A 72,089-nucleotide genomic window follows, 5' to 3' on the forward strand; every position below is an offset into this window, starting at 1 on the left:
AATTAATAATTTTAAAATTTTTTCCCATTTTCCCATAATAGTAGTGATTTATAAATGTAAATGTTGTAAAATCTATGTGATCTAAGTGTTGTAAAATCTATGTGATATTCATGGCTTTTTTTGATACCTTGTGTATCTAATAAGTACTAAAAATCGGAATTGTAAACAATTGTGTTTGAGTCACGCAAGGAAACAAGATAGGTTTGTAATTAATTTAGAGAATATGCGTAGAATCTCTTTCTGAGTCCGTCCATCAATCGGTTGGTTTGCCAACATATTTTTGTCAACAATGTGGAAGTCGCATTTATTATCCAAATCAGATGAAATTTAGCAGTGCTCACTATAGGCCAGGATTCCTATTTTTTTATACCCTTCACCACACTGTGGTACGGGGTATTATGTCTTTGTGCGTATGTCTGTAACAGGAAAAAGGAAACGAGATAAACACATGGTTCCAGTTGAGAATATGCATAGAATCACTTTCTGATTCGATTTCTGAATGTCCGTCTTTCCGTCCGGCACATGTCACTTATTTGGCCCAAGGACGAACCCTATTGAAATTGGGAAAAATCGGTTCGGATTTAGATATAGCTCCCATATATATTTTCGCCCGATTTAATGTAAACAGTCCCTATATATCCTTCGATTTGCACGAAATTTGGCACAGTGTACTGAATTAGGTCTATAATGATGTACGTTAAGTTTCCTGAAAATCGGTCCAGATTTAGATATAGCTCCCATATATATATATATATATATTCGTCGGATTTTATGTAAATGGTGCACAAAAGTTCCTATATACCCTTCGATTTGCACCAAATTTGGCATAACGTACTGAATTGACCATAGAGTGATATCTGCCAAGTTTCGAGAAAATCTGTCTAGATTTAGATATAGCTCCCATATATTTCGTCCGATTTAATGTAAATGGTTCACCAATGTCGCTATATATCTTTCGATTTGCACGAAATTTGACATAGCGTAATGAATTAGGTATAAAATGATGTGTGTTAAGATTCCTGAAAATCGGTTCAGACTTAGATAGAGCTCCCATATATATTTTCATCCGATTTAATGTAAATGGTCCGCCAAAATCCCTATATATCATTCGATTTGCACGAAATTTGGCATAGCGTAATGAATTAGGTATAGAATCATGTGTGTTAAGTTTCCTGAAAATCGGTTCAGATATAGATACAGCTAGTTTCGTCCGATTCAAGGTAAATGGTGTAACAAAGTCCCTTAATATCTTTCGGTTTGCACGAAATTTGGCACAGCTTATTGAATTTGGTCTACAATAATGTGTGTTAAGTTTCCTGACATCGGTTCAGATTTAGATATAGCTTCTATATCTGACCAAATAAAAAATTTAGTATCGGTTGCAGAATGACATGTTTACGGATGCAATTTCATTTTACTGGTCGTTTAAAAATGCGACGTCTGTTGAACACACCCAAAGTGGTGAAGGGTATCATATAGTCGGCCTCGTCCGACTTTACTACTTTCCTTACTTTTTTTTTTGCAATAAATCTGTTTTTGGTAAAGCCGATAAAACCTTATATATTTCAAATCTGGAGCTTTGCACCAGTAAAATTTTAGAAAATTGTCTCTCAAGGTTTTCAAATGACGTGAGGTCAAATCTAAATTTCGTATACATGTAAATATAAATTATATTTGAAAATTTTTATATATACATTGACATGCGTCAAAATATTAACATGAAATGACGCCCAATTAAGCAGAAGGAACTGGTAATTATAATGAACGTTATAATTTTTATACATTTAAAGATAATCATTCAAAATTCCGTATTTAAAAGTCGATGCTTTGAAATGTTCTCTGTGTAGAATCTTACAACCATCTGCGACCGTTCATAAACCTTAGAGTTATTGTCGATAATTTAAAAACAGTCGCTGAAAATTTCCATTTAAAATTTAATGAAAACCCAGTGAGCGGAGCAGATTAGTAGGACGGGGCCGGCCATATGATACCCTAGACAACTACTATATCTATATTCCAAGAATGGGCAATATTTCGCGATATTTGCACCCTCTTAACCGATTAGAGGTCAATAGCTCCTATTTCTTGCCATGACATCTATCTCGAATTATGTTTTATATCATCATATAAAATGTTTTCATTTTACACAGAAAGGTCTTGATTGACTTGACCCGCTGAATAGTGACAGATCATTACAAAAGCCCATCAAATTATTTCACCAAATTCATTCTCCAGTGTAATACTCTGCTTTTAATTGTGACATATAGATCGAAAAAACACAATAAAAATAAGTCTCGGTCCACTTCATCCCAAAATTATTATCTGAACATCACCACAAATTATAGGCGTTGTCCTTGACCATAACCGGAACCTTATAAGCGATAAGCGCTATATTTCCGGCCTACAGTGTGGTAATGGGTTACTAAATAATATCTGAATACGTAAGCACCTGTAAATATTTAAGTGTAACTCTCATATCCGAGCAAATACGACAATATAGTTGGTATCAATTTATAGTCCAACAACTTCTCTTGGATATGCCATCAATACCTCGTGTCTATGTCCTTCAGGAGTAAATATATATGCCATAGAATAAAATTTTGTCATTTTTTACACAAAAGTATGATCTTTATCAAAACAGGCTCAGAAAATCAGACAAAAATAAAGTTTTTGGTCCATTTCATCCCTTAAATATTAACTGTTTTTTTTCAAAAACAATAGGGGTCCCGATCCCCTTCTCCATGCAAAAATTTATGATGTCTGACCATAATTGCGGCCTCAGGAGCGACCAGAAAATCAGACAAAAATTTCATCTCCCATTTCATCCCCTAAATCTTACAAACGGACGGACATACATGTCTGGATCGACTCAGCTAGACGAGATATGACGGTATATTTAAAGGTGGGTCTAGGACCAATATTTCGTTGCGTTACAAACTTTTGAGCCTGCACAAAGCTATAATACCCTGACAACATAGTTGTGTAGGGTATACAAATTAAAATTGACTTTTATCATCATAGCTGGTGATGAAAATGCTAGATACTAGTGTCACATTCAAACCAAATGGTCTGTAATTTGGTATTATGGGTTCGTATTGCGTAGGGTATATTCTTAACATAAATTATTAATTTTGGTCAACCAACTTCGCCCAACTTTAAGTAAATGGTGCCCCAGCACTCCAAATGCGAGTATAGTCTAACGTGTCTCATATTTTGTGGAAATCGGTTCAGATTGAGATATTTTTGACCGACTTATGTAAATGTTGCAACAAAGAGTCAAAGTTTGGTCGATTGGCACATAATTTTGTAAAATATATTGAAGTTAGTATAGCCTCATAGTTGTCAAGTTTAGTTGAGTTCAGTTCATATTTAGATAGAGCTTCCATATATATTTTCATCCGATGTTTATAAAAAAGTGCACTAAAGACACGTGTGTGAAGTTTTATTGAAATCGGTTCATATTTAGATAAAGCTCCCATATATATTTCCCTCCAGTTTAGGTAAATGGTACAGGAAAAACTAATAAATTTTTTATCAAATCTTCCTATCAAAAATTTCCAATACCGTCTTACGTTTTGGCATAGCCCCTACGAGGGCGGTTCGGACTCTTCTTAGCCTATCAATGAAAGAGAATAGTTGGTTTTTCAAAAATATTTTTATTTTTCAATATAATCTCTTAAAACTTCAATACACTTAGTCCAACGCTTTTCTAGCAATTCTATCCCTTGATTAGAATAGTTTTTATCAAAATCTTCAAAAAATGTAACTATATATGGGAGCTATATCTAAATCTGAACCGATTCCAACAAAACTTCGCACACATCAATCTGAACCTTATTCAGGACGCTGTGCAAAATTTTGTCTCAATCGAACAAATATTGGCAGTATGGTGCTCCATTTACATAAAAACTATATATGTTTTTTTTTTTTTTTTTTGCATAATAAACAAAACAACCTGTTGAATATGTTTATATGTAAATTTACACTATAAGACTAGGCTACATTTTCTTTTAATTTCGTCAAGTTATTCTACCTCTTGTTATTGTACCATGTGTGGTAGTAAGTTGTAATAACAAGGAATTTTGAATATAAACAATGTTGTGAGTGGTGTATACTCAACGACGTTTTTACTTTGCCTTTATTAGTCAATACTTCTTTAAATGACACAAAACTGCACAACAATATGTGGTACATGTTTTTGACAGTTATGGACGTCGCATCATGTATTCAATTCAATTGTGGCATCAACATGTGATATTTACCTGTACCTTAAACATATACGTTCATTTTTTTTTGTTATTGCATATATAAATATTTCTGTAGCGATTAAATAAAGGTTTCGAACAAGAACAATCGAACATAAATAACTGCAGATGATTTATCCCCCATCGAGTTTTACAAATTTCAGTATTATTTTTACAAATTTCAGTATTATGTAATGTAATAAAGAAATATGACAAGGGATGGTAAACAACTGTAAACCAAGCATATCAATTGCTTGGTTCGGAATCTGTTTATTTTTATACCCTTCACCACACTGTGGTACAGGGTATTATGTCTTTGTGCATATGTTTGTAACAGGTAAAAGGAAACGAGATAGACACATGGTTCCTTTTGAGAATATGCATAGAATCACTTTCTAAGTCGATTTATGCATGTCCGTCCGTCCGTCTGTCTGTCCATGTTAAATTGTAAACAAAGTACAGGTCGCATTTATGATCCGAATTGGATGAAATTTGGCATAGGTCACTTATTCGGCCCAAGGACGAACCCTATTGAAATTGGGAAAAATCGGTTCAGATTTAATATAGCTCCCATATATATATTTAACCGATTTAATGTAAACGGCCCCTAAATATCTTTTGATTTGCACGAAATTTGGTACAGCCTAATCATTTAGGTCTAGAATGATGTCTGCCAAGTTTCGTGAAAATCGGTCCAGATTTAGATATAGCTCCCATATATAGTTTCGTCCGATTTCATGTAAATGGTGCCCCAAAGTCCCTATATATCTTTTGATTTCGACGAAATTTGGTATAACGTACTGAATTAAGCCTAGAGTGATGTCTGCCAAGTTTCGTGAAAATCGGTCCAGATTTAGATATAGCTTAGATTAGATTAGATTACATGTAAACGGTGCCCCAAAGTACCTATATATCTTTCGATTTGCACGAAATTTGGCATAACGTACTGAATTGAGCCTAGAATGATGTCTACTAAGTTTCGAGAAAATCGGTCCAGATTTAGATATAGCTCCCATATATAGTTTTGTCCGATTTCATGTAAATGGTGCACGAAAGTCGCTATATATCTTTCGATTTGCACGAAATTTGGCATAACGTACTGAATTAAGCCTAGAGTGATGTCTGCCAAGTTTCGAGAAAATCGGTCCAGATTTAGATATAGATCCCATATATAGTTTCGTCCGATTTAAGGTAAATGGGTCTCCAAAGTCCCTATATATCTTTCGATTTGCACGAAATTTGGCATAACGTACTGAATTAAGCCTAGAGTGATGTCTGCCAAGTTTGGAGAAAATCGGTCCAGATATAGATATAGCTACTATATATAGTTTCGTCCGATTTCATGTAAATAGTGCCCCAAAGTCCCTATATATCTTTCGATTTGCACGAAATCTGGCATAACGTACTGAATTGAGCCTAGAATGATGTCTACTAAGTTTCGAGAAAATCGGTCCAGATTTAGATATAGCTCCCATATATAGTTTTGTCCGATTTCATGTAAATGGTGCACGAAAGTCGCTATATATCTTTCGATTTGCACGAAATTTGGCATAACGTACTGAATTAAGCCTAGAGTGATGTCTGCCAAGTTTCGAGAAAATCGGTCCAGATTTAGATATAGATCCCATATATAGTTTCGTCCGATTTAAGGTAAATGGGTCTCGAAAGTCCCTATATATCTTTCGATTTGCACGAAATTTGGCATAACGTACTGAATTAAGCCTAGAGTGATGTCTGCCAAGTTTGGAGAAAATCGGTCCAGATATAGATATAGCTACTATATATAGTTTCGTCCGATTTCATGTAAATAGTGCCCCAAAGTCCCTATATATCTTTCGATTTGCACGAAATCTGGCATAACGTACTGTCTGCCAAGTTTCGTGAAAATAGGTCAAGATTTAGATATAGCTGCCATATATAGTTTCGTCCGATTTCATGTAAAAGGTGCACCAAAGTCCCTATATATCCTTCGATTTGCACAAAATTTGGCATAACATACTTAATTGAGCCTAGAATGATGTCTGCCTTGTTTCGTGAAAATCGGTCCAGATTTAGATATAGCTCCATTTTATTATAGATTGATTTTATGTAATTGACGTACTAAGGAACCAATAGAAACAAAACGTTCTGAAATTAGTACAACCTAACCTGTGACAAGTTTGTTTGAAATCGCTTAATATTTGGATAGAGCTTCCATATATATTTTCTCCCGATTTCAAGTAAATTGGGCATCAAACTCCTCATGTTAGTCAGATTGACATCAAATTTTGAACAACGTATTTCGTTTTCTAGAAGTACCGACAAAGCCCAACGGATGACCTCTTTATACTTGTTTGAAGTCGATTGACATACTTTATGGATAGATCTAGGTAGATTCACAGTTAGGTAAATATCACATATTTTTTTTTTCATCCAATTTTATGTTAATAGTCCTGTTTAATATACCCATAGTGGTGAAGGGTATCATATAGTCGGCCCGGTCCGACTTTACTACTTTCCTTACTGGTTTCTAGTTCGAATAATTCAAATTGGGATTGTGTATATGGGTATTTTTGTTTTCACTGCGAAGATACATGAGGTTTCAACACAGCTGAGCAACTATATAAATCACTTTATATAAATGCAAGGTGTGGTCTAATGACGGACGAAACTGCAAATGAAAGTTATATTTATAATGGAATTTTGACTCACATTTTTCTGAAATCTTGCGTAAAATGTGGTATCAATCTAAAAAAAATTAATGGAGACTATATCGAAATCTTGGCTGTAACTATGGGTCGATCTTGTTTCCTGCAAAACGTGGAACGTATCGTTACTCCTTATGTGAGTTATCGGGCGCTCCAGTCACCAAGGCAGACAGACGAATGGACAGAATTTAACCATTGTATCTTAATCGACTCCAACTTATCTGATAAAGAAAATGTAATCCAATTGGATATTGTAATCCAATGTAATCCAATTGGATACGTCTAAACACTTCAAAACAAAGATCTATATTGATAATTTTCTTTAATATATAATAAAATATATCTATCTATATATATAAAAGAGCTTAGTGTTAAGTGAGTGAGTGACTGACTGACAGATCATCGCCCAGACCAAACGGCTAAAGCTAGAAGCTTGAAAATTTCAGTGAGGGTTGCTGTTGGTGTGTAGGCGTGAGATAAGGCTGGGTTTTTGGAAATTCGAACAAGAAGGGTACGAAAAGTACTACAATGTGCCAAATATGGTACCCTTTGTATTAGGCGAACGGGAAGAGCTAGAATTCTGAAATTTGGCATGTGGGTCACTGATGGAAAGTTAGAAAGATGTACAAAAGGGTTTTTGAAAATTCGACCTTTAAGTGTACTAAAAGTACTAAACTTTACTAAAATTAGTTCTAATTTTATATATATTGAGCATATATAGCAAGAATCTTGAAATTTTACATGGAATACAGGTTGGGAAGTGGTTTTGATGTATGGGAATGGTTTATGAAATTGGTACATCTATCTATATATATAAAACAGAAAAAAAATTTTTTGTTTGTTTGTTTGTGTGTATGTTCCCGATAGACGCAAAAACCGCTGAACAGATTGTAATGAGATTTACACAGAATGTCATGACATGCCCTGAAAGTAACATAGGTTAAATAAACATCAAAAAATCCGCGTGGTTGCAGAGTTATAGCATCAATAGTAAACATAACTCAAAATTCCGGAACATGTAATATGCGTATATCTTAAGAACGGCTAGATATACCGTCTTCAAAATTTGTCTGAATAACGTTGATGTAAATACACATCATCCATGCAAAAGTGAGCACGGTACATTAAGGGGAAATGCAATCCTCATTGCATTTTAATGATCTACATATAGAGAATAAAAAAAGTTTTGTTTGAAAAGTCAAAAACCGCTGAATAGATTTTACTGAGATTTTTACAGTACCTGATGCTACGCAATAGAAAGAATACTGGCTAGATAAAATCCTAAAATTCCCCGCGAATGTCGAGTTATACCATCAAGAGTATTCCCAACTCTGAAATAACATTACTTATATCTTAAGAAGGGTTACAGATTCCCACTTCAAAATTTGCCTGAGTAAATTAGTTACAAACACGCATTATCCCTATAAAAATTGGCGTGAAACAATGGGGAAAACTTACTCCCAATTGAATTTAATTTCTCTATATGTAGAAAAAAGAAACGCTTTTGGTTTTAGACACAAAAATCGCTGAATTGACTTGGCAGAAATGTTTGCAGTCAGTCAAGCCATCCCATGGAAGTAAGATAGGCAAAATAAATTTCCAAAATTCCGCGATTTCGAGGAGTTAAATCATAAACCGTAATCATATATATGAACTAATATTCACTTTCTATGAACATATTAGAATATCTTGAATAAATCTGTTCATAAAAGTATGTATGACACTCAGATAAGTTCAAATCCAATCTTAAATTACCAGAAAGTATAAATTGGTCCAAATCAGAAATTTTCGACTCATAATTTTTTGCTCTATTACGTTATTATCAGTAATGAGAAAAAAACACCAGTTCAGTAATTCCGCGAATGTCTGCTGTTATCTCTCCATTATCTTCACATATTTTAATAAAATTTATGTAACATGAAAATTATTGACATTACAATTTTCACATTTTGTCATTTTGGAAAAAAATTCAGTTAAGGAACTTTTTATACCCTACACAACTATGTTGTCAGGGTATTATAGCTTTGTGCAGCCCCAAATGTTTGTAACGCCGCGAAATATTGGTCCTAGACCCACCTTTAAGTATACCGATCGTCATATCTCGACTAGCTGAGTCGATCTAGACATGTGTGTCCGTCCGTCCGTCCGTCCGTCCGTCTGTCCATTATAATTTGTAAACACGATACAGGCCACAGTTATGGACCAATCTTCACGAAATTTTGCATGTAGGATGGGTTCTGGCCAATGAAGACCCCTATTGTTTTTGGAAAAGATCGGTTAATATTTAGGGGATGAAATGGACCAAATACTAAATTTTTGTCGGTTTTTCTGGTCGCTCCAGAGGCCGCAATTATGGCCCAAACACCGCGAATTTTTGCATGGAAAAGGGGATCGGGCCAGAGAATAAGCATGCATGTTTTGATAAAGATCGGTCAATATTTAGCGGGACAAATGGACCCTGACTTTTGTGTGAAAAATGACAAAATTTGTATTCTATGGCATATATATTTACTGCTGGAGGATGTAGACCCCAGGAGTTGATAGCATATCCAAGAGGAGTGGTTGGCCTTTAAATTGATACCAAATATAGTGATGTATCTACTCAGATGTGGGAGTTACAGTCAAATATTTACAGGTGCTTACGTATTCAGATATTATTTAGTAAACCATTACCACATTAGAGGGAGAAATGTCGCGCTGATGGCTTTGAAATTTTTCATGAAGTTCATGTTATGGTCAAGAACAACGCCTACAATTTTCGGTGATGATCAGATTAAAATTTTGGGATGAAATGGACCGAAAACATATTTTTTTGTGAGTTTTCGAGTAGAATATAATCCGAAAATCACAACACAACCCACCGTGAAGGTAATCTGGACAAGTAATTAGAAGGACTGTACTGAATATCCGAAAAAAAGTAAGGAAGAGGTGTTGTTAACCTCTAATCGGACAAGAGGGGGCAAATATCACGAAATATTACTCAGACTCGGAATAATCATCCTCAGAAAGTTAGAGTTCGTGGTAGTTGTGTAGGGTATCGCATGGTCGGCCCCGTCCGACTATACTGCTCCGCTCACTGGTTTTGTTTTGAATTTCAATAATTCTACAACCATTGGGGAAAATAAATATGGATTCAATAAAAGTATGAATCAGCAATAATTGGGAGATATCCAGCAGCGAAATGCTGATGGTGGATTAAAAGTATTAAGTTTAGTTGATTAAACTGATATGACAAAAACTATTATTTCGAAGATGTATAGAGGAAACGACTAACTCAATTGCCACAAATTCTATCTTCGGACTTGATCTTGGTACAGTAAAGATCAAGACTAAATCTAGGTTCGGTAAAAATATTATAATGTGATAATGCATTCTTTTGAAAACCTTAACAGGAATTAAACTGCAGGGATCTAAGCGATATCAATTGGGATCCCAGCCACATTATGAGGAATCAGTTGAGAATACAGACATAAAGGTTGGGGATAATGGGAATGAATGACTGTGTTGGTCTTTGAACGATTAATGAAAAACATGTAAATATTGGAAAAAATATATTAGTGTATAATCCTATTGAGATAAGTCAATCAAATTTGTTTTTAAAAATGTATTTGTAATCTATTGAATCGAATAACGTATACATTAACCAGCTGTACGATATAATTACATATATTACACTACGAAATATCTATAGCCGAACAGTAATCATCGAATTAGGCTACTATAAAACCTATATCATAGCTTTTAACTGTTTTTAACTGCATATAAATAGTTTTCTACGTGAACTTTCCCATGTTAATCACTTTAGTGTGGGCAGCAAAGCGCCACGGGTCCAGCTAGTATTTATATAAAAAGTACAAAATGGTACTAAAGTTAGTACTATTTGCGTTTAAATGAGTGTATAGAAATGGAAGCCTGAAAATCGGAATTAGAATTTCTATTGTAGTACAGGATTGAGCTGATGTCTTTAAATTGGGAATTAAAATGGCTGTTGGAGTGCAGGATTGAGGTAGTTTAGGAGTCGTAGTAGTAAGTCGTACTTACTGGTACGAAAAGTTCTAAATGGTACTAAATTTAGTATAATTCGGATTTTGCTTGAAATGATAGAGCTGAAAACCTGAAATTTGGAAGTAAGATAACTGTTGAAGATTGAGCTAAAGACACATCTTTGACAATTCGTATTTATGTGTACCAAAAGTACTAAACGGAACTAAATGTGGTACAATTTGGATTTGGATTTTAGAAATGAGATATGGAAGGGTAGTACAGTATTTTTCGGTTAATTGACCCTACGGTTAATTGGTTTCCACGCTTAATTGAACCACATGATGGGGCAAAAAATATTTCATAGGAAAATACATGTAAATTTTCTCGGATAATTAAACCCTGTTAATTGATTTTTCCGCTTAATTGGTTCAAAATTCATGTCATCAATAATAAATTTCCTTTTACTTTTCACCGGTTAATTGCATAATAATAATTGAAAAATAATCTGCCATTTTTACATACATATTTGACATAATTTCTGAAAAATACTAGGTGGCATCTCTACTAATTCAAAACATATGTTTATTGCTAAGGAAAAACTGCGAGGAAGCGTAATTTGTATTTGACATTGGTTTTTTTTTTTTCAAATCATTAGTAGTTCCAATTATACGTGATTACTGTAATTGAACAAACTATTCAATTAAGCGGGTTCGGATAATTGGTTCCTCGGTTAATTGAACAAAAATTTGTGCAAATGTTGATGTCCAATTAACCGAAAAATACTGTACTTATGTGTACTAAATGGTACTATATTTGGTACAACTTAATTATGTGTGAATGTTTTTGTGTGAACGGAATTAATTAATATAACAGTTTGAGAGCAGGATTGAGATATGTCAATAGTTTTGAAAATTCGTAATACTACTAAGTACTAAATTTGGTACAATTTAGATTTGAGTGAACGGATAGAGATGGAAAACTTCAATTTAGAATGAAAGATTACAGGATTAAAGTAGTATTGGAATTACGTACTTATGGATACGAGAAGCACTAAATGGTACTAAATATGGTACAATTCGTTTTGTGTGAGCGGGAATCATAAAATTTGGAATTAAAATTAAGGATTGGATTGTAGGATGGGTCATGGAGTTAGTTTTAAAAGTTTAGTACAATTTAGATTTGAGTGAAAGGATAGAGATGGAAAACGTATATTTAAAAATAAAATTACTGTTAGAGTACAGGATTGAGACAGTGCTGAAAATGAAACTCATAAGTACGAAAAGGGGCTGGGATCCTGAAATTTGTCATTAAAAATAGTTGTGGAGTGTGAAATTGAGAAGTTTTAGAAACTGGTACTAACGTCAACGAAAAGTAATAAATGATACTAAATTTGATACAATTTGCATGTTGGTGAACGGATCCTTAAATGACCACTTAAGGTTATTATTGGAGTGCATGACTGAGGTAGTTTTGGAAATTCGTACGTATGGGTACGAAAAGCACAAAATTTGGTACAATGTGGGCTTGAGTGAACGGTTAGAACTCGAATTCTGAAAGTTGCCACTTAAGTTACTGTGGGAGTGTAGGAAAAGTATAGAATGGTACCAAATCTGGTACAAGTTGGAGAACAGACAGAGCTGAAATTCTTAAATTTGAACTTACGATTGCTATTTGAAAGCAGGTTTGGAATATTGAGGTAGGTTTGTAATATGGGTACGAAAAGTGCAGAATGGTACCAAATCTGGTATAATTTGTTTTTAATGAACAGACAGATCTGGAATGCTCAAATTTGGACTTACGATTACTATTTGAAAGTAGGATTGAGATACATTTGGAAATTTGTACGAAAAGTACTAAATTTGGTACGGTTTGGACTTTGGTCGAATTAAGATTACTGTTAGAGTGTGGGATTGATGTAATTTTAGAAATTCTTACTTAGGAGTATAAAAAGTACTAAATGGTACTAAATTTGGATTTGGTTGAACCCAGAGATTTGGAATTTACATTATTATTAAAGTGTAGTATTGGGTTATGGCGACATCTGTGGAAAATCAAATTTATGTGTACGAATAGTAAATAGAATAGAAAATGCACTAAATTTTGATTTGAGTAACGGAGAGAGCTGGAAACCTAAAATTTGGAATGTCGGTCACTGACGGAGAGTTAGAAAGAAGTACCAAGGGGGCTTTGGAAGTAATTGGTACTAAATTTAGTGGTGGTGATGGTACTTATGAGTTCGAAAATGTTAAATGAAAGTAAGATTTTAGCGAATACGTACAGGTTCCACGTATTCGCTAAAATCTGATATATATTTAATCTGTGTAATAAAATAAAAATAATGAATTTCGGAAGAAGAGTACTAAATGGTAATAAACTTGATATTAGATGTAGAAATAGAGGTGGAATTCATTGATTCCTGCTATTTAAAATCGGTTATGGGAAAAAGTCCAAAAGTCAAACTCTAAGTATTATATTCATAAGAATCTGTCATCAAAGTCCTTATGGTTCCGAAATACACCTGGGAAGACAGATAGTTCTTAAATGGATTATTAATGAACCATCCAAGATGAACATCTTCCATATAGACATAAAGGTACAGAAAATCAAAAATGGGATCCATATTTCCTTTGGGTTTTTCATAATGGGTTTATGATGTCGTTTCATTGTTACTATGTTCAAATCCAATAATACACCACATTTATCGATTATTAATGAATATTATATGATTTATTTTAAAATCTTTCAGGCGATCGCGGAATTTAAGTGAGAAGAAGCGACGTGATCAATTCAATTCATTAGTTAATGATTTAAGTGCTTTGATTTCAACATCGAATCGAAAAATGGATAAGTCAACGGTACTTAAGTCGACAATAACATTCCTCAAGCATCACAATGGTAAGTTTGCTGCCGCGACAATTGATTTAAAAAAAATCGAATTTTTTTATTATTATTTATTGTGTTGGCCGACAGAAGCAACCGATAGATCAAAAGTTTATGAAATACAACAGGAATGGAAACCGTCTTTCCTCAGCAACGACGAGTTCACTCAGTTAATGTTGGAATCTCTGGATGGTTTCATAATCGTTTTTGGCAGTAGCGGCTCCATATTTTATACATCGGATAGTGTGACCGCCCAATTGGGTTACTTACCGGTAAGTAGGTATTCCAGCTATGCATTGTGAAGTCATAAATTTACTTGGAGATTTTCTGATTTTTCAGTGTGATCTCATGAAAATGACAATTTTCGATTTATGCTATGAAATGGATCATGAGATCCTTTTGAATATATTCCTCAATCCCAAGCCTGTAATTGCTCCCATGCAAACTGACATTAGCGCCCGTAATCAAATTACGTTCTTTCTGCACTTGAAACGTTATGGGACGGAGAATGGCGATCGGAACTCGTTTGAATTAGTAAAATTTGTAGGTTATTTTAGTATGTATTCCGTTAAGTATACGTCTGTCGTTTCGTAGGATGAGGATAATGAATGTGAGTGTTAATCTTTTTGCTTTGATATTTTCAGGAAATGATGCAAAAGTCGATGCGGTCGCACAAAATACTCAAACGTCTCTACCTCGCGGTGTGCAACGAAGTTCAACGTCTTCCTTCGATCATTTGGATCATAAGTTGATATTTGTGGGTACCGGACGTTTGCAAATGCCGCAGATGATAACCGAAATAACGGTGACAGATCCGACTTGCAGTGAGTTTACCTCGAAACACAGCATGGAATGGAAATTTCTATTTCTCGATCAAAGAGCACCTCCCATAATTGGCTATATGCCGTTTGAGGTTCTTGGTACATCAGGCTATGACTATTATCACTTTGACGATATAGATGCCATTGTCAGCAGTCACGAGAAATGTAAGTATATATACGCCAATGAAGTCGAAATGTTATGCATAATTGAAATTGGGGATTTCTTTCGAAAGTAATGAACGAGGGCAAAGTAAAGTCCGGCTACTACCGTTTCCTAACCAAGGGTCATCAATGGATTTGGCTGCAAACAGATTCCTACATTTCCTATAATCAGTACACAACCAAGCCTGAATATGTGGTCTGTACGCACAAGGTTATCAATTATATAGACGTCTTAAAATACAATAAGTACGAAGGACACAAGTTAGCCACATCGGCCAAACCATCAGCATCGTCTGGTCAAATGCAGAATCCCACCAATATAGATAACACACCCGCTGATATTACAACGGATGGAATGCCAACACTGGCAACTTCAACGGCAGCCGTGACCTGCACAACACCGAACAATATGACAACCGTCAATAGCTCCAACAATTTGTACAGCCATTCTGCAAATCTCATTGGTGATATTCTACGCAACGAGACCTCACCCAGTTTAGATTCTTCGACACTATGGACAAATCCACCCACGCCCACTGGTACGGGTCAAGGATGTCAGTTGCAGGCTATAAAATCAAATTCTCGTCCCGCTTCCAGTTATGGTAATATTAGTTCGACGGGCGTATCGCCGAATGTGAAACGGAAACGTTACATGTACAATTGCCGTGGCAATGAATCGGATTCCACATCGATGTCAGCGGAATCGGGAACTAGTCGTCAATCGCTGATGACTCACATGAGTACGGTAAGCAGATGCAATTGAACAACAATTTATTAAGGGGACAACCGCATATTCCCGGTATTAAAAAATCGTTTTTTTAATATAATTTGAACTTATACTCTAGGATTTCTCATTAACAAATTCGAGTGGTAATTTGAAAAACTTTTGTAGATATAATTGACTTATCCACACTTTAACGAGTTTTTCTCGAAACAATGTTTTTTTTTGAACTACATAGCGAAATATAAAATCAAGTTAACGTCTTCTAAAGATATATTTTTCTCCAGATAATTTTCCTTTTACATGCCTTCAAAAAGCAAAAAATCCTGGTCCTTCCCCCTCAAACTTTAAAATTCTGAATAGAATATGGATTCAATATCGATTTTAATAATAACACAATTGAAAAATTAAGGTCTTGGTCTGGGGCGGTTGGTCTGTGGCGAAAGCCCTTGTCGAGTATATTAGGATCCCAGAAGGACAAAAGCCATAGGTCAACTTTTCCATTTATGGCGTGATGATTTCTTGCTTAAAGTTTATGAAGGACCTGTAAGAATATATATTATGTTTACATATATCACACATATGGCTAAATTCGGAGAAGAAAATTTTGAAATTTGATATGGATTTGAGTAAAGCAAATGTAACAAATTGATTAATATGTTCAAAAACCTAATGTATTTCAGATTTACAATGGGAAAAAATTATTCAAAACGATTTAAAATTAAATAACTAAAATTATCTATGTTCAAAAAATAATCTCAATCAGACACACGTTCGAAATATATATGGAGCTATGACTGAATCTGCACAAATTTCAACAAAACGCAATTACATTATTCTAGTCTAAATTGTGCAAAATTTCGTGTTAATAGGACAAACATTAGGAGTTTGGCGCATCATTTACAAAATTGCCAAACGGATAAACTTTAGGTCTTTATATTTGAATGACTCGAAAATGGACACACACACATTTTTCTAAATTGTCTTCACATCCCAAATCTATATTTCCCTTAATTTCATTATAGGGTCGTCAAAGATTCTCCTCCAATATGGGTCATAGTAACTTTTCTTCCAGCGGACAGCATCAGCAACAGAACTCAACTTCAAATCCGCATCATTCCCACTTTTCACATCATCATCAACAAAATCATTCGTTACATTCGCAACAACAACAATCGCAACATAGCCAAAATCCTCATCAGCAACAACAACAACAAATACCAATGAACCCTTCGGCTCAGGGTCAGAGAATGTTTCAGTCAATATCGCAGCATCCAGCCATTGTGCAGGGTACTCCAATGGCCGGAACTGGAACATGTCAATTTTCACAGCCCACTTTCCCGCTACGTAGTCCACAGATTGTGGCACCACCATTTATTGAATCACCGCAATACCTTACAGCCATACCAGTGCAACCGGTGATAGCCCCATTTCAGGTTGCCCCCGTCATATCACCGTTACCGGTAAGCTTTCTTAACTAATTTTTCATATTTATTGTTAGTGGCACTTACAACTTCAAATTATTTTTTAAAGCATCACCATCAACACGACATGATAGCTGCCCCCGTAGTGATGAGCCCCTCTCAAAGTCAATTGCAGGAACAGCTGCAACGTAAACATGACGAACTGCAAAAATTAATTCTCCAACAACAGGATGAATTGCGGATTGTGTCCGAGCAATTGCTGTTGGCCCGTTACACCCTGCTGCAGCCCATGATGCCCGTGAACTATGGTCAGACCGAGGCTATGCCATTGGGCACCAACAGCCGCAACATCAATTTGAACACCAATGCGGTACAACAGCAGTTCAATCAGTATGGCTTTGCTCTGAACTCCAATGAAATGAATAATCAACAAATAATGTTGCAACATCAACAGAACTTGCAACAGCAGCTGCAACACAACCAGGCACAAAGGAACCAGTGTCAACAGCAGCAGCAACAACACCACCATGGAAGCCAACAATTACAAAGCCAAGCATCGAATATGATCAGCACTAACGAGGCTTTAGGTAATACCCATATAACACAACGACCGCTCAATTCTGAAGATCCAGATCAACTGATTCTAAATCGCAATGTACCAGAGCTGGAGCAATTCGCCCAGGAAGAATTCGATGCATTTCTAAATCTATCACCGTTACAGAATATGGGATCATCTGAACCACCATTAAACCCCATGTCAGGTACAGTACAAAATGCAAGTGCAGCAAATTCTAATAACCCCGCCGACATAAGCAGCACAAGCAATCGCCTTAACAATTCAAATTCTGGGCAGATTTTGGAAACAACATCACCCTATAAAGGTGATTCTAATAATGCTGCAGCTACAACCAGTGAAGATTCAATCTTCTCATACATACAATTAGCCACAGACTCTAGTCATCCGCTGAACTTCAATATAAACATGAGTGATGCGATTCCCGATGCTAGTGTGGAGGATACCAAACTAATAACGCATCCAGCTAACGAGAGTAGTAGTATAAATCCACAGATTACATTGCCGATCACTCAGAGCACACCACAACATTCGACAACGTCCTTAGGTCCGCATTCTCAGCGATCGCCATTATTTCCTGCTTGCCAATCGCCCTCCAGTACAAACGATGTTCAACTTACCAATGTTGAGGCACACCATCATCAGCCAGCATCCCAAATCGGCACCAGCAGTGGTAACAATAACCCCTCTAACAACAACAACCCCAACCCAACAACCAATAACAACGATTCGAGTGTACTGTCAGATACTTTGAATCGAATATTACCATTTCAAATGGCCACCGAATCATCATTACAAAATCTTTTTAATACGGCTTCGCAGCCCAGTGGCAGATCAAATCAATAGCAGTACTCTAATTATTTTCGATAATAGGCGATAATTGTTTGTATATAGTATGTATGTATGTAGGTATAGATTTTTTTGTATGTGTGATTGTATATATTGATAGTTGTTAAGTTGTATATATTGTATTTTAGGCAGAGCTCCGATTTGCTCGATTTTACTCGCGAGTGAAAAATACTCCCGAATGGGAGTAAGTAAAGAGTGCGAGTTTTTTAGGGAGTATACTCTCCACTCTTTTATTTTGTTTGGGAGTGCTCGCGAGTACTCCTTGTTGAAGAAAAAGAGTGTGAGTCAAAATGTTCAAAATAGAGAATGAGTTCACTCTAAGAGTGAAATCGAGTAGACAAATAAATTTGGTTGTTTGGTTATTTGTGTGTGTGTGTAGTAGCAAACAGTTTTTGATGTTGATCTATTGTGTGCTGTGGCGAGATAGATCATGTACAAAAAACGATTATTTTGTTTATTGAAAATGTTTACACATGTGATGTACAAATACCCGCTACTTCGTATGCGGAAAGGGAATAAAAAAATATTTCATATGGAAATGGTGAATACCGTATAATTAGTTGTACTATAGTTCTGAATTCCACCTCTATTGCTACATTTAATATCAAGTTTATTACCATTAATTACTCTTCATACACATAAGCACTATTTTCCGAAATCCACACTTTAGCAAAAACGTACAGGTTCCACATGTAATTCCATTTAGAACTTTTCGAACACCGTCACCTCCACTAAATTTAGTACCAAAAACCCTTTGGTCCTTCTTTCTAACTCTCTGTCAATGACCAACATTCTAAATTTTAGGTTTCCAGCTCTCTCCGTTATCCAAGTTTAGTGAATTTTCTATTCTATACTATTGGTACACATAAATTCGAGTTTCCAAAGTTGTCTCCATAGCTCAATACTACACTTCAACAGTAATCTAAGTTCCAAATCTCAAGATTCAACCAAATCCAAATTGTTTCAAATTTAGTACCATTTAGTAATTCTCATACTCATAGGTAAGAATTTCTAAAACTACATCAATCCATCAATCCTAATCTTACTTCCACCAAAGTCCAAATTGTTCCAAATTATTTTTAAGTCCAAATATTAGGATTCCCGCTCACACAAAACGAATTGTACCATATTTAGTACCAATTAGGTCTTCTCGTATCCATAAGTACGAAATTCCAATACTTCCTTAATCTTGCAATTTTAATTACAAATTTACGTTTACTATCTCTATCCGTTAACTCGAATCAAAATTGTACCAATTTTTTTACCATTTAGTACACATAATGACGAATTTTAAAAAATTACCGACATATCTCAATTCTGCACTCAAACTGTAATATTAATTCAAAATTTTAGAATACAGCCCTATCCGTTCACACATTTGTAAGATTTCCGGACCCATTTAGTACTTTTTGTTTCTATAATTAACAATTTCCTAAACTATGTCAATCTTACACTCCAACAGTAATTTTAATTAAAAAATTCGGGAGTCCAGCTCTATCCGTTCACACATAATCAAGTTGTACGAAATATAGTACTATTTAGTACACATAGGTACTATGCTTCCATATCTCAATTCTATATTCAAACATCAACCATTAGTCCAAATTATGGGTTTCCAGCTCTCTCCGTTCACCCAAATCCATCTAGTGCCGTTTAGTACTTTTCGTACACATAAATACGAGTTTCCAAAGATGTCTCTATAGCTCAATCTTCAACAGAAATCTTAATTCCAAATTTCAGGTTTTCAGTTCTATCCTTTCAAGCAAAATCCAAATTGTACTAAATTTAGTACCATATAGTACCTTTCGTACCAATAAGTACGAATTTCATAATCTACCTCAGTCCTACATTCCAACAGTCATTTTAATTCCCAATTTGAAGACTTCAGCTCTGTCTGTTCACCTAAATCCAACTTCCACCAAATTTAGTACCATTTAGTACTTTTCGTACAAATAAGTACGATTTTTTAAAGCTAATTCCGATTATCAAGATTCCATCTCTACACACTCAACTGAATGTAAATAGTACGAAATTTAGTACCATTTTACACTTTTTATACACATAAGTACGAATGTACTTATTTCCGTACATCAACACTACTTCCCAACCAGTATTCCATTTCATATGTCAAGATTCATGCTATATATGTTCAATATATATACAACAGGAAGTAAATTCAGTAAAGTTTAGTACCTTTAGTACACTTATAGGTCGAATTTCCAAAAACCCTTTGCACATCATTCTAACTTTCCATCAGTGACCAACATTCCAAATTTCAGAATTCTAGCTCTTCCCGTTCGCTAATAAAAAGGGTACCATATTTGGTACATTTTAGTACTTTTCGTACCCTTCTACTTCCAACAAAACTTCCTGCATACCCCGATCCTACACCCCCATAATGACTGTACACTGTAGTATGAATTTCCAAAACTTCCTACTTAACCCAAACCTACACTTCACAGAGATCCTAATTCCAAGTTTCAGAATTCCAACGCTATCGGTTCACTCACAATCCAAATTGTACCAAATTTAGCACACAGTAGTATGAATTTCCAAAACCTCCAACTTACCCTAACCCTACAACCCCACAGTGACCCTAAATCCAAGTTTCAGGATTACAACTCTATCGGTTCACTCACAATTCAAATTGTACCAAATTTAGTACACAGTAGTACGAATTTCCAAAACCTCCTACTTACCCCAATCCTACACCACCACAGTGATCCTAACACCAAGTTTCAGGATTCCAACTCTATCTGTTCGCCCACAATTAAAATTGTACCACATTTAGTACACAGTAGTACCAATTTCCAAAACATCCTACATACCCCAATCCTACACCCCCACAATGATCCTAAATCCAAGTTTTAGGATTCCAACTCTATCGGTTCACCCTCAATTCAAATTGTACCAAATTAAGTACATAGTAGTACCAATTTCCAAAACTTCCTACATACCCCAATCCTACACCCCCACAGTGATCCTAAATCCAAGTTTCAGGATTCCAACTCCATCGGTTTATCCCCAATTCAATTTGTACCAAATTTAGTACACTGTAGTACGAATTTCCAAAACTTCCTACAGACCCCAATCCTACACCCTCACAGTGATCCTAAATCCAAGTTTCAGGATTCCAACTCTATCGGTTCACCCCCAATTCAAATTGTACCAAATTTAGTACACAGTACTATGAATTTCCAAAACTTCCTACAGACCCCAATCCTACACCCCCACAATGATCCTAAATCCAAGTTTTAGGATTCCAACTATATCGGTTCACCCTCAATTCAAATTGTACCAAATTAAGTACATAGTAGTACCAATTTCCAAAACTTCCTACATACCCCAATTCTACACCCCCACAGTGATCCTAAATCCAAGTTTCAGGATTCCAACTCTATCGGTTTATCCACAATTCAATTTGTACCAAATTTAGTGCACTGTAGTACGAATTTCCAAAACTTCCTACATACCCCAATTCTACACCCCCACAGTGATCCTAAATCAAAATTTCAAGATTCCAACTCTATCGATTCATCCACAATTCAATTTGTACCAAATTTAGTACACTGTAGTACGAATTTCCAAAACTTCCCACAGACCCCAATCCTACACCTTACAGTGATCCTAAATCCAAGTTTCTGGATTCCAACTCTATCGGTTCACCTACAGTTCAAATTGTACGATATTTAGTACACAGTAGTACGAATTTCGAAAACTTCTTACTTACCCTAAACAGAGATGCTAAATCCAAGTTTCAGGATTACAACTCTTTCGGTTCACTCACAATTCAAATTGTACCAAATTTAGTACACAGTAGTACGAATTTCCAAAACGTCCCACTTAACCCAAACTTTTACCCCCAGACTGATCCTAAATCCAAGATTTATGATTCCAACTCTATCGGTTCACCCACAATTCAAATTGTACCAAATTTAGTACACATTAGTAAAAATTTTTAAAACTTCCTACATATCTCGATCTTACACCCCAACAGTTATCCTGACTCCAAATTTCATGATTCTAGCTCTATTGGTTCGCATAAAATTCAAATTGTACCAAATTTAGTACCATTTAGTACCCATGAATATAAATTACTGAAACTGGGTAAAAAATTCCAAAACTACGTACATTCCCAATCCTACACTCAGATGTCCAACTCCTAATGTTAATTTCAAATTTCAGGATTCCAGCTCGATTTGTATCTCCAAATTAAATTTGTACCAAATATAGTATCATATAGCACTTTTCGTACACATGAGTACACGCTTTCAAAACCATCTCCTTAAATAGACTCTACATCTCATCCCTAAGTCGCATTCCAAATTTCAAGTTTTTAGCTCTATCAATTCACATGCTACGAAATTGTACAAAATTAAGTACATTTTAGTACTTTTCGTACCCTTCTATTTCGAATTTCCAAAAACCCGTTGGTACATCTATCCTACACTCAGCGAACACCAATCCAAATTTCAGAGTTCTAGCTCTACCGGTTCGCCAAATACAAATGATATCACATTTAGTACTTTTCGTACCGTTCTAGTACGAATTTCCAAAAACGCTTTTGTACATCTTCCTAACTTTACATCAGTGACCCACATTCCAAATTTCAGAATTCTAGCTCTTCCCGTTCGCCTAATACAAAGGGTACCATATTTGGTACATTTTAGTACTTTTCGTACCCTTCTAGTTCGAATTTCCAAAAACCCAGCCTTATCTCACGCCTACACACCAACACCAACCCACACTCAAAATTTCAAGCTTCTAGCTTTAGCCGTTTCGTCTGGGCGATGATCTGTCAGTCAGTCACTCACTCACTCACTCACTTAACACTAAGCTCTTTTATATATATAGATTTATAAAAAGAATTCAACCGTGTGATTTAATTAATTCAATATTTTTTAAAAGCATAAACACCTCCATTAAAATTTTTAAATTGGTATTCATTAAAATATGTGGAAAGTATTCTCCAAAAATATTAAAAGCGCTGGTTTGAAAGAAATCCCATCAATGCATAAGTGGTTCTTTATTTAATTTTAGTATCAAAATATTGTCGAGGGTTTCAATTTGGAGGCTGGTTCGTCTTGCTGTCACTATTTCAGACTAACATAAAGAGAACGCAGAGAACGAGCTTGTTGATGCATGCTTTCCCAGCACTACAGCAAACCAAACATCACAAAACAAACAAACAATGCACACAAACAACATCAAGTACAACAACGGTATCACAAAAAAAAAAAAAATAAAAGAGTACTCGGCAAGAGTGTAATCTGCTCGATTTCGAGCGTATTTCACTCCCACTCGAAAACGAGCGAAGCACTTGCGCTCTTATTTGAGTGACAGAGAAAAATAGAGTATACTCTATTTACTTTTTCTACTCGCAGGAGTACTCCCGCTCGAATTCGAGCGAGTTTCACTCTTTACTCGAATTCGAGCGAGCATTTCGGAGCTCTGATTTTAGGTAAAATACACAAACATCTTGAAAATACTCCTCTGAACACAAATATTTGCCAGACGAAATTTTCATTAGACCCTGATAGTTTAAAGGCGAAATTATGAACAAAGATAAGATTGATTCGACAAAATTAACTAATTCGGAAGTATCAGTTATCGACAGAACTTTTTATAACCTTCAGCTCGTGGTTAGGATATTTGTATGGGTCTGTGGGTGAAAAATAATATTCCAAATGACAGATACTCAGGTTGGAGAACTGGGTTGGGACTGACATTTAAAGGAGATATTCGCATAGTGTTTCATACCTTAACCTATATCAGACAATTTCTGAAAAGAGAAAACTCGATTAAAAAAACCGCTTTCTTAGAACCCACATTGCTAAATTAAAGCCAACTCGGTTAAAATCGTCAAATTATGGGGAAATTTATATGGAGTATATGTCAAGACAGGAACTTATTTCCAAAATTCTGTGGAAAACTACTGTTAAAATCTAAAAACAAATCCAAAAATTGTACGGGACCTTCAATGTCCTAGAATTCCAAATAGACTATTCGATTAAAGCCCTCAAAAGAATAACAATGAAGCGCTACTCTTATATGGGGACTATGTTAAACTATGGTCGTATATTAATAATTTTCTGTATATATGTCAGCCTTCAAGAATTCTTTATATCGAAATACAGCTAGCCACATCAGTTAGAAAGTGCAGCTAAAGCCTTCATATCAAGCACAAGCCATCAAAATACTGACAAAGTGGGACTACGTCAAAACGTGTATATATATTGATCATTTTCTATATAACTATGTACATAAGTTAGCCTTTATAGCAAATTACAGCCAAATCGGTGGGCTGTATGGGAGCTATACCAAACCGAAGCATACATTGGTGATATTTGGTCGGAATATTTGATACCGCATAGCAATTTAAAAAATCATATTAGAACGAATTTGTTGAAAAAACATGCCCAAAAGCCCAAATACCGGTGTATGGGGGCTACCCGGAAACTTCGACCAATCATGATAATTTTTCGTAGGAATTCTCTACTCAATGAGAATACAAAGTATAAAATTATTTGTTTGAAGCACGTGTCCAAGTTCCCAAAAATTTTGCAATTTGGAATTTAGCTTTATATGGGGGATTTCCTAAAAAAAAATACAAATTCGGTTCTTTAAGCCGAGTTAAAAAAAAAAGATTTCCAGGCGCGTAGATCATGTGTGCAGTTCTTCCAATTTGAAAGATCATGTTTGAAAATGCTCTCTTCCAGTTGATCTTTCCTTCGAATTCGCGGCCTTCCCCTTCTCCGTGAACCATCAAGTGGCTCGCTTTTTATATGCCTCTTGAGCATACACCGAGTCTACTGGACGTCTTGCACGTTGATAACATCATCTGGGTCTTCTCGCCATTCAATGCCAGCCCCACTTTGGCAGACTCTTCCTCAATTCATTCAAACGTGGATGTTACCGGTCGCAATGTTCCAACCATTATGTCGGAGTCGTCGGAGTAGGCGAGTAACATATACTATTTAGTGTACAGAGTGCCATTTTTGTTCGCCTTTGCATCTCGTATGAGCTTTGCAGCAGGATGTAAAAAGGTCGACTTGTATTCGGTATTAAAAGGCTCCGAGAGGTCCTTTCCGACATTAAATCCGACCAGATCGAGGACCGACATATACCCACCAATACCAACAATGCTGGGAGTACCAGTGCAAAATTTCAAATCTCTATCTTAAATATTGCGATCTCTATTATGATTTCAAAAGATTGACGGTAGAGTTCGGCAATCTAGTTCCTTGAGCGATTCGATCTTTTCAGTGCGCTCCGCAAACGGAACTAGGTTATTCCTTTAATTCCACAGTTCCTTTTAGTTCACTGGTACACGACAGTTCGCTCGATCAATACTCAGTGTATGCTTCTTCTTTTTTGGAGTATTTCAATAATAAACCAACAAGGAAAGTAGTAAAGTCGGACGGGCCGACTATATTATAGCATGAAATTGGATGAACTAAAATATGTGATATTTATCTAAATGTTAATCGACTTAGTACAATCCATAAACACGTTATTCGTTTGTTACAATGGGACAAAAGTATGTAAATCGACTTCAAACAAATATAAATAGGTTATACTAATTTAGGTACGTTTTGTTCCTATCAGCCCTATATTGGTTCTTGGGTGCGCCATATTTTGGTTCCTTGGTGCTGAAATTAATATAACCTATTGATATTTAGATCTGAACCGATTTTCACGAAACTTTACAGACATCACTCTAGGCTCAATTCAGTACGTTACGCCAAATTTCGTGCAAATCGAAAGATATATAGGGATTTGGTGCGCATTCAGACGAAAATATATATAGGAACTATATCTAAATCTGAACCGATTTTTTTTTCAATTTCAATATGGTTCGTCTTTGGGCCAAATATAATGTTTACAATTTAACACCAACAGACGGACGGACAGATCGACTCAGAAAGTGATTCTATGCATATTCTCAAAAGGAACTATGGGTCTAACTCGTTTCCTTTTGCCTGTTATAAACATATGCACAAAGACATAATACCCCGTACCACAGTGTGGTGAAGGGTACAATAAGAGAGACAGCTAATGTTGCATTAACTGATTCACATATATGAGTTGGTGAAACGAAATAAACAACGGGGGCAAAAAGAACTTGGAGAACAAGAGCAAAAAAGAACGACAGAACAAAAGGAACTAGATGAACGAGAGGAACGAGCGAACAAAAGGTAGCATCTAAACGAACGAAAGGAACTAGCGTAACGAGAGTAAGAAGGAACAAAAGATCCGGACCTAGTTCCGATCGTTCCTGGTTCGGAATAGTTCCTTTGAACAGGTTCGTTCCGGAATGACACAACTCGAATTGATGGACAGGCATAGAATTTTATTCTGATCAAGAATATATTTATATACACTTGATGGGGTCTTCGGTGAATATGTGTTACTAACGGAATGGTTTAATTAATATACTCTCCACCTTATGGTGGAGGGTTTAATTACAGCTAATGTGGTTGAAACACATGTCCAAACTCCCTAAAATCCCTCAATAACAAAATACAAAATTTGCTTGAAAAAACGTACCTAAAAGCTTCAAAATGTCGACAACTTGGGGGTACCTCTAATTGAATGACGATTGTAAACTCGTTTCTCTTCCTGCAAAAATTTTTTCTAGTTTTGTATTTGTCTTTGGAACTTTAACATTTTGGGCCTTCATGACTGCTACTCGTAATATGTTTCGTATATAACGTTACCGCCCGGTACCGGTATTTTAAGGATTGTAGCCTGCCTTTCTGATTGAAGAAAATGTAATTTGATATTCTGATTGGAATTTTCGGAAAATTTTCAATGCAGGCTATTATTTTGTACAGGCGGTATACCTATCTATGGGGACCTCATAAGGGTAAAATTCCCGTACGCATTTTAGATATTTATGTTTGGACTTTACCAAGTGGCAATAAGTCTCTTACTATTGCAGAATATTTTCAAAAGTTCATAGGAGTAAACATTAGTTACCCACATCATTTTTAAGATATCCTTAATTACCGTCTGTTTTGGTTAAATTGGATTCGCATGAATATAAGTTACCATCAAATGTTAGCTGTCAAAAGTGAATAAAATTCCACTTTTCAAAACCTCAATCAAACATTTTAAAACTTGCCATAATTATTGAAAATGTAAATATGTGTACAATAACTTGGTGTATAATAATGTAAAGTACAACTAATTATTTATATAAGAATATTATTATTTTTTTTTTAATTTATAAAATAGCAAATTATACGTTTTTTTAATGTTTAGATATATCGTATTGTATAATATTTTAATAATGTATTTAAATTTATATTAGTGATTAATTTACATTTAAGTTTATAATTCTAAGTATGTCAAATGATGCCAACATAATTCTCGATGGAATCCTTAAGCAACTCTGGTGATATCAATTAGTTAGAATGCATACTTTTACACATACATATGTTTATAATTGTAATAAGAAAAAATAAAATAAACAGATTGTGATATGTGTGCGTGTGTGATAAAATGTGTTTGCATTTTGTAATCGTAAAAGAAATCACAAATATTCGTCATCTTATTCATAGGACAGCTTTCATGATGCGTTACCAGCGATGTTCACCTTAAAGTGCTGCTGTTCCTTTATTTTTGAAGATGTCAACATGAAATTCACAGAATTCGGCTGAAATTAGAGAGTGGAAACATTTTACTAAATTTGGTTAAATGTTTTAACTAAAAAATTAGTTTTATTTTTTCGTCGGGTTCCTTGGCCGGGTACCCGTGTACCTTAGTTTATATTTCATAGAAAAAGCTTTGGTTTTCTTTTTATTTTCTTTAAAACCGTTTATTCATGTGTAAAAAATAACTGTAATGGTTTTTAGTTAAATTATTTAGATTTTTTTCATTTTATATTCATTCATTTTAACTTATTTCTAATATTTAGTGTCTTATGTTGATTCACTGTTGAAACATAGAAATCATGCCGATATTGTTTTGCAAATTTGCAAATGTTGCAAAATTCTCTCATTTCTTCTCCTGGGGTACCCTGGTTATGGACTCTCGTTTTTTTAGGTGGTTGTGGATCGTAAGGTTAAACAATGTGATATTAGGGATTAGAATTGAGCAGAAAATATACCTACCAAAAATCGATATTGGTCCATACTTTGGGATTGCCAATTTTGACAGTAAGACACGTAACGTGCGTGAGCTGTTTAAACCAGTGTTGCTAAAAATATTATAGCTAAAAACCAATAAAAGCCGACCACATGATACCCTACACAACTACCACAAAATTTTAACTTTCTGAGGTTCTATATTCTGGCCTGGGCCACATTTCGCGACATCTAGCGATACAACAGCTGCACTTTTTAAGCCTGGCCTATTTTCTAAATCTTGGTTTTCCGAGGTGAATATTTACGCCATAAAATAAAAAATGTGGTCACTTTTAGTTTTTGTACATTTGACCCTCGGAATATTGACCAATCATCATTTAAACAGGCGTATTAGAATTATTTTTTCGATTCATTACACCCTCTATGAAACGAAAACATCATATAACATCATATAACATTATGCGTTGTTCTTGACCATAACAGGTACTTCATATAAAATGTCAAAGCTATCAGCGGGACATTTCCAACATCTAGTGGGGTAATAGTAATACTAAACCATATCATAACACTTAAGGGGACCCTCCCATTCTCGGGGTCAAAATTTTTGTTGATATAATTCGAATCTACCCTGATTAAAGAATGTCTCTACAAAATTTCAAGTGAAAATCTCAAGAACTCTTGAAGATATATCCGATTTATTGTGTCAGCATCAAGTGACTGCTGAAGGGCTTCTCAAACTTTAAACGCGTTTTTCTCTAAATTTTTTTTTTTGCGAATGGCGGGCACGATAACTCAAAAACTAATAATCCAATCGGTTCCAAATTTTGCAACGTTTCTCTGGGAGTGTATAGCTCTCGTATGAACTAGGATAAAGCCAATCGGTAACATGGTTTTTGGTAAAAAATCTGCGATTTTCCAAAAATATTTTTTCAAAGGTCCGCCATTTTGTTAATTTTAGAGCGAAGTTAATAATCCTAGTTCATACGAGAGCCAGACATGTACTCTTTCTAACACCGTTGGAATTTTCGGATTCCGATGTTCCAGTGAGGAGTTATCATGCCCGCCATCAAAAATAAGGACTATTCTTTAATTACAAAAAACAACAACAAAACAATAACTAACATTTTTTGTAAGTTATTTTTCTTCTCTTTTAAATCTTCAAATATATATGTGCAATGTTACTAACCTTAACAAGCATTAGTATTAATTTACCAGCCCATTGAAAATCTTGAAAAATTAAAATCGAGAATGGGTGGGGTTCCCTTAAACACCTTTAAATATTTACGTATAGCTCCCAAATCCGAGTACATACAACGATATTATTAGTATCAATTTAAAGGTTAACCACTCCTCTCGGGTATTCTATCATCTTCTACGGTCTATATGCTGCAAGTGTAAATATAGACCGGATCTCTAGACGGGATATCTCAGTACTTATTCAAACTTTATGGCTGATTATTGTCATCTGATAGTTAATTATAAAAAACTAGTACCAAACAAGTGAAAAAGCGGGCCGAACTCCACCATATGTATACTGACAGATACTTGGAATGCAAATATAGGTAACATACCAAAAGTGGGTGTATACCGACAATTCTACAAACCAATTTGTGTAAACAATTATGTACACCAATTACAAATTTCATCAATTTTTAATGGGAATTTTTTCTAAAATTTTAAAACCCCAAAAAATGGACTGGTACTGATAACGCATGGTAGAGTATAAAAATAATAATTTTTAGTTGAGAAATTTGGTATCCACTAAGAACCCATTGTTCCAAATTTCAGCGAATTCGGTTGAAAAACGCGCTTAAAACCCAAAAAATACTGTATATTGGGGTTACCGTTATATGGGGGCTACCACAAAAAGTGGACCGATATTTAATATTTTTAGTGGAGATATTTTGTAGCCAATATAAACCCAATGTACCAAATTTCAGAGAATTCGGTTGAAAAGCGCGCCCAAAATATCGAAAATTGGGGGGTACCTTTATATGGGGCTATGGGGCCTCAACGTTGACCGATATAGTCCATCTTCGAACTTGACCTGCATACAGACAAGAGACGACTCTATACAAGAGTCAATCTAGCTCAATTCGTTTAGAAGCTAGAGTGATTACAATAGACAGACGGACATGCATATATACACTCTATAGGGTCGGAAATGATTATTTCGGTAGGTTGCAAACAGAAAAACAAAACTAATATACCCTAAAGGAAATACAAATATAGAAAACATAATTTAAAAATCAGTTTTGTAAAAAAAGTAAAATTCGCCAATGTGCCCCTACCCGGGATAGCTTCGGCATTTGATGGGGCACATTGGCCACCACAGTCATATTATAGCAGTCTTGTTGAAATTCAGATCCGGCGGACGTGGACGTATCAAGACCACACGCGCCATCAGAAATAGCTTTTTTTCTACCTCATTTTCGTCAATACTAAAAATTGTAACTATAGGTCCATTTTTTCGAGCAGCCCCCATATAAGGGTACACCCCAATTTTCGGTATTTTGCGGCCCTTGACCTCGTTTTTCAATCAAATTCTTTGTAATTTGTTTTTTTTTTTTTTTTTTTTTTTTTTGTAGTCGTATATTGTAACAATACTCCCTCCCAAAAATGATTAATATTCACCCCCTACCGATTTTCGGAATGTTTAATATTTAGCTTAAAGAAGTTATTGTGATGCAAACAATTTAGTTTTGTGATGCAAACAATTTATCCAGCTGGTGCAAGCTCCTTACCAGCATCTGACCACCAGTCATGAATAGTTCGGCTTGTAACCCATCGGCACCTGCTGCTTTATTATTCATCAGCCGATTGATTGCTTTTCTGACTTCATCTAGGCTAGGTGGTATACACTCTATATGGTCATCTATTATTGGTTCTGGGATATCCTCTTCACCGCTACTATTAGATACCAGAAGTTTTTCAAAATGCTCCTTCCAGATCCTCAGCACGCTGTTTGTATCTGTCACCAGGTTTCCTTCATTATCTCTACAGGATGATGTGCCTGCACCAAAGCCTTCGGTTTGGTGTTTTACCCGTTGGTAGAATTTTCGGACTTCATTCTGACTCCTGTTCATCTCGATTTGCCCACGCTCACGTTTTTCTTGTTCTTTCTTCTTTTTTCTGAAAATATGTTTCTTCTCTCTCCTTTTCTCCTGCTAGTTCTTCAGCGCATTACGTGTTGCTATTGTCCGCAGGGTGGCCCTATACGCTGCGTTTTTCATATCAGTAGCATTACGACACCCCTAATCGTACGGATTTCTTGATGATGGTCTTTGGTACCCAAGTGTTGTCATTGTGCCATTGTGCTTCTATATTATTATCGGGACAAAGGGTGCTTTCGTCAAGCAGTTGGGTAAGTTGAACGGAGTAGGATTCTGCTATCTGTTGTGTTTGCAGCTTTTCGACGTCAAATTTCCGGGGTACATTAGATCGCACTTTTGCTGCTACATTAAGACGGGTGCGTACCTTGGCTGCCACAAGGTAATGGTCCGAATCGATATTCGCTCCCCGGATCGATCGGACGTCTAAAACACTGGATGAAAGTCTTCCGTCTATCACAACATTATCGATTTGATTTCTCGTTGTTCGTTGTGTATATCGAGTTGCTTAAATCTGGTGCTGCTAACTATCATGTATTTTGCTGCCGCGAACTGAATCAACCTCATGCTGTTGTCTAATGTTTTTTCATGGAGACTGAATTTTCCAACGGTGGGGCCAAAGATATTTTCCCTTCCGATTTTTGCATTAAAATCTCCTAGGAGAATTTTAATGTCATGGCCAGGGCAATGGTCATAGGCTGTTTCTAGGCGCTCGTAATATATCTCTTTGGTCTGTTCATCATTATCTTCCGTCGGATCATAGGCGCAAATGAGACTGATGTAGAAGAACTGCACTTTTATATATCAAATTAGGAGACGAGGTCTTTTATTCTCCTGTTAACCATAAATCCGCAGCCAAATTCATGTCTCGTTTCATGGCAGCTATAATACAGGGCGTAATTATCTGATTTACTTAAGACAGTCCCTTTCCATTGCATTTCCTGTAAGGCAATAATATCAGCTTTGTACTTCTTGAGTACATCCGCCAAAGCGAACACTGCGCCTGTTCTGTACAACGCGCGCACATTCCAAGTGCAGATTGGCAGAACGTTTGCGCGGGTCGTCAGCGTTAGGAGGGTTTGGTTTTCTTTTTCTTAGCTTTTTCATAGTAGGTTGGGTTTTCCGAGAGTGGGCAACTATCCCGACGCCTAAACCCGGCCCATATTAGCTCACTATTTCATCGGGTGATGAAAATAGTTACCCCAGGTGGCACCGCGGGGAGCCTGGACTTCGCCATGTATCAGAACCGTATCTATCATCCCCTACGCCACCCTGTAGGGGCGTAACCTCTAAATTGCAGTATTTTGGGGATGTTCCATCTTTCCATGCGTCGTCAATATCTGTCCAAGTTTTGGGATTTTTGGAGGAAATAGCAATAAAAATTTCTGAAATTTGTATTTCATATATATCAGCAGGCTTTTAGGCATCTTCTCCATATAATGATACCTCCTTAAGGGAAGAATTGAGATACATAACTAAAATATTGGGTTCGAAATTGAGCTATATCGGTCATTAATTAAGCATATCCCCTCATATAATGATAATCCCAAATATTGGCTAATTCCTAGCTATGCAATTAATATTGGTCCCCCCTTTAAGCGTTTCTTCATATAACTTTGCACTCTAAATTGCATTATTTTGAGGATTTTTTACACATGTTCCATTCTACCATGCCTTATCAATATCGGACCACGTTTTAGGAAAATTCCCATTAATATTACTGAAATTTGTATTTGGTGCACATAATGGTTTACATAAATCGGTTTGTAGAATTGTCGGTATAGGTCCACTTTTTGGTATGTAAATCTAAATAAGTTTATTAGCTAGAGATTTAAAAAATTGCGAAAGTTATTTATTTTGATATGCGATAACCATGGATCGAAATTAGTGATGTACAGTGAGAGCTTCATATCGAAAACGCGATTGATGTCTTCCCTACACCACAAAATACAAATTTTGTAATTTTTTCCACAAAAGTCTGGGTCCAGTTGACCCGCTAAATATCGACCGATCTTCATAAAAATTGTCATTCTTGGTGTAAAATTTCGTGGTATTCGGGCCAAAATTGTGGTCTCTGCAGCAATCAGAAAACGGGCAAAACTACAGCTTTTGCTCCATTTCATCCCCAAAATATTAACAGATCGGCGTGCAAAATTTCGTTTACAAATTATAATGGGGATGGACGGCCGGATGGTCGAGATATGACTATTGGAAACTTAAAGGTGTATATAATACCAAATGTGCATAGCTATATAAACCCAAAAAAGGGTTGTATGGGGTATTTAATGACAATTTATAACTTTCGATAGTGTTCATGTTTGAATACTAAATTACCGATAGCATCTATTGAAAATTTAAGAACAACGTAACCCCCCCTCCCCCTTCTATAGCGCCATCTAGCCAAATGTGGCAACAATGCGTATTGATTTAGTTTATACTATTCTCACCATGAGTGGCTGTTGAATTTCTTATAGCAAAGACACAAGTGAAAACGTATAATGAGTAGTTTCATATTTATTCAATAGATGGTGATAAATTCAGTAACATGTATTTTAGGATACGTCTGCTATCAAATGACTTCTTAACCACGGTGTAATGCACCAACAAAATTCTAAAGGGGATTCGTTGTTTGCAATTGGCATTTGGGTATAAAAGGGGTTTTGTGATGAATCTATATGGTAATACTTCTGGGGAAAATATCCCTTACAAAGACTTAAGGAAACTGATGAGGTGCCGAGACGAAACTATAGTAATATATATAGTAATATTGGTCCTAGGCCAGCTGAACCTATCTAAACTTGTGTAATTGTAATTTGTAAGTAAAGTACAAGGCAAAGTTATGGACCAATCGTCACAAAATTTTGTTTGTACTTTAGGTTGGGGTTCAAATGAACCTATACACAAACGAAACTAGTTTATAACCAAACTATAGTTCTAAATTTTAAAATAATAGCTTTATTAAATCTGAATTTATTGAAAATAGACCTTCTCCTGTAAAATTTCAAATTTGAGGGTTACGTTTTTTTGGCGAATATGGCTCGACATAATGACCTAAATGTTCAACTAAGGAAAATGTGATCCGAAAAAGCTACCAGTATAAGAAAGATAAGCTTTCGATGTTTATTCTAATATTAATTCATTTAACGACTACGATCGGATATGGGAAAAATATTAAAATATGTTTATTGGTCTACACCACTCGTGCACAAAATAGCGATAGCGGTGATGGCTAGACACGTATTCTCTTTTTATACCCTTCATCACATTGTGGAACAGGGTATTTATGTCTTTGAGCATATGTTTGTAACAGCCAAAAGGTAACGGGATAGACACTGAATTAAGTCCAGAATGATGTGTGCTAAGTTTCGTCAGATTTAGATATAGCTCTCATATATATTTTCGTCCAATTGTAGGTAAATAAAATTAAGACTAGAATGACGTTATTGCGTTTTGTTGAAATTAGTGCAGATGTAGACATAACTTCCATTAATATTCCGACGGGTGTCCAATTGCGATTAAATTTTGAACATTTACATAAATTTATTCCATTGTACACAAACGACTCTAAATCTGCCTGAATGAAATGAAATTTAGCGTAGGTTGCAGAAAGGCATGTGTATGAATTGATGCTAGACGGTTCACATATTGTTACTGATCACATATTTATGTTCGTTCAATTTCATGTCAATGTTCCTTCGAAAAGTCGACTTCTGTTAGGATACATATGTAGAATTTACCAATAGTGGTGAATTTTTTTCTGTTCAACAGTAGTATAGATCCGCAGAAAGTTGAAAGTAAGCGTATCATATTCATTACCGACGTTATAAGATGTATATGACGACTGAATAAACGTTATTATTTATTTATCTACAACTATCTTGCAATCTTCAAAGTAATCCCCTTAGATATTATACCCATATGGCAGACCCTTTTCCACCCCTTCTCTAACAAACATAAAATGTTTGGAATGTAATAAAATCTGACGAAAATGTATCGCAGTTTGATGATGGATATGAGTAATAGCAAGAACGCCCCCAGTAAATACCCGCAGTGTAGAAGAGGGGTATTATGTACTCATAACCCTCCGACATTGGTCATTTGGATCATATTTGCAATGATTTCTCAAAATATTAATGTCAATATTAGTAACCAAGGGGTTCGGTGATAATTGGTACGATAAATTATGTATGACATAATTAGAATTATGTCATCCAAATATAATATAACTAGCATAGGCCCGCTACGTCGTTAGCGGATCTTTGTATAGTTAAAATAAATAAACATTAGTTTACCTACACAATATACTTTTAAGTTAAGTGTAAATTTGAAACATTTCGAATAATGATAGGTCTATATCTTCAATTTGTTTAAGACAATCACAGATCTTACTCCGCATTTCTTTTGAACAGAAAAGTTGGTGCTTCTATCCTACTAAAAATCGAGTAAAACTTACTTATATTTATATTTTCTGAAAGTGTACTATTCTCTCGATCCTCCCGATGGACCGATGTAAATAGTACCATAATACATTTTTTAAACTTTTCGATAATTTAATACTAATGGTAAAATATGTAGTACGTTTTAGTACTTCTGTGTATCTTTATATCACGAATTTGTTACATTGAGGTTACATTCTTTATCCGTTCTACTGTACACAATATTTAGTACTTGTAAGTACCGGGAGTAAAATTTACTATGTGTTGGAAATTGCTGTACTCTAAATTTACATTTTTAGTTTTTATCATTTACTGTGGTAAAATATTTATTTTTTCGCAAAATGTTTATTTTTTCCATTGTATTTTATTATTTAGTACTTTTTATCGCCACTTTAGTGCTAATTTCCAAAAAAACATTTTATGCATAGTATTCTATTTAAAATGGTTAAAGCTATAAACGAAGTTTCACTTTTCTATTACTATCGGTTATATTGTAATAATATATTTTTAACTTTTTAGTACATTTTAGTACTAAATTAAAACAAAATTAACATGTAATTATATTTGTTATAGCTTAAACTACATACCAAGTTTCAGATATGTATCTCAACCGGTTCCATTCACATACATTATTTAGTACTTTTAGGACCACTTTAATACTAATTTCCAAGAAATATTTTTCACCTCATTCCATTTTTAATAGCTTAAGCAACATACCAAGTTTCAAATATACATCTCTATAGGTTCTATTCAAATATAATATTTAGTACTTTTTAGCATCTCTTAGTTCTAAATTCCAATTTTTTTCACACATACCACTTCGCTCGTCATAGACAAAGCTACGTGCCAAATTTCAAAGTTCGGCGTAAAACAGTTTTTAGTACTTTTTAGCACCTTTTAGTACGAAATTCCAAAAACCCCGCCTTAGCACACGCCTACGCACCAAACCCAACCTACATGCCAAATTTCAAGTTTCTAGCTTTAGCCGTTTCGTCTGGGCGTTGATGATCAGTCAGTCACTTATAACCCAACTCTTTTATATATATAGATGCATAGATGCACAAATCTATGATTTAGTTCCCATGTCCGTAGTTATATTTGACATTTTATTGTGTATGTTATATTTCATTTATTGTATTTAGACTTTGTTTTAATTATCATCGGAACATCTATATTAATTGAATTTGTTAATAAAAATCGTTCATATTGACTATCCATAATATTGTCGATTTCCTCGCTGCAATTAAAAAAAGAAGAAAAAAATAGTTTTAAAATATAAATTTTTTCTAATTTATAAAATGGTATTACTATAACTAATTGTAATTTTTCACGTTCCGTTTTATTTCCGCATGGACATGGCTAGACCGTCATAGAATTTTACCGTGATATATATATATATATATATATATACTGTATAGGGTCGGAAATGAATATTTCGATGAACGGAATGACAAAAGTTATACGTATACTCCATTTTGAAAAATTACCTTATTGGACTGAATACTTCAAACATTTTTCATTTTTGGCATACAGTACACGGAGAAAGGGATTTGACCAAGAACCCTGGCTCTTTTCATAATGTAGCGGATCAAATGAACCCAGACATTGGTGTCTAAATGGCAAAATTTGTATTATATGACGAATATATTTACCCCTAAAGGACAAGTTGATAAGCATTGGGAATGGTTGATTTTTCCATTCACACCAATTGTATTGTGGTATGTTGTGGACTGTAGGAGTTATACGTAATATTCGTGATATTTTTTCATAGCCTTCACCATGGTATGGAGGGTTTATTAATTTTGTTTTTCCGCGTAAAATTCTATGACGATCTAAGCATGTCCGTCGTTTTCCACCATAGTCTGGGGATATGCTTTAATCGAAATTGTCCGTTTATACCCAACATAGTACGGAATTGTAAGATACAAAACTAGTGTGTCAGGTTCGAGAATGACTATATCGGCCCGCATTTAGGCATAGCTCTTATATAAAACCAATCGGCTTACATTTGGGGGTTTGGTTCGCTATTTACCTAAAATCGGACGAAACTCTATATGGGAGCTATATCTAAATCTGAACTGATTTTCCCCATTTTCAATTCGGGTTGTTCTAAGGCCAAATGAATGAGCGGTGTCAAATTTATACAATTTGGATCATAAATGCGACCTGTACTTTGTTTACATGCTGAGGTTCCATTCATTAGGCATGCATTCATCTACCCAAATTGTGTTAATCAGCTAGTGCATGCTCCTGACCAGCATCTGGCCACCAGTCTTGAATAGTTCGGCTGGTAACCCATCGGCTCCTGCTGCTTTGTTGTTCTTGAGCCGATTAATTGTTTTTATGACCTCATCTTGGCTAGGTGGTATACACTCTATACCATCATCTCTTATTGGTTCTGGGGTATCTTCTTCATCGCCACTATTTGATACTAGTAGCTTTTCGAAATGCTCCTTCCAGATCCTCAACACGCTGTCTATATCTGTCACCAGGTTTCCTTCTTCATCTCTACAGGAGGATGTGCCTGCACCAAAGCCTTCGGTTTGGTGTTTTACTCGTTGGTAAAATTTCCGGACTTCATTCTGACTCCTCGATTTGCTCACGCTCACGTTTTTCTTGTTCTTTCTTCTTTTTTCTGAAAACACGTTTCTCCTCTTTCGTTTTCTCTCGATAATTCTCCATCACGTTACGTGTTGCTACTGTCTGCAGGGTTGCCCTATACGCTGCGTTTTTCACATCAGTAGCATTACGACACTCCTGATCGTACCATGGGTTTCTTGGTGGTGGTTTTTGGTACCCAATTGTTCTTTTTGCTGCAGTTTGTAGGAAGTGGGCAATTCTTTGCCATTGTGCTTCTATGCTATTATCGGGACAAGAAGTGCTTTCTTCAAGCAGATGGGTAAGTTGAGCTGAGTAGGCCTCGGCTACCTGTTGTGTTTGCAGCTTTTCGACGTCGAGTTTCCGTGTTGTATTAGATCGCACCTTTGCTGCAACATTAAGACGGGTGCGTACCTTGGCTGCCACAAGGTAATGGTCCGAATCGATATTCGCTCCTCGGATCGATCGGACGTCTAAAACACTGGATGAATGCCTTCCGTCTATCACAACATGATCAATTTGATTTCTCGTTACTTGATCAGGAGAAATCCAGGTGGCCTTGTGTATATCGAGATGCTTGAATCTGGTGCTGCTAACTACCATGTTTTTTGCTGCCGCGAAGTCAATCAACCTCATGCCGTTGTCGGATGTTTCTTCATGAAGGCTGAATTTTCCGACGGTGGGGCCAAAGATATTTTCCTTCCGATTTTTGAATTAGAATTTTAATGTCATGGCCAGGGCAACGGTCATATGCTGTTTCTAGGCGCTCGTAAAATATGTCTTTGGTCTGTTCATCTTTTTCTTCGGTCGGAGCATGGGCGCAAATTAGACTGATGTAAAAGAACTTCGCTTTTATACGGATTATAGCAATTCGCTCATCTACTGGAGTGAATCTGGAGACAAGGTCTTTTATTCTCCTGTTAACCATAAATCCGCAGCCAAATTCATGTCCCGTTTCATGGCAGCTATAATACAGGGCTTAATCGTCTGATTTACTTACGCCTGTCCCTTTCCATCGCATTTCCTGTAAGGCAATAATATCGGCTTTGTACTTCTTGAGTATATCCGCCAAAGCGAACCCTGCCGCTGTTCTGTACAACGTGCGCACATTCCAAGTGCAGATCCGCAGCTCGTGGTCCCTTATACGTTTGTGCTATAAAGTGCTATACAGTGTGCTGTGTGAACGATTGAAGCCAATGGTCAATGACATCATCGGACCATACCAATGCTGCTTCAGACCTGGCAAATCCACCATTGACCAGATTTTCACTGTGCGCCAATTCCTGGAAAAGACCCACGAAAAACACATCGACACATGCCACCTATTTGTCGACTATAAAGCCGCATTCGACAGCCCTATCCGTTCAGAGGTGCTTAAAGCCATGTCTGCGTTCGGCATTCCTGCAAAATTAATACGGCTATGCAGGATAACTTTAAGTGGCACAAGGTCAGCCGTTAAAGTAGGAAAGGACCTATCGGAGCCCTTCAATACCGAACGAGGATTCAGACAAGCTGACAGTTTGTCGTGTGATATTTTTAACATCCTACTGGAAAAGGTCATAAGGGACGCAAAGGTGAACAGAAATGGCACTCTGTACACCAAACAACACCAGTTACTCGCCTACGCCGATGACATCGATATAATGGGTCGAACATTGCGAGCGGTAACAGCCACCTTTGAACAAATTGAAAAGGAGTCTGCCAAAGTGGGTCTGGCAGTAAACGGCGAGAAGACCGAGCTGATGGTATCAACGCGCAAGACGTCCAGTAGACTCGGACCAACTGTGGAACTTGAGAACTACAGCTTCGAGGTAGTTAAAGACTTTATATACCTTGGTACCGATGAATGAAGATGCCATAGCTCAAAAGGCATATAAAAATGAGCCTACTGATGGTTCCCGTAGAAGGGGAAGGCCACGAATTAGATGGAAAGACCAAGTAGAAAACAACAGCTTGGAACGTGGTTTTCCAAATTGGTGGACTTGCGCACAAGACCGACGCGTTTGGAAATTTTTTTTAAGCTCGGCTTATGGAACAACCGTTATGTAACAAGCCAGCTAAGTAAGTAGTAAGTAAGTAACTTTGTTTACAATTTAACATGGGCTGACAGACGGACGGACATGCAGAAATCGACTCAGAAAGTACTTATATGCATATTCTCAATAGGAAACATGTGTCCATCTCGTTTGCTTTTTCCTGTAACAAACATATTCACAAAGACATAACACCATGTATCACAATGTGGTGAAGGTCCTTAATTAGGCATAACCCTTCATATTATAAAATAAATATTCGCTAATTCTTACACAATGTTGTCAATATTGGTCCCGCTTTAGGCATGCCTCATATAAGTTTGCCTTCTAAATTGCAGTATTTTGAGGATTTTATATAAATATTTCAACCTACCATGCGTTCATAATATAGGTCCAAATTTTAGGGGTTTGAGATTTTAGGAAAAACACCCATTAAAATTGTGGTACTTTGTATTTGGTTTACATTATGGTTTGCAACAATCGATTGGTAGAAATGTCCAAATGTGGTATGTTCCCCATACTTTCATTTCACGTAACTGTCAGTATTCCTATGGTGGAGGTTATCCAAAGTTCGGCCCGACAGAACTTAACGCTTTTTTCACTGGTTTAGTATTCCCATTACCACACCAGAAAGCTGGAATTTAGAGATATTTACAGTTCTCGGAAAATAATTAATTATAATAATTAATAATTGTTTAATGACTCAGTTTGACAGATGTCGAATTCCAAACCCATACTTTTGAACTCACGAAAGGGATAACCCTGTATGACTGCCAAATAGATTTTGTTCAATCTGTTTTTATTTCTTTATCTTTGGATAAAAATGTATGTTACCTTGGATAGCCAATTACATCTAAGCAATATGTAGATCTGCCCAGAGCGCATATTATTTTACTCTGTTTAGCAATGACCACAAATTTAGCATCTGTTACATCGACAGAAACCGCAAATATTATTAGCTGTATGGAAATAAACAAACATATGTAAATACACATATTACAGTTATACATAAACAAACTATGTTCCCAAAAACGAACATACCACTACAAGGCAATATTTTACGGCGCTTATATCCATTATAAATTACTGTGAAGAAGAGAAAAAAGCTCGAACGTAAGGGTTTATTCTTAAAATTATAATGAGCGTATTATGCATTGATCCATGTCTTTTATACAAGTAAACAAATGAAATACGTTCGAAATTATAGCACATGTTTTCGTTTTTTTTTAACAAACAATACTTTATATTGAAACTTGGGAAATTGATAAGATAAGAAATGATGGGCGCAGAAAAAAAACAATTCACAAACAGATCATGTTATCTGGGGGATTAACCTATATCTTGGAAATTTTCAGTACAATTAAATTTATTAACATGAAACATATTTATTATTATGAAATTTCTTCGAAAAAAAATTATTAACACGAAATAATTTATTTAAGGGGACCCCCCATTCTCGGGGTCAAAATTTCAAGAACTCTTGAAGATATAGCCGATTTATTGTGTCAGCATCAAGTGACGGCTAAAGGGCTTCTCAAACTTTAAACGCGTTTTTCTCTTTTGCGAATGGCGGGACGATAACTCAAAAACTAATAACCCAATCGATTCCAAATTTTTACACGTTTCTCTGTTAGTGTATATCTATCGTATGAACTAGGATAAATACAATCGGTGAAGATCTTCCTTATTATACCCTACACAACTATGTTGTCAGGGTATTATAGCTTTGCGCAGCCCCAAGAGTTTGTAACGCCGCGTAACGCCTAGACCCACCTTCAAGTATACCGATCGTCATATCTCGACTAGCTGAGTCGATCTAGACATGTGTGTCCGTCCGTCTGTCTGTCCATTATAATTTGTAAACACGATACAGGCCACAGTTATGGACCAATCTTTACGAAATTTTGCATGTAGGAAGGGTTCGGCCCAATGAAGACACCTATTGTTTTTGGTAAAGACCGGTTAATATTTAGGGGATGAAATGGACCAAATACTTCATTTTTGTCGGGTTTTCTGGTCGCTCCAAAGGCCGCAATTATGACCCAAACATCTCGAATTTTTACATGGAGAAGGGGATTGGGCCATAGAATAAGCATGCTTGTTTTGATAAAGATCGGTCAATATTTAGCGGGTCAAATGGACCCTGTCTTTTGTGTGAAAAATTACAAAATTTGTATTCAATAGCGTATATATTTACTCCTGAGGGACATATAGCCGAGAAGTTGAGAGTATATCCAAGAGGAGTGGTTGGCGTTTAAATTGATACCAATTATATTGTCGTATGTACTCGGATGTGGGAGATACACTTAAATATTTCCAGGTGCTTACGTATTCAGATATTATTTAATAAACCATTACCACACTATAGGGCGGAAATATAGCACTGATCGCTTTGAAATATTCCATGAGGTTCCAGTTATGGTCAAGGACAATGTCTATAATTTTCGGTGATGATCAGATAACAATTTTGGGATGAAGGGGGCCGAATATGAATAGTAATATTCGGAAAATATGTTAGTGAAAGGAAGAGGTGCTGTTGAACTCGAATCCGGCTAAAGGGACGAAATATTATCCAGGCTCGGAATAAACATGCGAAGAAAGTTAAAGTTCCGTGGTAGTTGTGTAGGGTATCGTATGGTCGGCCCCGTCCGACTATACTGCTCCGCTCACTGGTTTTTTAACTTAGTTTGTGGTCAAAAATGGACGTTCCCTTAATATAAATTAAAGGTTTCCAACCGTATCAACACTCCGAGTTCTTGCAGCAGGGAAAATAAGATTTGCGAAAATTTTTCGGTGTATGTCAATATTTTTGGCTTTGCCTTGTATTAAAAGTTACAAATATTGGCCCAAGTTTGAGAGTAGCTCCCAAATAACGGTACCACCACGTCACCGTACTAAAAATTTACAATTTGGAACCATGTTGGTATTTTGACAATTTCGTATACGTTTTTTAACCGAATTGGCTGTATATTGGTGTTCTCATTGGCTGTCAAATCTCACTGCCAAAAAATTTGTAAACTGATCTCCGTTTTGTTATAGACCCATTAAACGGTCTATTTTGAGAATTTCAATCATATTTTTCTAGCGTATGTTGTTAGATATTTTGAATGTCATCCAAATGCCTTTAAAATGCCAAAGAGCTATACCAAAACGTGTATCGATATTTTTGGTAGAAATGGCATGTGACCCCATAAAATTTAATTAGAGCCAATTCGGTTAAAAACATTAGTTGGAAAAAGTGCCAAAAGATTCAAACTACCGAACTTTCGGGTATTACCTTAAGGAATGGGTAAGAAGTGAACTGATATTGATTTTTTCTAGCAACATTCTCTACTCAGAAAGAACCCAAAATACTAAGTTACAGCAAGAATAAAATTCCAAATTCCTAACAGAATGAAAAATGTTATTAATTTTATAATAAAAAAAATATTTTTCCCAATAGATTTATGATTTTGTTAGTAGCTATTCTGAGATTTGAAAATACCAGAGAATTATTTGTTTGGTTTGATGCTGCTTTTTATTTGTCCGTCTTTGTCATCTGTATACATTTGCCACAAAACAGTGATAAACATTTTATTTATAATGAAAAAAAAAACACTTATTTTCATCTCACTAATTTTAGATGTTGGTCGTCATCATCAACGGAAAATCCATTTATTTATTTTTTTAAACCGAAAAACTAATCATATTATCTATTATATAGCTCGTAAATCTAATGATTTGGATCTTGGACGAACCAGTACTTTGTAAAGCATGATTGCGAATAAGTCATAATTGGGAAGTTATAGGTTTTGGGAAACTATGACACATAGTGGACCAATAGTGAAATTTCTTTGAATATAATGGTACATCAGAAAAATCAGAGAGTACGGATAATAATTTGCGAGGACAAGGAAACGGTATAGGAAGCTTATATGTCAATGAGAACGGAATGCACAATTTTTCTTCTTTCTCTCACTCTCCTTCCAACAGATGCAAAAAATGATAGGTTTTTACGCCTCAATATACCTACAATTTTTATAGAAAAATATGACACCCCCATGGTGAACGGAAAAACTTATCCCCAAACCCCCAAAAATATAAAATTTCAAACATGTTTGTTGCAACAAATGCCCCAAAACAAGGGTTATTGTTAAAAAATTTTGTTATCTGAAAAATAACGGCTATGACATAAAAAAGAGGTTTTTGCCAGAAAAATCCATTTCTGAATCATTGTACGCCTTCTTGTTGAACACAAATGTCTATAAGATCACCATCATAATCAATGCTGTTTGATGCTGCTGTTTATTTGTCCAATTTGGTCATGACGAATAACAATTTATTTTCAGTGGGGAATTCCAATTGGCGATAACCACAACATCGGAAATGAGTATTTCATTTATTATAAAAGACAAATGGTTTTAATTTAATTAACTTGTAAATATAGATGGGATACATATGGGAAATTACAAATTTCCTTTAAAATTCCATAAAGAAATTGATTTTTTTTGCGAGCACATTTCTGAACCTGGTGGTGGTTCCCTTAAAGAAGAATAAAAAATGTTGACTAAATATTGCTTTAAAAGGAAACAAGTGAAAAAAAGCGTAAAGTTCGGCTCAGTCGAACTTTGGATACCCTGCACCATGGTTAGTTTTTCCAAAATAATTTTATTTTTCAGTATAATCTCCTGAATCTTGAATACACTTAGTCCAACGCTTTTCTAACAATTTTATTAAATCCCTTGATTAAAATAGCAAGGATTTTTTAGGTTTGGGAACAAATAAAAGTCACTGGGAGCTAAATCTTGAGAATAAGGTGGGTGGTCAAGCAACTCGTACTTTATTTCGTTGATTTTAGTCATTATTAAAACACTCTGGTGCGCTGGGTCTTGACGAACAATTATTTTTTTTTTTGTGCTGGAAGCCAGGCGTTTTTCTCGAATTTGTACATTTAAATGGTCCAAAAGGTTACAATAGTTCTCCGAATTTATTGTTCTATTTTTTTGCAGATAGTCAATAAATAAAATAACCTTACCAGCCGATTGAATGGTTTTTGCCATCTTTGGGGCACTTCATCTAGGATTGTTCTTTTGTCTCTGGAGTGTAGTGGTGGATCCATCAACGGTTATGAAATTACGCTTAAAATCCATTTTATTTCGCTTAAAACTACTAAAACAAAGCTTGAGAAATATTCATCCTTACGCGTTTTTGATCGACTGTTAACAAATGCGCCTCCCATCTTGCAGAAAACTTTTTCATCTGTAGTTCTTCATACAAAATTAAAAGGACTCGAGCATTTGATATGCCCATGATATTAGCAATTTCGTCGATCATATCATGCACTTTGGCTACCACTACGTGTTTCATCTTCAATGCTTGTACGACCACGTTTGAATTCAGCAACCCATTTTTTTACTGTTGCATATGAAGTAGCACTTTCACCTCACACATTCACCATATCATTATGGATTTCTTGTCCCGATAAACCTTTTTAATGTAAATATTTAATGACAGCACACATTTCTATGTTTTCGTTGTAAAAAAATTGAGAATGCGTATGTTTCTATATGAAGGAGTTGGCAGATCGAAACAAAATTTAGCATGTGTTCATAACAATAATGGAAGTTTTAAACACTGTACCGCACTTTTTGTGCTAGGCTAAGAAGTTTCCGAACTGCCCTCGTACTGATAGTTACGTGAAATGAAATATAGGGAACATAACAAAATGTGGATAGATAACAATTATTTTACCAGTCTTTATAAACCACTAGCAGGACCCGTGACGCTTCTCTGCCCCTGAATCTTGAATTTTTATAAGCTCATATTAACAATACAGAAATGTGTGAAATATCTATGCGTTCTCTTGTCTTCCTATTGGTAACTGACTGATATTTGTATATAAGTTATTGAATTTTTCGCTGTTTTCTGTAATGGTTGTAATTCTTGTTTCCTTTAAAACTAAGAAAAATATGTTTTTCATATACTGAAAAAATTTAAAATTGACATCTTTTATAAATTTTACACAAATTTTATTTCGTTATAAGTATGTATGTATGTGCATGAAAATGAAGAGAAGACGGTTAGTATAATTAATGAACTGGTCGGTATTGTCAGTACAGATAAGTACACTTAATAGGGTAAATAACTATTTTGGTTTTTGGCATTTAAACCCATTGGGTTAACCAAATCCGGTTTAATGTAAACGACATTTTAGGGTCTTCACTTCAAATACTATTTTCAATGAACTTATTCTCAATTAGTCACAAACGTGCCATTTTTTTATATATGACCAACCCTAATATTCGATATCAGGCATTGACATTTTTTCTATAAGAGGGCCGTACCTAATTTATTGCGCTCCGTACAAAAATACACACCTTTTCACCTTTATAGGGTTTGTTGAACGTCCGTATTACCCAAATACGCAAAGACTTTATTGACATCTGTACTAATTGAAAATGGCGAAAATGGATGAAAACATTATTTTTATTTGATCGTTATAGAAACACAAATTTTTCAATGATTGAAATAATTTTTTCAAAAATCAAAAAATCCAAAATACGCATTGTCAATTTTGAAAATTTTCAACTTTATATTTTGATACGCAAAGCGTATTTGGATAACATTCATTGAAATACATGTATTTAACTTTTGATGTGAATAAATTCGTACGCATACGCATGAATTTAGGTACGACCCAAATAAAATTTTTCACAAACTGACAAAAATGATAAAATTATAATGTCAATTAATTCGTTCTATATGTGTTTCAATACTTTGCATTTTATGTATTTTAAAATATATCCTCAACGTTCCAAAATCTTCTGCACACACGCCGAATCTTAGAGGTTTATATAACCTATGTTATTCCCAGAACATATCATGATATTCTGTGAAAGTCTCAGTAAAATCTGTCCAGCGATTTTTGAGTCTACAAACGAAAAGTTTTCTGCAGATTTTGAAAATGCAGCAGAAATTGTATTTTCCGTTGATCATACCAAGCTCGTTTTTGTATGGATGGTGTGTATTTACACCTACGTTATTCACACAAATTTTGAAGACGGTATCTGTAACCGTTCTTAAGATATGCGTACATTACATTAGAAGTTTAGCTAGCTTATGTTACTTTCAGGGCATGTCATGACATACAGTGTAAATATCATTAACATCTGTTCAGCGGTTTTAGCGTCTATCGGGAACATACACACAAACAAACAAATTTTTTTCTATTTTATAGGTATACCCTTCACCACACTGTGGTACTGGGTATTATGTCTTTGTGCATATGTTTGTAATAGACAAAACGAATCGAGATAGACCCATGGTTCCTTTTGACAATATGCATAGAATCACTTTCGATTTTCGCATGCCCGTCCGTCCGTCTGTTGATGTTACATTGTAAACAAAGTACAGGTCGCATTTATAATCCGATTTGGATGAAACTTGGCACAGCTTATTTATTTGGTCCAAGGACGAACCGTATCGAAATTGGTGAAAATAGGTTCAGCTTTATATAGTTTCGACCGATTTTAGGTAAATGATGCATCAAAGTCCCTGAAAATCATTCGATTTGCACGAATTGTGGCATTGCGTACTGAATTAAGTCTAGAATGATGTGTGCTAAGTTTCGTGAAAATCGGGTCAGATTTAGATATAGCTCCCGTATATAGTTTGGCTCGATTTTATGTAAATGGTGCTCCAAAGTCCCTATATATATATATATTTTCGTCAGATTTTATGTAAATGGTGCAATAAATTCCCTATACATTTTTCGACTTGCACGAACGTTTTGGTATAGCGTACTGAATTAAGTCTAGAATGATGTGTGCTAAGTTTCGTCAAAAACGGTTCTGAGTTTTTCATACACTTCCTACATATATTTTCGTCCGATTTTAAGTAAATGGTGCACTAAAGATCTATAGGCATATTGACACAACGTATTGTAGTTATTATAAATTAATCTCTGGCAATTTTCCTTGAAATCTGTACAGATATAGATATATATAGGATGTCTGATTGAAATTAAATTTTAATCCGTGCAGCATACCAAATAACGTGTGTCAAGTTTGCTTTAAATCGATTTACAAAATTTAGCATAGCTTTCAGAATGACATGTGTAGGGATTGATGTTAGTCGATTTAGATATAGATAAAGATCACATATATAAATTCCTTCAATTTAGGGGAAACATATGAAACATATTGGCCCAGTCCGACTTCTTACTTTTCTTACTGGTTTTATATAGGGTCTAGACCTAAACGCGGGCCGATATAGGTTATTTTCCAACCGATATAAACTGACAATACAAAATATCCGCCATACTATGATGGAAGGCTGCTTTACGGAGACAATCCGAATAAACGCGATGAAGAACCCCAAAATACAGAAAATTGGAGGGCACACTTATATGGGGGCTATACCTAAACGTAGACTGATATATCCCATCTTCGAACTTCACCTGCCTGCAGACAAAATACAATACTATGCAAAATTTCAGAAGCCAATCTCAAATCCTTCAGCAAATATCGTGATTGCAGCAGACAGACGGACATTGCTAGATCGTCTTAGAATTTTATCCTGATCAAGAATATACATATATACTTTATAGTGTCGGAAATGAATATTTCGATGAGTTACAAACAGAATGACAAAATTAATACAGCCTCCGTACTATAGTGGAGGGTATAAATAGGGGGTTATATGGGGACTGCCCCAAATACGACTACAAAATACGAAATTACAGCGAATTTGATTGAAAAACACTCTCAAAATACTGAAAATTCTGTGTACGTTATATGGCGGATACCGGAAAAAATGGACCCATATTAATAATTTTTAGTGGAGCCCCTTGGTACCCAATGTTCCAAGATTCCGCGAATTCCGTTTCAAAAAGCGCTTAAGAATCCCAAAATACTGTAAATTGGGGGTACCGTTATATGGGGGCTACAAAAAAAGGTGGACCTAAATATAATTTTTCATATATATATATATATATATATAATTTTTCATTGGGTACCTAATAAGAACCCAATGTGACGAATTTCAGCGAAAACGCGCTCTAGAACCTCAAAAAACAGAAAATTTGGGAGTACCCTTTTATGGGGACTATGCCTAAACGTGGATCGATATAGCTCATCATCAAAATTGGCGTGCCAGCAAAACAACAAAAGACAACCCTATGCAAAATTTCAGCACTCTATCATAATTCCTTCAGAAGATAGCGTTATCACAACAGACGTACGGACATGGCTAGATCGTCTTAGAAGTTCACCCTGATCAAGAATATATATACTTTATAGGGTCGGAAATCAATATTTCGATGAGTTACAAACGGAATGACCAAATTAATATACCCCCATATGGTGGAGGGTATAAAAATTGTATATAATACTTAATATCGTCTTCATAATGTTTGTGGCTAAAACGGTTCAAGGATATACATAACGATCACTTAACCAAAGGATATTGAAGATATAATAAACATTTATTTAGAATGAATATTATGTTAATTTTTTAAACCGTAATATACCACAAACCGCAAAACAGATGCCTGGTTTCATTTGATTATTCGCGACGTCTGGATAAAGTAGATATTTCAACCCTACGCCACACTGTGATTTTTACAACCTCACATCCATATCAGATTTTAATGAGTTTTTCGTTAAAATGTGATTGTATATAAAAAACATACGCCTCTAATCATTTGATTTTTTTTATTTATGAGCAATTTGTTTAGTTGCTGTAAACAATAATGTATAATACATAGAACCGCACGAAATATCTTTAATTCTGAATTTCAGCGATCCATGCAGTGTTGCCAATTTAGCATTTTAGTGCTACATTTAGCGCTTTCTAAACTTGTTTAGCACCAAAAAAGTGTGCTAGATTTCTTTCATAGGATTTTTTTAATTCTGGATTTTAGTAATTTCTTGGTATTTTCAACATAAAAATTAGATTGAAATTTCCGTACAATTACCCCATTAGCTTGCATTCAAAAATTTCTTGAAAATTTCGGGAACTTCATTTGGCTATGTTATTATAAATTGTCTACTAGTAAGGACAAAATGAAATATGGGTTGGTAACATTCTGGAAGGAATTTTTATTACCCGGGGATCTTCAATACCAACATATTTTTCAAATTACAGCCTTAACCTTAAAAGTACGCAAATATGAAGAACCATTTATGTCCAATCATAGATCTATGTTGACAATTTTTCGAAAAAAATGTGTTTAACTTACTTAAACCCGTAGAATGAGGCTGAAACGTTCAAAGTATACAAAAAGGGCGCATTTTCTATTCTAGTATGAGCACTGCTTTATATAGGGCTATATTATGAAAATACATATTAGAATGATTGTGGCAAGTAATAAAAAACATAAAAAGTTTTTTAATCGAATATAACTTTTTTAATAAAGTTTTACTTTCACCACACTGTGGTAGAGGGTATTATGTATTTGTGTATATGCTAAACGAAACGAGATAGACACATGGTACCTTTTGAGAATATACATAGAATCCCTTTCTCAGTCGATTTATGCATGTCAGGTCGCATTTGTGTAACGTACACGAAGTAAAACATCGTTGGATGCATTTTCTAAAATATTTTAAGCATCTTAGACTTCTGTTGAAGGCAGGACGATGGGAGCCATTGATATGGTAGCTGCAGTCGGGATAGGGGGGTTCTTGTCCCTCTTCAACAGAAGCATGTTGATCGTACAGAGATTATTATAGACTCCCTGGTTAATACAAAACAAAATGAACTAAAAAATGGACCAAAGTACTGAAATGAAAATATGAATAAACTATGACCCCAATAAAAAATATGTGTAGTAGAGAAATGTGTGGTTATTCCAATCGCAAATCTATATTTGTTATTTCTTAGATGTTGTTAAGAAATAGCCTCGTTACCCACTCCATCCAAAAGTCCCTATTGGCGTATCATGTTGAGGGACCCCTACTTCCATCTACTCCTAATCTAAAATTTCATCCCTTATTTGTAAGAAAACGTCACTTGTAATTTTAGCAATTCATATTGAATTTACAATTATTTTTATTCATTATAAGAATTCAATTGATATAATTTATGTTTACATATATTTATATGTAACATTGATTTCGATAAATATTCTACATTTTTTAAGAACAAGATAAAAAAGAAAAATAATATAAAACTATGTTGGGCCTGAAGCCTCTTAATGGGTTAAGTAATCCAAAAGAAAACACGGTATAATGAAAGAGATAATCACATAAGAGAAAGTAATGTGGAGCACGTAAATAATTACAACAATATCAAGTTATCACAATGAGAGTGCAATAAAGAGAGAAACATCTATGTTGATCTCTTATTAATAACCATTGAGTTTCAGTACATCACAATGAAAAAAGAGTGTTTAATGACTTACCCGCTCTCCGCGTTGATGAAGGCCTTCAGCAATTTGGATGCTAGATAATGTTGTTAACATTTAGATGTGTGGTGCGTATTAATTTCTCTCATGCGATATAAATTTAGAATTAACCTTTAAAAGGAGGAGAAATAATGAATGTATATTCTAATTTATCAATATATCCGACTTCCTTTCATAATTAATTAATCGATTAATAAAAATAAATATACAATTTAAATTTTTAAGATAATTTTATATAAATTTCGTGACACTTCAGCATATTCAAATTTAATTATAGAAGGAAGTATACTTGGATATATTGTTCTCCATATTTAATAAACATATAAAATTTATACTTATTCGATTCTTGTTATAGTTAAATAAATTTTAATTAAACGTTGAAGACTTCTTGCTAGAATGATATTTTGTCCTTATGCATGTAGGTGGCTGTTTTATTATTTATGATGCAACTTCATGGAACTTCTATATATATTGATGGTGACTTATTGCATGGGTGGCAAGCGAAGTTCTTTGGTTAAATTAAGGTTATGGGTTAGGTTGCATCATTCTGGTGTCATATATATCATTGCTGGATTTTCCAATTTTTTTTTTCGTAGGCTTAATTGTACAGGGTATTGAGATTCATATACTCAGGTTGAATTAGGGTTGATGTTAATTTTTTGGATGAGTTTCATATCTTCAAAGTGCAGGTTAGGTTGTCCCCATTAGCTATGGAACTCTCAACAGGCGACTTTTTGGTATATGGATATTACATAACTTCTTTGGGTCGCGTTTGGATATGGAGTACACTTTTGGAAATGGGGATCCAATACTTTTGGATATGGGGATCCAATACTTTTGGATATGGGGATCCAATACTTTTGGATATGGGGATCCAATACTACCCTGTGGGTAGTATGGTCCGTGTTGTGGTATGATTTTGAGAACCAGATATTAATGGCGGCAACTTAATGGTCGGGATCCGGACTACCCTATGGGTAGCCCCGTATGTGGATTTGGAGAAAATATTCGGAGGTAACAAGTTTTTGAAATAATTTATTGTTTTCCCTAAAAAAAATCACTTTTAGTTCCACAACTATTATCTTTTTCCACACTAGATGCAATATTTACCTCAAAAATATAGGTACAAACTATTAGTTTGTCTAATTGTAGTTACACTATATTTCTCAAAATTTTAGTATAAATGTTGATGAAAAAGATTTATGCAAATATTTTCAAGGCGACTATGATCTTAACACTTGAACAATTTTGTTAGAAAAGAAAGATTATTTTTGGACTACATCATGGCAAACTTAAGTTGGTTGCAGAAAAAAATATGATCAAAATGGAATGGAAAATTTTTAATGACAAATGTAGGTGATAATCCCGTTGCCAACTTCATATATCACTATGTTATCACTTCCAGTTGAATGAATGCAAAAACATATTTTAATAATTGAATTATATACAATTAATGATTTAGATTTTGAAATTTTTATTTAGTTTTTAATTTAAAATAGTTTTGATGGATTAATTATCATTAAATGAATGAATAATACTATGAGTGAATCCACCCAAGACATCAACCACTACTATACGGTGGTGAATATAGTATGTGATAGATCGATCAATGGAGGAACAGAAGAATGAAATGTCAGTAAAGAGAATTGCAACAAAAACAAAACTGTGGACAACCTCATGGAGCAGGAGAACATATTCATTGATAAATATAATTAAGTGGATAATTAGAATTTTTAGTGAGTGAAAGTGTAATATATTTCGATGTTTTCTCTTATTTAGTGATGTTTTGTTTTATTGTAGTTGCAGAAAAATCTATAAATGGGAGAATACTATGACTTGCTGATTAGTGCTTGTTGGGGTTCGGTAAACACAACAGTGGTACCCATATATGACGAACCAATGTTTACATTTATTGTTGTGTCCAAGTACGAAATTATTATTATGAGCGGTGTGATATTATTTTAATTTAGTTTGTTAATAAGTATATCGAATATACAAGAATAAAATATTTGGTGTATTCATCAAGAGCAGAAATTGTTTATAGGGTATGGAATATCCACAAGAGGAAAAAAGTAGTACATACGTTTATAATTTCTGTATCCAATTTTGCCACTGCCTATGTCTAGAAATTTGTGACTAAGTCCAAAATTTGAAAAATTGGGAAATATTTATATTATATTTCGTATGGTAAATAAATATGGGGTCTTTAAGACCAAAACGTCCACCACATTTGTGATCTGATTTGGATGAAATTTGGCACATTTAATTTATTTGCCGAAAGAACGAACCCTATTGAAATTGAGATAAATCGTTTCAGATTCAGATATAGCTCCCATATATATTTTCGTCTGATTTAAAGAAAATGGAACACCAAAGTCCCTACTTCCGATTTGCACGAAATTTTTTATAGCGAACTGAATTAAGTCTAGAATGTTGTGTGTTGAGTTTCTTGAAAACTGATATAGCTCCTATATATATTTTCCTCCGATTTAATGTAAATGGAGCACCCAAGTCTCTATATATCTTGCGATTTGCACGAAATTTTTCATAGCATACTAAATTAAGTCTAGAATGATGTGTGTTAAGTTTCATGAAAATCGGTTCAGATTTAGATATAGTTCCCATATATGTTTTGGTCCGATTTAATGTTAATGAAGCACGAAAGCCCCTATATTTCATTGGATTTGCACGTAATTTGGCATAGCGAACTGAATTAAGTCTGGAATGATGTGTGTTAAGTTTCATAAAAACGCGTTCAGATTTAGATATATCTGACATATACATTTTTTCGACTTTATGTTAATGGAGCACCAAAGCCCTTTAATTTTTTTCGATCTGCACGAAGTTTGACATAGCATACTGAATTGAGTCTAGAATGATGTGTGTTAAGATTCGTGAAAATAGGTTTAGATCCATATATGTTTTATTCCGATTTTAGGTAAATGGTGCACCACACTCCACATATTTGTCAAATTGACACGGTTCAAATATAGAAAAAATAACATATTTAATTTAGTTTAATTTCAAGTCAATGTTTCTTTCATAAGGCGACATCTGTTAGAATACATATGTAGAATATACCAAAGTGGTGAAGGGTAATATAGTCGGCGCAGTCTAATTTTACTAATTTCCTAACTGTTTTTTATTGTTTTTCGTTCAGAAAATAATTATTTAGTTTATAATTTATTATATATTTTATATCGATAGGGTACGGAGGACATCCTACAAAGACATATACACCGTAAAGACTCGACAAAATGCATTTTGACAAAATAGTTTATGGAAAAATATCCATAACAACAGAGGAAAAGCCATTTGTTTGAAATTGTTTACGTATCAATTGTCCTATCTTTGCATCCTATCGATTGTTTTGCAAATCTCAGAAAGTCTTTAAACATGTCATTCTGTTCATTCTGTACACCATCACGTTTATCAATATATCCAAACCATAGGGGGATGGCACAAACCACGCAACTCATTTTTGTTGACACAAACACTGAAACCTCTTCCGGCGATAACAGAACGGCCCACCCACCGCAAGCGGTAATTGCTTTGTTGTCTAATCGTTGATAGTTGCCATTACGCTGTTAGTGCCAACAAGATTAATGTGATAATGAATTACAACACTTTGATTGCTATCAGCTTTGAGAGACGCCACAATGCAACAATTGTTTCAAAGGGAATTGCCAACAGCTGTCATGTAATGTTTGCTAACACATCTCAATTACCTCTATAAAGAACGACTTAAGGGGACCCCACCCATTCTCGGTTTCAAAATATTTAATTTTTTATTTTGATTTAATTTGAACCTACACTAATTCAAGAATGTCCCTATAAATTTTCAAGTGAAAATCTCAACAATTTTTGAAGATATAGCCGATTTGTTGTGTTAGCATCAGGTGACAGCAAGAGGGCTTCTCAAACTTTAATCGCGTTTTCTCCGAAGAGCGTTTTTGCGAATGGCGGGCGCGATAACTCAAAACTAATAACCCAATTGATTTCAAATTTTGGGACGTTTCTCTGTGAGTGTATAGCTATCGTATGAACTAGGAGATAGCCAATCGGTGAAGTTTTTCCTTATTTTTTAACTTAGTTTCTGGTCAAAAATAGGCGATTTAAAAAAAATCAAAGTTCCGCCATTTTGTTAATTGTTTTGCGATGTCAATAATCCTAGTTCATACGAGAGCCAGACATGTACTCTTTCTAACGCCGTTGGAATTTTCGGATTCCGATGTTCCAGTGAGGAGTTATCATGCCCGCCATCAAAAATAAGGACTTTTCTTTGATCACAAAAACCAACAACAAAACATTTTTTGTAAATTATTTTTCTTCCTTTTTAAATCTTCAAATATATATGTGCAAAGTTACAAACCCTAACATGCATTGGTATTCATTTACCAGCCCTTTTAAAATCTTTAAAATAAAAAATCGTAAATGGGGGTGGGGTTCCCTTAATAGGTTTATTGTGTTATACTAGCACTTAGATTATATTTCAGTTGAAAATGCTTTAAATTTTAGCTTTCAAAGTGAAATTACAAGGGTGAAAATATGTGTCGTCTATAAAGATCAAAAGTGTAATGACGGAATTATAAGTAAGAGAGATAAAGCAAAACTGAAAAACTACAGTAGTGTTGGCGGCAAAATAGTCAGGTTGAATACCAGTTTGTTTTTACAAAAAAAAAAAAAAAAATCTAAGGAAACTGATGAGGATCAGTGCCAAGATCCGAAACTATAGTCTTTTCTGCCCTACCCCTCGGCGGACAATGCAACATATCCCCTCTAATTACCAGTAAGGAAATTAGTAAAGTCGGACAGGGCCGACACTTTGGGTATATTTTACATATCGACGCCATAGTATGCTAAGTCGACTTAGCATCTTTTAAAGTTCTTTACGTTTTTAGATACTACGGTCCTTAATTTTAATTCACTGAAATTTTGGTAATCATCGGTCAATCCAAACCAAAGTTATAAGCAAAAATGTGCGTAGCATGGCACGTACGATTAAAGAAACTTCCATACTTTGAAAGCTTCTACTGAAAAACTCACTTTTCAGACTTAGCATACTATGGTTCGGAGGCGTCGATATGTATCCTAAAAGACGTCGCCTTTTCGAAGGAACATTGACATGAAATTGAACGAACTTAAATATGTGATCTTTATCTATATCTAAACCGACTAACATCAATCTCTACACATGTCATTCTGCAACCTATGCTAAATTTTGTAAATCGATTTAAAGCAAACTTAACACAAGCTATTCAATATGCTGCACTGTTTAAAATTTATTCTCAACAAACACTCATTGATTACTTGGTGTACAATAAACATGAATAAGTCGAAATAATATATATGTAAGCTATGCTACATCTATATCTGAACCGATTTCAAGGAAACTTGCCAGAGATTAATCTATATTAACTTTAGTACGTTGTGTGAATCGCCATACCTAGGGGTCTTTAGTGCACCATTTACTTAAAATCGGACGAAAATATTATAGAAGGTTTTTATAAATCTGATCCAATTTTCACGAAACTTTGCACACATCATTCTTTGGGGGCTTTGGTGCAGCTTTTACATAAAATCGGGTGAAACTATATAAGGGAGCTACATATAAATCTGATCCGATTTTAACGAAACGTAGCACACGTCATTCTAGACTTGATTGTGTACGCACATAGAATGATTTTCAGGGACTTTGGTGCACTATTAATCTAAAATATGGCAAAACTATATATGGGAGCTATATCTAAATCTGAACAGATATTCGCGAAACTTAACACACATCATTCTAGACTTAATTTAGTACGATATGCCAAAATTCGTGCAAATCTAATGATTTTCAGGGACTTTGGTGCATCATTTACCTAAAATTGGCCAAACTATATATGGGAGCTATATCTAAATCTTAACCGATTTGCACGAAACTTTTCACACGTGATTCTACTCTTAATTCAGTACGCTATGCCAAAGTTCGTGTAAATCTAATGAGATTCAGGGACTTTGGTGCACCATTTACCTAAAATCGGAAGAAAATATATATTGGAGCTATATCTAAATTAGAACCGATTTTTCCAATTTCAATAGGGTTTGTCCTTGGGCCAAATCATTAAATTTCATCCAATTCGGATCATAAATGCGACCTGTACTTTGCTCAAAAATATGCATGGACGGACGGACATAAGGAACCATGGGTCTATCTCGATTCCTTTGCCTGTTACAAACATATGCACAAAGACATAATACCCTGTACCACAGTGTGGTGAAGGTTATAAATAGTTGTATTTTATAAAACCAACAAACTGGGATTCAGCCTGGCTATTTTGCAAAAACAGAACTGAAAAACCTTTAAAATTAGGTTAACAACTAAAAACATTTCAAGAACTCTTGAAGATATGATCGATTTATTGCGTAAACGATGTAGATGTGGTAGCGAGAGCGTTTCTCAACACTTTAATATGTTTCTAAGATAGACGGCACGATAACTCAAAAACTATCAATCCAATCAGTTCGAAATTATAAAACTTTATTTTCGACCTATATAGCTTTCGTATGATAAATGCAATCGATGAAAATCTTCCCTATTTTCCAGGTCGATGTTTGGCGATATTTCAAAAAAAAAAATATTTTCTAGTCTTTCACATACTTACTTACTTTACGTAGCTGGCTTGTTACAGAACGATTGTTCCATAAGTCGAGCTTAAAAAAGATTTCCAAGTGCGTCGGTCTTATGCGCATCTCCTCCAATTTGAAAAACCACGTTCCAAGATTTTGTTTTCTACTTGATCTTTCCATCTAATTCGTGGCCTTCTCCTTCTACGGGAACCATCAGTAGGCTCACTTTTATATGCCTTTTGAGCTGGGTCATTCTCATTCATTCGCACAACATGGCCTAGCCACCGTAGTCGCTGCAGCTCAATACGACTGACTATGTCGATGTCCGCGTATAAATTTTAGAGCTCGTGGTTCATTCGACGCCGATATTCACCGTCGACACAGATCGGTCCTTAGATCTTTCGGAGAATTTTTCTTTCAAACACCCCAAATGCTGCATCATCTGTCATTAACATAATGTATACTTATTTGCCGAATAGCCCGTCAAATTAGGTTAAATGCAATATTTAATCTTTTGGGCTGCGATTTTTATCCGTGATCTATGCACAGCTTAAATGCAAATATCCTAAATAGGATATGAACAAAATTCTAGACTCTTGATGTCGTAAAACGCCTCTAAATAATAGGGACTCACGTCTGATGATAAGAGAAACGTAAATATATAAGTTTGTAATGCTAAAAATTTGTTTCGTTAGTAATCAAAGAAGTCTATTTGAGTGCTTTGTAGACTCATATCATACGGTGTTTGTACATAAGAAGACCAACCCTGAATATATGTAATTTTAATCAGAATCCTCAAAGAATACCATGTTGAACAATATCTCCAATTAATGCGTTGCCCAAGGTCCCGATCTCAATCCGAATGATAACACTCTAACACAAAATTGGGGTCATGGTTTGGGGTTGGAAATTACAATTGATATAAAAGGTAATTTTTTAACTATTACCTTTTTGGCAACATTGGTTAAACGGGTCCCCCACTTATTTATACCCTTCACCATAAGACAACAGCTCTAAATTTGCACCGGAGACCCCACACAGTATATAATCTTGATTCTCTGTCGATTTACCAATGCCCGTTGGCCTGCCTGTCTGTTGAAATCACGACAGAGATCGTAATATTTAAGATAGAGCTCCGAAATTTTGCACAGGCATGTTTAGTACTCCTAACGGAGTAACGGTACCCCCAATATTAGGTATTTTGGGGATTTGGATATGTTTCCCAACCAACTTGGCTGTCATTTTGTATTTTGGGTTCTCATTGAATAACCAAAAATGTTATTAAAATTGACCCAAGTTTTAGGGTATCGCCCATATAACGGTACCCCCAGTATTCGGCAATCTAGGGATTTTGGACATGGCATTTTGGGTTCCTATAGAATAACACATATCCGTTCCAAAAAAGTTGAATATTGACCCAATTTTTAGCTTGGGCCCATATAACGGTACCTGACAGTATTCGAATTTTGTGGATTTTCGACACGTTTTCCAACCAACTTGGCTGTAATTTTGCATTTTGCACATTTTCGTACTACACATTTTTAATTCAATTTGACATTTTTTAATCAATTTGACTGTAATTTGATATTTGAGGTTCCCATAAAGGTATCACCACATCCCCACACTAAAAACTATTAATATTAACCCATGTAGATATTTTAAGAAATTTTAAGCGAATTTGGCTGTAATTTGGTATTTTGTATTTTCAGTAACTGTCAAGTCTCACTACCAAAAATAACAATATTAATCTCCATTTCATTATAGCCTTCCATAACGGTAGAATTTTGAGAATTTCAATCATCTTTTTCTCACGAATTTTAGATATTTTGATTGTCATTCTCATTATAGAGGATAAAAAAAAACCAATAAAATCGATTTTACTGGTTTCATTTGTTTCACGGTCAAAAATTTTTAATTTAACTATGAATCTTAAAAAACGAACAACTCTTCAAATCATTGAATTTTATTATCAAAATGTGTGCACGGTTAAGATCGTTCATCACGTGCTTCAGTTGGAAAAGTGGAAATTTGAATGTGAATTTTGAGATATTATCTTTGAGAACCCTATCTAAAATATTTTGAGCGACATTTTTGTAGAATATATGATTTTTTATTTGATTGATTTTTAATTTAATAAAACAAGTTCAATATTATAAGAAAGGAAAAGACCTACTATAATTCGAGACTTACAATAACCCAATAAGCACCCATTGTACTAAATTTCAGCGAATTCGGTTTGAAAACGCGCTTAAACCCCCCAAAATACCGTAAATCGGGGGTACCGTTATATGGGGGCTACCAGAAAAAGTGGACCGATATTTATAAATTGTAGTGGAGACATTTGGCACCCAAAAATTACCCAATGTACCAAATTTCAGCGAATTCGGTGGAAAAACGCGCACAAGAACCCAAAAATACTATTCAAAAAAATTTACCTATATTTATAACTAGCGGGACCCGTGGCGCTTCGCTGCCCCTGCTGAAGTTATCAAATTAAAATTTAGATATCATCAATTAGTAAACATCTTATATACTGCTGCAATATATAATTTAATTTTGTAATTAGGTATACCCTGGTATTTTTATATGCTCGCATTAACACTACAAAAAAGTATGAAATGTCCCTGTTGTAGTAGTTGTATAGTAGTTATTAAGTAATTCGTTTTTTTCTGTATTGGTGGTAATTTTTGTTTTCTTGAAATACAATTTTTTCGCAAAGTAATAACAACTGAAAAATTATATTGTCAATAGTTTTTATCATTTTTTAAAAAAATTAGTGGTTTTTCAGAATTTATTTTATCCCAGTCTCTGAATTTTTCCAGATGATAAAACGATTTATAATTAAAATGTGTACTCACTTCAATGTTTTTTTTTTTTTTTTTTTTTTGAAATCCAAATAACATTTTGTTTGATTTTGTTAAAAATAAACTTGTTTTCAAAAACTGACAATATTATATTTCATATATACATACATACATATTTTGGTCGTTCGAAAATGTATCCTCATCGGATGATGAGTATTTATATCTATGTTACTCAACCATATTTTCAAGCCGCTACCCTAAGATATACCCATACAAAATGTTCTACATATGTATGTACACTCTTTAAGATGTATGAATACTCTCAGTTTTATCTAATAGCCTAGACAGACGACAGCCTTAATTTGCATTAACAGCCTTAATTCAAATTAACTTGTACATTATCCTCATTTTTATGTGTTGTAAATGCACAAAATCAAACTGAATTTATACTGTATTAGGCAATTTCAATATGGCAATGCTATAAAAAATAAATTGATTGTTGTCAAAATTGTTTACGTTTATGGAAATAAAAATTAGAAATAAAGGCAAAATACAACATTCCGTCGAATTGGGCGCTGTTTTATCATAATTAAAGCTGTTATTCCTCCTGTCTGTCATATATCCTTTTCATAACGATGTAATCCTAAAAAATATTGTAAACAAATGTCAATATTTTCTTCCTACACACAGACAAACAATAGTTTTGAAACAAAAAACTGATTCATAAATGCAGAAACTCTCGTCTGTCAGGGGTAAATATTAATTCAAATTAAGAACTATTTAATGCAAATTAAGGCTGTCGTCTGTCTTTGGTATAACCTATGTTACTTCCATGGGAACGCTTGACTTACTATGAACATTTTAGTAAAATCTGTTTAGTGGTTTTTCAGTCCACAAACAATAAGTATTCTATTTTCTACGTATAGATTTAATTTCAATGAGGTGTGCATTTTCCCTTGTCCGCGGTCATGTTGTATGCATGATGCGTATTTAAACTCACGTTACTCAGCAATAGTTTGAAGTCGGTATCTATAACCTACTTTAGATATACACAAATTACACGTTAATAATTTTTTAAAACAACAACAAAAAACTAAGGGAACTGATGAGGATCAGTGGCGAGATCCGAAACTATAGTCTTCCCTGCCTTACCCCTCGGCGGACAATGCCATACATTCCCCACTAATAAATAGTTGTTTTTTATAAAAACAACAAACTGGGATTAAGCCTGACTATTTTGCAAAAACAAAATACAAATGGTATCCCAAATAACCCGCCAACACTACTGAAGTTGTAGACGAGGCACGGTCATACTGTTTGGTTTATTGCTTTAACTAGCAATACCAACAACAACGTTATGTGCATTCGTCACAAAGTGACGACACATAGCAGTGGGAAATGTATTGTAGTTGTCTGTAAATGCCTTGTTGACCACGAAGTCAGGCGCCAACGAAACGAAATTCTCATTGGGGTAGTATCGCTCGTAACGTAAGAACTTCGAATTGTCACAAGAGACATTTGGGTTTGAAAGGTTTTTTGTAAAGAAGCTATTAATAGCTTCTGGGGAGAATATCCCAACAAAAAACTAAGGGAACTGATGAGGATCAGTGGCGAGATCCGAAACTATAGTCTTCCCTGCCTTACCCCTCGGCGGACAATGGCATACATTCCCCACTAATAAATAGTTGTTTTTTATAAAAACAACAAACTGGGATTAAGCCAGACTATTTTGCAAAAACAAAATACAAATGGTATCCCAAATAACCCGCCAACACTACTGAAGTTGTAGACGAGGCACGGTCATACTGTTTGGTTTATTGCTTTAACTAGCAATACCAACAACAACGTTATGTCCATTCGTCACAAAGTGACGACACATAGCAGTGGGAAATGTATTGTAGTTGTCTGTAAATGCCTTGTTGACCACGAAGCCAGGCGCCAACGAAACGAACTTCTCATTGGGGTCGTATCGCTGGTAACGTAAGAACTTCGAATTGTCACAAGAGACATTTGAGTTTGAAAGGTTTTTTGTAAAGAAGCTATTAATAGCTTCTGGGGAGAATATCCCAACAAAAAACTAAGGGAACTGATGAGGATCAGTGGCGAGATCCGAAACTATAGTCTTCCCTGCCTTACCCCTCGGCGGACAATGGCATACATTCCCCACTAATAAATAGTTGTTTTTTATAAAAACAACAAACTGGGATTCAGCCTGACTATTTTGCAAAAACAAAATACAAATGGTATCCCAAATAACCCGCCAACACTACTGATTTTTGAAGTATGATCACGTTCGATGCTATAACACCGCATCTTCGGGAAATCTTAGAAGTTTATATAGCATATGTTATTCCAAGGGCATGTTATGACGTTCTGTGAAAATCTCAGTAAAATCTTTTCAGCATTTTTAGAGTCTACAAACAAAATATTTTAAATTTTCAATATGCAGATTTTTAAAATGCAGTAAATATTGCATTTCCTTTTATCGTACCATGCTCATTTTTGTATGGATGGTGTATTTTCAAACCTTCGTTATTCAGGCAAATTTTGAAAACGGTATCTGTAACCGTTCTAAAGATAAACGCATATTACATGTTCAGAAATTTTGAGGTATGTTTACTATTGATGCTATAACTCCGCATCCACGCGGAATTTTTAAAGTTTATATAGCCTATGTTACTTTCAGGGCATGTCCCGACATACAGTGTAAATCTCATTAAGATCTGTTCAGCGGTTTTGGTGTCTATCGGTAACATACAAACAAACAAATTTTTTTCTATTTTATATATATAGATAGATTTTTAGTGGAGAAACTTTGTACCCAATAAGAACCCATTGTACCAAATTTCAGCGAATTCGGTTTTAAAGCGCGCTCAAGAAGCACAAAATATTGAAAATTGGGCGGTACCCTTATATGGGGGCTATGCCTAAACGTGGACCTATATAGACCATCTTTGAACTTGGCCTGCCTGCAGACAAAATACGACCCTATGCAAAATGTTGGCGATCTATCACAATTCCTGACATGGCTAGATCGTCTTAGAATAGATCGGAAATGAATATTTCGATGAGTTACAAACGGAATGACAAAATTAATATACCCTCTATACTATGGTGGAGGGTATAAAAACACAGTGGCTTGTAATGGGTTAAACGTTCATTAAATATGTTAAATTTTTTTAACTTTACAAACTATCCTTATTAAATGCTCTACTTATTGAAGACGAAGTAAAGTTCTACATAAAGTTTTATTTTACTAACTAAGTTTTAGTCTTTTTGTTGTACAGTTTTTTGTCTGCCTTTACAAGGAATAGCTGAAAAAATAATTAGCAGTTTTCTTCAGTAGAAGTGAGATAAAGAAACGAGAAGATAAAAGGCAGTCGCACAAAGAATATGAATTGGCAGACAAGAGGTTTGAATGCTGTCAACAGCTTTCTTCGCTTCAAGTGCACGGGTACTAAACGTAAGGAAATTAGAAATAACGGAAAATACATTGACTTGAAACATAATATAATAATAAAGTGTAAAAGATATGATAAGGTAAGTGCGAAACGCGGAATCTGGGGATCGTATAAAAACAACCCCAAATGAATTATTCCTAACAATTTTAAATAAAATATATTTCGTTCATTTTTATACCCTACACAACTATGTTGTCAGGGTATTATAGCTTTGTGCAGCCCCAAAAGTTTGTAACGCCGCGAAATATTGGTCCTAGACCCACCTTTAAGTATACCGATCAACATATCTCGACTAGCTGAGTCGATCTATTATATGAAGAACATTATTTGATTATATGAAGAACATCACATATTTTACAAGGTGAACGGGATCTGATCAAATACTTAGAGCGGCTGTTTAGATGATGATCGGTCAATTTTCCGAGGGCCAAATCAACCAAAACCTAAAGTGACCAATTTTTTATTTTATGGCGTAAAAATTCTCTTTAAGAAAAAATATTTTGGAAAATATGCAAGACTTAGAGAGAAGAGTTGTTGATCTATAATCGATAAAAGGGTGCAAATATCACGAAATATTACCCAGGCTCAGAATATAGAACCGCCGAAAGTGTGCTTTTCGTGGTAGATGTGTAGGGTATCATATGATCGGCCCCGTCCGACTATACTGCTTCGCTCACTGGTTATACCCTACACAACTATGTTGTCAGGGTATTATAGCTTTGTGCAGCCCCAAATGTTTGTAACGACGCGAAATATTGGTTATAGACCCAACTTTAAGTATACCGATAGTCATATCTCGACTAGCTGAATCGATCTAGACATGTGTGTCCGTCCGTCCATTATAATTTGTAAACACGATATAGGCCACAGTTATGGACCAATCTTCACGAAATTTTGCATGTAGAATGGGTTTGGCCCAATGAAGACCCCTATTGTTTTTTGTAAAGATCGGTTAATATTTAGGGGATGAAATGGACCATATACTTAATTTTTGATTTTTTGGTCGCTCCAGAGGCCGAAAATATGTCCCAAACTTCGCGAATTTTTACATGGAGAAGGGGCCAAAGTATAAGCATGCATGTTTTCATAAAGATCGATCAATATTTAGTGGGTCAAATGGACCCTGACTTTTGTGTGAAAAATTACAAAATTTGTATTCTATGGCTTGTATATTTACCCCTGAAGGACATAGTCCAGAGAAGTTGATAGTATGTCCAAGAGAGTGGTTGACCTTTAAATTGATATGAATTATATTACATATTTACAGGTGCTTACGTGTTCAGATATTATTTAGTAACCCATTACCACACTGGAGGGCGAAAATATATCGCTGATCGCATTGAAATGTTCCATGGAGTACCAGTTATGGTCAAGGACAACGCCTATAATTTTCGGCGATGATCGGATAATAATTTTGAGATGAAGTGGACAGAAAACTTATTTTTTATTTATTTTTTTTTTTTTTTTTTGATTTTTTCGAGTCGACCTATAGGCCCCAAATATAAACCGAACATCACAACACAACCCACTCTAAAGGGAATCTGGACAAGTAATTAGAAGGACTGTACTGATTATTAGTAATATTCGGAAAATATGTCAGTGTATGGAAGATGTGCTTCTGACCTCTACTCGGGCAAGAGAGTGCAACTATCACGAAATATTGCCCAGGTTCCGAATAAAAATCCACATGAAGTTAATGTTCGTGGTAGTTGTGTAGGGTATCGTATGGTCGACCCCGTCCGACTATACTGCTCCGCTCACTGTTTTTTTCTTAAATAATGTCATAGAATTGTGATAGTGTATTTGAGTTATTTCAACATGATACTGATACATACGCATAATGCGTAAATTCCCATGGATACACACATATTTCCCAAATGACCCCAAAGTAAAGAAGAAATTTGCCACAATGCTTTTCTGATTGAATGTAAACTATATTTACACTATATTCTTGCAGCAACTCGAGTATGACATGAATTGCTAAAATGTATATACATTCGTACATACATTTGTGTGTTATATAATACATATGTTATTATGCCATCCAGCACACACATGTATAAATTTTTGGAGATATTCTACTATTAAATGTCACACCTGCACACATTTACTTTAAATCGGTCGAAAAGATATATATATATATATATATATGTAAATCTGAAAAGATTTCAAGAAAACTTGACACACGTGAGGTTCCACTACGAGAGCAGTTCGGAAACTTCTTAGGCTAGTACAAAAAGCGTGGTATAAACAGGAAAAAAATGAAGTTGTTTGGAAACCTCCATATCTGTTATGAACACATGTTAAATTTTGTTTCGATCTGGCAACATCTTCATAAAGAAACTGGTGTTCAAAAAAGGCGCATACGCAATTTTTTTACATGGAAAAATTAGAAATGCTGCAGTCATTAAATATTTAAAAAAAGGGTTTATCGGGACAAGAAATTCATAATAGGTGAAAGTGCTCCTTCATATGCAACAGTAAACCAGTAAGGAAAGCAGTAAAGTCGGACTGGGCCGACTATATGATACCCTTCACCACTTTGGGTATATTCCACATATGTATCCGAAAAGACGTCGCCTTTTGAAGGAATTTTGACATGAAATTGAACGAACTTAAATCTGTGAATTTTATGTCTTTCTGGAACCTATGCTAAATTTCATTTGGACAAGTTTAGTGGGACAGTGGGACAGATTGAAAGCAAACTTGACACACGCTATTCGGTATGCTACACTGTTTAAAATTTAATCTCAATCAGACACCTATTGATTATTTGATGTAAAATGAACAGAAATAAATCGAAATTATATATAGAAGCTACGATATTTCTATATCTGAACCGATTTGAAGAAAACTTGCCATAGATTATTTTATATTAATTTCAGTATGTTGTTTCAATCGGCCTAGCTATGGGTCTTTAGTGCAAAATTTACTTTACCTTAAATCGGGCGAAACTATATATGGGAGCAATATCTAAATCTGAACCGATTTTCTCCAATTTCAATATAATGCCAAATTTCATCCAAATCGGATCATAAATGCGACCGTACAGACGGACATACATAAATCGACTCAGAAAGTGATTCTATACATATTCTCAAAAGGAACCATGGGTCTATCTCGATTATTTTTGCATCACAGTATGGTGAAGGGTATAAAAATTGGGTTGCTGAATTTAAACGTGGCCGTACAAGCATTGAAGATGAACCACGTAGTGAACGTCCAAAAACTGCAACAACAATAGAAATTGTAACCAAAGTGCATGAATGGTATAAAATTATCGATGAATAAAAGTGCGTGAAATTGCTAATATCATGGGCATTTCAAATTATCGAGTCCATTTAATTTTGCATGAAGAACTACAGATGAAAAAGCTTTCTGCAAGATGGGTGCTGCATTTGTTAACAGTCGATCAAAAACGCATAAGGATGAACATTTCTCAAGCTTGTTTCGGATCGTTTTATGCAAAATAAAATGGATTTTAAACTCTTGAAGATATAGCCGATTTATTGTGCTAGCATCAAGTGACGGCAAGGGGGCCTCTCAAACTTTAAACGCATTTTTCTCCAAACAAAGTTTTTCGAATGGCGGGAACGATAACTCAGAAACTAATAATTCGATCGATTCCAAATTTTTGGGACGTTTCTCTGTTATTGTATAGCTATGGTATGAACTAGGACAAATCAAGATATTCCTTATTTTTTAACTTAGTTTTTGGTAAAAAGAGCCAGACATGTACCCTTTCTAACACAGTTGGAATTTTCGGATTCTGATGTTCCAGTGAGAAGTTATCATGCCATCAAAAGTAAGGACTTTTTTTAATTCCATAAAACAACAATAAAGCAATATATATCTGCAAATTTACAAACCTTAACAAGCCTTGGTATTGATTTACCAGCCCCTTGAAATCTTGAAAATTTAAAATCGCGAATGGGGGGTTCCATTAACTTAAAATAGAGCCGACACAAATGTTGCGTTTAAATTTCTGAATTTGAAACTGAGTGTATGTATTTAAAACTACTATCACTTAATGCAATAACATAGTCACCATATAAAGGTGCTGCATTTTATCAAGTTCGACCTGGCCAAACTTAATAATCATTGTACATGTTTTTTGTTCGGTTTGATATTTCATTCAATTAATTTCCTGTTTACAAAAACCACATTATATGGATTTAAACTCCCCGAAGAATTCTCTTCTGTATATACAACTAGCATTTTTATCTCTTTGAATAGCACTTTGAGAGACAACGTGTTATACAACATCTCCTACTATGGCTCATCTAATGGTGGCATATCTGTGGATGCTGTGCAGCATGCAGTTTGATATTGCGTCGACCGTAAATTTTGCTTTATTTTTGGCACTACACCCTACATTTTTTGTGGTATCCTTTTATTTTATTTTTTTGCATCTCTTTTTCGTTATGAACACAACAATGTTCTACTTTCTGTCGTTTACTCAAAGTTTTTATATTTATTCGCACTATACGTACGTACATATATAAGTATGATTTCAAACTTAAGTACGTGTTATGTCTTCAAAAGGTCAGTTGTAAAATTCTGGGCAATCGGTTAAAACGTGTTGCCTTTAGAACGGCATACAATTATTCGGATAACTTCGATAAAACGTTAAAACTAACAACAACGAGAAATTGAATGAATAAATATAACAAAAACATATAAAGGCTATACATGTAGGTTTTAGGTACGTTCGTGTGCTAATTGATTAGTGTTTCATGTAAAGCGGCTTTTATTTATGTTTTAAAAAGAGCTGCATTGTAATGCAATCATAGCAATGATATGTATAATTGTATAGAAAATAAATATGTATTAAATATTACGTTAATACCAATTAAGTGGTTATATTGAATTTTTATGGAAAATAATAATCGTTTAAATTATTAATAATTAGAAAATATAAAAATGATTTTTTTTATTATTTGTTTATAATACTAAATTATACGATATTATGTGAAACATCTTTAAGGAAATATAAATTGAAGGACTTCAATACAACACCATCGTCAAGGATACAAGGATTTAATTTCGATAGAATTTTAGGAAGTACTAATATTATGTTCCACAGTAACTTCAAATATCACAACGGCAATGAATGGATAAATCTTAATAATAAGCACTCCCCAAATTAAACATCAGGTGATCTATATATATAAAAGAGCTTAGTGTTAAGTGAGTGAGGGAGTGAGTGACTGACAGATCATCATTTTGAGTGTGGGTTGGTGTTATTGTGTAGGCCTGAGATAAGGCTGGTTTTTTGGAAATTCGAACTAGAAGGGTACGAAAAGTACTAAAATGCACCAAATATGGTACCCTTTGTATTAGGCGAACGGGAAGAGCTAGAATTCTGAAATTTGGAATGTGGGTCACTGATGGAAAGTTAGAAAGATGTACAAAAGGGTTTTTGGAAATTCGACCTATACGTGTACTAAAAGCACTAAATTTAGTTCTAATTCTACATATATTGAACATATATAGCTAAAATCTTGAAATTTTATGTATATAATACAGGTTGGGAAGTGGTGTTGATGTATAGAAATGGTTTAAGATTTTCGTACTTATGTTTTTAAAAAGTACTAAATGGTACTAAATTTGGTACTATTTGCATTTAGTTGAGTGTATATAGATGGAATCCTGAAAATCGGAAAATCGGACTACTGTTGGAATACAGGATTGAGGTAGCTTTAAAAAATCGTACCTTTGTGTACGAAAAGTACTTAATGGTACTAAATTTGGTGCAAGTTGGATTTCGGTTCACATATAGAGCTGGAGTCTTGAAATTGGAATTAAAATGACAGTTGCAGTGTAGAATTGAGGTAGATTTGGAAATTCGCACTTATTGGTACGTAAAGTACCAAATCGTACTAAATATAGTACAATTTGGATTTTGCTTAAACGCATGAGCTTAAAACCTGCAATTTGGAATTCTGATTACTGTTGAAGATTGAGCTATATCTTTGGAAATTCGTATTTGTGTGTACGAAAAGTACTAAACGGCACTAGATATGGTACAATTTAGAGATTGGATTAGATTAAATGGTACTAGATTAGATTGAGATAAAAAAGTTATATTTGAAAATAAAATTACAGTTAGAGTACAGGATTGAGACAGTGCTGAAAATTCAAACATAAAGTACGAAAAGTAGTAAATGGTACTAAATATGCTACAATTTGGATTTATGTGAACGGATAAGGCTGGGATCCTAAAATTTATGATAAAAATTGCTGTTGGAGTGTGGTGAACGGATAGAGCTGGCATCCTTAAATGTAGACTAAAGGTTATTATTGGAGAACATGACTGGGGTAGTTTTGGAAATTCGTACTTATGGGTACGAAAAGCACAAAATTTGGTACAATTTGGACATTGGTGAACGGGTAGAATTCGAATCCCGAAAGTAGCAACTTAGGTTACTGTGGGAGTGTAGATTTGATAATGGAAGAAGAATGGAAGTAAGAGAGATTTCGGAAAATAGTGCTTATGTGTATGAAGAGTACAAAATCGCAAACTATAGTACAACAAATTTACAGTATTTACGATACCATATGAAATATTTTTTGTATTCCCTTTCCGCATACGAAGTAGCGGGCACTTTGCTCGTTATTAATTAAGAAAGTAAACATTTATTTAATATCCCACAAGAAATGCAAATTAATATTTAAACAATTAACAGTACGTTTACATTTAACCGGATTTCGTTAACCCAGTGGGTTTCAACTGTCAATTCCTTTGCATATGTGTTAAATAAATCTTCATAAAGTAGGTTAACCATGTAAAAAGTTCTAATGTATATGCTAATGTATATATATAAGGCATTTAAAATTTTTCAGTTCGATTGCAACACCTCGAAATATTCGTTGGAAATTCCATATATCTAATATAGTGTTCGCATAAATAATCCTCCGAAACGTCTTGACCGATTTTGATAATTTTTTACATAGATTCTGTGAGTCTCGGAATAAGTCGTAAAATATTGTTTATAACCAAAAATGGATGCGGTGGTATCCCACAAACCCTTTTTTTAGCCTCCACCGTAAGGTAGCTTGTGTATTAAAAATTGTCCTTCCATTTGCAACACCCTAAAATATTCACCCGAAAGCCCATATATAACGAGGGCAGTTCGGAAACTTTATACTTAGAACAAAAAGCGCGGTATTGGAATGTCTTGGAAACTTCCATCTCTGTTATGAACACAT

General features: G+C 34.8%; 1 protein-coding gene across 1 annotated transcript; it reads left to right on the top strand.

Moving 5' to 3' along the window:
- The first annotated feature begins 13,728 nt into the window (after window positions 1-13,728).
- Window positions 13,729-18,343, top strand: LOC133326679 (circadian locomoter output cycles protein kaput). The gene is made up of 7 exons (XM_061535301.1): window positions 13,729-13,810; window positions 13,886-14,067; window positions 14,135-14,351; window positions 14,440-14,781; window positions 14,850-15,523; window positions 16,582-16,962; window positions 17,033-18,343. Exons 1-7 carry the CDS (start codon window positions 13,756-13,758, stop codon window positions 18,341-18,343), a joined length of 3,162 nt encoding a protein of 1,053 aa, XP_061391285.1. The 5' UTR covers window positions 13,729-13,755.
- Window positions 18,344-72,089: the final 53,746 nt, after the last annotated feature.

The sequence above is a fragment of the Musca vetustissima genome, unplaced genomic scaffold (genome assembly GCF_032173495.1).
Source record: "Musca vetustissima isolate MV318-11 ecotype Yass unplaced genomic scaffold, APGP_CSIRO_Mvet_v1 utg23795, whole genome shotgun sequence".
Classification (NCBI taxonomy): Eukaryota; Metazoa; Arthropoda; class Insecta; order Diptera; family Muscidae; genus Musca; species Musca vetustissima.

Bases quoted from the DNA above. Each gene is read 5' to 3' on its own strand.
- LOC133326679 (XM_061535301.1), top strand. From the start codon at position 13,756: ATGGATAAGTCAACGGTACTTAAGTCGACAATAACATTCCTCAAGCAT. The intron at 14,352-14,439 runs GTATGTATTCCG...TGATATTTTCAG, and splicing joins AAAATTTGTAGGTTATTTTA to GAAATGATGCAAAAGTCGAT. The intron at 14,782-14,849 runs GTAAGTATATAT...TTCTTTCGAAAG, and splicing joins TGTCAGCAGTCACGAGAAAT to TAATGAACGAGGGCAAAGTA.